The following is a 72,089-nucleotide window of genomic DNA, read 5'->3' as shown; positions in this document are numbered from 1 at the left end:
GTGACCCAACAATGTGATGATGTATTTCAGAGTCATGTAAATAATGTGGTATGTGTTATGAAAACAGCCAATTTTGAGCAGTTCAGGTCTATAAGGCGTTTGCTTGTCTGGATCAGAGGTAAGACTGTGTCTTTAGTGTGTTACTCAGTGTGTGTTTGCTGAAGAAAATAAACCATTAAAATCCTGAAACATAAGGACTTTATACAGTATCACTTTTTTATAGTCCTGTTCATACTATATACTTAATATAGCTATTATAATAACTGTTATAACTAGGTGCTACCCCTAAGCCTGATCCTAATCATTTACATTTAATCATTTAGCAGACGCTTTTATCCAAAGCGACGTACAAAAAAGGGGAGAGTAATAAAAGTAACGAGACAGACAAGGCCAACAACCTGTAAGAGCTGTAAGAAGTGTCAGTTAATTAAGCAGTACACAATTTTTTGTTTTTTTTTGTTTTGTTTTTTGACAAACAAACAAAATTTAATGGATAGTTAAGTGCTATTCTTTATTGGTCATGTGCAGTTGGAAGAGATATGACTTAAGATGTTTTTAAAAAATGGCTACAGACTCGGCAGCACAAATTGAGTTCATTCCACCAGGTGGGAACGGTCCAGGAAAAGGGAGCATGTTGACGTCCCTGGATGGAGCATGTTGTTCTAGAACTTGGATATACCTTAATTAATATAATAATAAAATATTATTTTATTAATTAGGTGAATGGCACGGTGGATTGTGATCACCAATGTTTTCTTGAAGTATTCCTGGGCCCATGTTGTGATGTCCATTACAGTAGCATTCCTGTGTGTGATGCAGAGCCGTCTAAGGGCTGAAGATCACGGGCATCAATTTGGTTTTCCAGAAATTGCTTTTTTGCAATCCGATTTGTATAACGTCCGATTTGTCCCTAGTTGGGTGTGAGCAAAAACACACAGTTTTGTGTGTCCCTTTAAATGTAAAAGAGCTGGTGCTCCCCGCCCCCTTTCCAGAAGAGGACTTTACAGCTCATGCTTCAGATACGCAGGCCAATCCCAAGCACTTGAAACCATCAGAAGTGTGTGTTTAGCCTTACATGTTCAAACCACAGTCGGACACTGATGATGGAGAGACTCAGTAAGAAGTCACAACTTAGAGAATGAAACAGGATGTTTCTAAATTGGTTAGTGGATAAATGTATGTAATTCTTGTGGAGTTAAGTTGATTTCACATTAATCAATAGCCTTTCTTCTTCAGAATAATGTGCACTGATGAGCCACTGACCGTAACAGTGAACCGCACCTTGTGTCTCGGCAGGCTTCTGACCGAGAGATCGTGTGGGTGATGAGGATCACCATCTTCGTGTTCGGAGCTCTGGCCACTGCCATGGCCCTGCTGACGGGCTCGGTGTACGGCCTGTGGTATCTGAGTTCGGACCTGGTGTACGTCATCATCTTCCCTCAGCTGATCTGCGTGCTGTTCGTTAAGGGCACCAACACCTACGGCTCGGTGGCCGGCTACGTCTTCGGCCTGCTACTACGGGTGGGTGGAGGTGAGCCGTACCTCCGCCTGCCTCCGTTCATCTACTATCCCGGCTGGCGGCCGCGGGAGAAGCAGCACCGTCTAACGCAGGAGGTGGAGCGATACGTGGAGCAGAGGTTCCCCTACAAGACCGTCTCCATGCTCGCTTCACTTCTGAGCAACGCCGCCTTCTCCTATCTGGCCAAATATCTGTTCGAAAGTGGGACTCTCTCGCCCAAGTATGACTTCCTGGACGCAGTGGTTTCCAAACACAGCAAGGAAACGATGGACAAGACGACGCTCGTCACGCATGATAACATCGTTCTGTCAGAACTGGCCGCGGTGAAGCCGAGGCACGGAAACACGGGAACGTTCATGAACACAGACGTCCTAACGGATGAGGACGCCATCAGCCCAGATGCCAACAATCAGCACCAGCTGAGAGACTGCTGAAGACCAAAACAGGACAAGTACTACATTTATCATTATGTGATGTGAGGGTATGTATGAAACAAGCTTACGTTTATTCCACTTTTCTGCTTAGTTGTATTAACTGTTATAGAGAAATACGGTTTTAAAAGCTACTGTATGTGATCTTGTCTCGAGGAAATGGTTCATGGTTACTCGCCCTCATGTCTCGTATACAGTGAAAGCAAACAGTGGCTGTCAAGCTCCAAAGATGATAGAAAAGAAGTCCTCATGACATCCTACTTTATATTAGCGGTCTTTAAATCTTCCCCCGCCAAAGGCAGAATTTTCCGTTATTTGTGGGAAAACGCTTCTAGGCCAAAAACGGAATTTTACAGGTTTCCGTGTTTTCACTGTCAGACGCTAGGGGGCGCTATTGCGCCTCTTCTGAATGAGTACTGAATCTCCTAAACAAAACACACGCGAGTAAGACGCAGTAAAACAAGCGATCGTATGTAATCATATGCATATGAAAAATAACTTGATCAACAACATTAAACATCATATAAATCAAAACTGCCAAATGTTAGAGAATGAGATGAGGAACAGGATGAGGAGCAGGACTGAAGCATTAGAGGTGTAGATGGACTCGATCTCCTCATCTGTGTCTGATCATCTCTGAATCTGATCTGGAAACAGTCTTTCACAAAAAGGCGATTTTCTCAGCTTTTTGTTCAAAGGTGCCCTAGAATGATAAACTGAATTAACCTTGCCATGGTGAAATAATAAGTGTTCAGTACATGGACATCCCATACTGTGAGTCTCAAACACCATTGCCTCTTCCTTCTTATGTAAATCTCGTAAATCAAAAACACCACAGAAAAAACAGTGCTTCTCAAGATTAACCCAACCGTGATGCAAGCGTTGGGGATCATTTATATGCACGCCCCCAACATTTGCATCTGTCCAAATATGTGCATTGTCGGCCGGAACTGACTGAGCCGAACACATGTGATGTTCAGGCTGTGCAGGAGACGTGAGGACTTTTCTACCCTTCCCACAGAGAACAATTTAACATATTGTTTCAAATATTATAGGGCACCTTTCAAAATGTTGCTTTTTAATGAAACATACCCATGCGTTACCCATTGACTTAACCATGCATGCTCAGATATTCATAAAACAAAATATTTTATGGGCTACTTCATTTTGGTGAAAATGCTCAAAAACCTTGGCGGTGGCAAGCAACTTGTTTTTTAAACGCTGGCGGGAACAGAGTTAAAGTGCACCTATCATGCTTTAATGGATATTCTCTTTCATGTAGTGTGTAATAGAGCTGTTTGGGAATACAAAAACTCAGCAAATTACAGATAAATTTAGTTTTTGTCTCCTAAAAGAAAGATGCGATTCTGAACTAAAACGAGCCGGCAGTCATTCCAGCCTTGTAACCAATTTGCATAATGCTGTGAAAATGGTCGTGATTGGCTGCTCAGCATCTCTTAGCCCCGCCCTCACACACTGTAGTCTAAGACTGGAAGAGTTTGGTTGGTGTTGTTCATGTGGAGGAGATGCTGTTTTCTGCTGAGAACCCACGCCATCATTGCTGTTTGTATCACAGTGTGTCAAGAGCTGAGATTCAGATATGATAATGAGTGCTTGATTTCTGACCAATCACAGCGGAGCAGCTCTCAGAGAGGCGGGGCTTAGAGAGACTGAGTCTTCAGTTGAAGTGTTAAAGAGTATTTGAGCTTGGATTCATGTAAATCAGTTATAGGAGACGCCTTTAAAATAGCATAATGGGGCAGTTTAACTACTATACACTTGCACAATAAAACTAAGCATTTGATCCACTGCTCTTTCTTGCACAAATGTTGTTCAGCAGAAGTCTGGTCAGGTTCACATTTGCTGCTGTTGAGTTTGGGAGAGTGAGGGTTTAACAGTGTGGTTGGTTACATGCACAGTATAATGCAAAAGCACATAATAAGTGTAATATCTATGAGTGTATAGACCCCTATGGGTTCTCTGTGTCTCACAAGACTTCACCACTACTAATCTTTTTTTGGAGCTTAACAGCGCCTGTCCTTATTCACTTTCACTGCATAAAGAGAGTTTAACTTTCTGTTTTCTGAAAGAGCTGGACTTACATGAGGGTGAGTAAATGATGACAGCATTTGTAAATATTCCTGGAGCTATGGGTATGTGTGATGAATATTGTCATTTGTTATTTTCGCTGTGGGTCATTAGATGCAGGTCATTTATTTGAACGAATCAGAAGCTGTACAGCGGCTCTATTACTTCCACAGCAGCCGCAACGGTTGAGAAATATATCATGTGCGGCTCTTAGTGATAAACCTCACAGTGGCAGTGTCTTGACAACTCTATGTATATTCATATATATTTATGTTCTGAAATCTGCCAGCACGGCACAAGCTGATAGGTTGTCTCTCTGTAATGTGTCAGCCAATGAGCTTGATTTAGTCTTGCTCCAGTGTTTGCTGAAGCTGCAGTGTGCATCAGGACTTCTCTCTGAACATTAGAGAATGATGGGTTGGTGAGCTGGGAACTACACTGACAGCTGTTTGTAACTTGGTAAACCCTGGTTAAACTGGCTCAGGCGATCCGTTTGAATAAACCTTAAGGACAAGTAACACATAGCTGGGTTATAACTATAGATATATATATTGTGGATTCAATCAGAAATCCTGTCGTATATAGATCTTTGGTAAGGACAGAAGTTTAGTGCTTTTGGTTATGATGGGTAAATGCCGAAAGACAGCACATTGGCTTACATTGGCTCAAGCACATTTATAGTAAAGTATTATTAATATATGTAAACACATATTATGTAAAAAATATGTGTGGTTTAGATGAGCAGAAGCCAAACACAAGTCTCACTGGTTGACCTGCTTTGTGTTTGTCCGTTTGTGCCGTCACAGCATAGCTGTGTGTGTGTGTGTGTGTGTGTGTGTGTATTTTAGCTATAGCAAAGATCTTTGTATTCGCTCAGCACAAGCAGATCTTGTCTACCAAGGCCAGTTCTACTGAAGCCGTATTTATCACCTATAGCTATAATGTGACTGGCCCTTCAGTATATTCCCGTCAGACATTCACATTGCTTCAGTAGGGCAGGACATGCGTCACTGTCACGCAGAGACCATCCCACAGGTCTCCTTCAGACTCACGGATAACTCTATTGCCAGATGAATAGACTAACGTTCAATTACTGAGACTCATTAGGGTTCATGTGTTCGGCTGAGAACACTGAAAGCAGTGTTTTCTGGACGGGTCCTTGAGCTCTCAGCTGTATGGAGGCTTGCGTCATTCATCATGGGAGCTCATGAACACATTTAATAACATTTACAGTCACTATATTGCCAAAGGTATTGTGACACCCCTCCAAATCACTGAATTCAGGTGTTCAATCACTTCCTTAGCCACAGGTGTAGCACAACTGTTAGGCCACGTAAAATCCCAGAGCGGGGTCAGCTCATGCTGAGGGTCACAGTGTGCAGAAGTCACCAACTTTCTGCAGAGTCAACAGCTCCAGACCTCCAGACTCCTGTGGCCTTCAGATGAGCTCAAGAACAGCGGAGAGAGCTTCATGGAATGGGTTTCCATGGCCGAGCAGCTCATCCAAGCCTTACATCACCAAGAGCAATGCAAAGCGTGGGATGCAGTGGAGTAAAGCAGCCGCCACTGGACTCTAGAGCAGTGAGACGTGTTCTCTGAGCGACCAATCACGCTTCAGTCTGACAATCCCATGGACGAGTCTGGGTTTGGCCGTTGCCAGGAGAACGGGACTCGCCTGACTGTGGGATCAGTTTGTGGACGGCCCCTTCCTGTCCCAGCATGACTGCGCTCCAGTCCACAAAGCGTCGGTCCATAAGACCATTACAAATAGAACAGCTTTGGGATGAATTAGAGCGGAGACTGAGAGCCAGGCCTTCTCGTCCAACATCAGTGCCTGACCTCACAAATGAGCTTCTAGAAGAATGGGCAAAAATCCCCATAAACACACTCCTAAACCTTGAGGAAAGCCTTCCCAGAAGAGCTGGAGCTGTTAGAGAGGGTGGGCCGACTCCAGAGTAAACCCCACGGGTTAACAATGGGAAGCTCGTGTGTGTCGAGTTATGCGTCACAAGGCTTTTGGCAATATAGTGTATATGTGTAATTTCTCACTATGTGATAACATTCACTCTGAGGAAAAGAGGTCATCTCCATTAAGAGAATATACATTCATATGTGATAACATGATATAAGTTGATAGAAACCGTGTTTTGCATTCTCTTTAGTTGAACTGCAAAAAAACAAAACAAAATGTGAAACCAATATTCTTGACTTGTAAAGGCTCTTTCTGTAATGTCTCAGCAATGTGCTCATCTGCCATAATAAAATAATATCCCTTTTACCAATATACTCGAAAGTCTTCATCTAGGGGCTTTTCTCAATGGCATATCAATATAATAAAATCAATCAATCTATTGACTACTTTAGAGAATTGAAATAGTATTTTTTCCCCATTGGATGGTGTTGTGGGATACTGTGTGTGTTAAAGTGTGTTGAAGTGGCCTTGATTTCTGTATTTGACAGCCTAACCCGATACCATGCCATGCCTCTGTATCTGTTAGACTTGAATGTGAGTGTATTTAAACTGTGTGTGATATTAATGAGCAGCTTTAGTAAATTTGAGAGAAACGGGCACTGGAAGAAGGGATGAAATTAAAATGCTGTTCATTTCTTTGGTGAATCGTGGGAGAAACTAATGTTAGTCCCAGAAATGTAATTAACTTTCTGTAACTTTTCTTCAATTAAATGTTAGATTCTCACACACATTCTGAATGAAAGACTAAGAGGATTAACAGCCCTTTTTACACAGCACTTTTTCTCGTATTTACCAAGTGTGTGTGTGTGTGTGTGTGTGTGTGTGCTTCCAGTACAGCTTCGAATGAGGGAAATCTCATTTGTGTGACCTAAAATGATGTCTTGTATTTCTGTATTGACCTATTTATCTGTCAAAAATATATTTTTGTGTGTTAGATGTATATCTGCGATATCTAGCAAAGCTGCTTCAGAAGATAGATCAAAGTTTAATTTTTAAACCAGTTCTGGAGGAAATGTTTATTTATTTAATAATGTGATGAATATGTCAGCTATAGGAATTAAATGACATTGTTTGGCATCACTGGCTGTGTGTTTTCTGATGTAATCATGTGTGTGTAACAAATATAACAATATAGCTGCTGCAGGGGAGAATAAGACTACGGTAAGTTTCCCTAAAGCATCGTTTGCAAGCGATGATCACAAGCTCCGTCGTTACCAACAAAGTTCAACCATTCGGCATTTCCCGAAATCATCGTTCCATTCAAAAACAGCATCGCAATCGTACGTGTTTGGACTAGGGGTGTAACAATTCGTTTTAACTTCGATTCGTATCACGATTTGAGGTTGTCGATACGATTTAAGGACGATATTGGTTCATTTAGAGCGATATGATCCGAAACGATTCAGTGACTTGAAATCGATTCAGTAACTTTTTAGCCAAAAATTTAAATCAGTGTGACTGTTTTATTTCAACCGAATCGAATCGTTGTTAAAACGAATCGTTACACCCCTAGTTTGGATACAGCTCTCGGGAGCACAGTGTCACATTTGTCTGAGTTTGAGTTGGTTTTCTATTGTTTCCTGTTCGGTTTCCTCAGTGTGCATTGGTTTCTGTGATTATTCGTTTGATTCATTCGCCACACCTGTTTCTTGTTTCTTTTATTGAGTAGCCTCATATAGCCCTTAGTTTGAAGTGTTCTTGGTCCAATCTCATCTCAGTTTAGAGGTTGTTTAGTTTGCTGTGGTTTTGTATTATGAAGTTCTGAGCAGTACGTTACCGAGCATAATCTACATCTGCTGTTACTCCACCTCACCAGCAGGTGGTGCAAGCGGAGAGTCATTCATTATTGGAAATGGAGCAAGCCATACGTATTTGTGTTGATTATCAGGGCCAGTGTGTGAATGTGTGTATGTATATATATATATAATGTTAATGTTTAACGTACCTTACTAATGATTTAGCAGCAGAAATGATATCTCCTATGTCCGGAGCACCGTCGGCTTTGGATAACTCAACAATGGCGAGTCCATGGCGCAGTGCCGTATTAATGACGTGGTCAATGCAGTCCAATCTCTGGTATGGCCTCAGAGCTAATTTAATGTTTGCACCCTCATCGGTCACCCATACAATTTTGCTGAGAGAGGAAGCGTCAAGGCCAAACTTTGTCACCAGTAGTTTCAGTATCTCCCGTCTGATATATCCTCCCGTCTTTGCCTCTTCCAAAGGGAACATTGTAGTTGTCAGGGTTTTATTCACCAGTTCCATATCCTCACTTATGAAATGGCGGGGAATAACAGAGTTTACGGGAACCCTCCCATACGCAACCCCGATATTGATTAGTTCTTGCATCAGCTCTTCAAACCCCTCACCATTTACGATATTAAAAGGCCTAATGTCTTTACAGCAAAAGCTGACACACTTCTCCCTCACCTTTGCAGGTATGGATTTCAATGCTCTATGAATGATGTGATTGTAGGTTGATCCTGGGCACTGGCAGGTGTTGTACAGCTTCGATCAACATGCCTTATCAGCAACGAATTCCCTGTCGTTTTGCTGTCGTACTTTAACAGAATGTCGCATCTTTTGCATTTCACATAACCCACTGGCTCATTATTCTCATTATGCACATGGTCAAACGTTTTCCACACCTCAGACTTTGCTTTCTTTGCCGGGGCTACCAAAATGTAATCGCCAGAGGCCAGCCTCCGTTTCCCCTCCTCAGCATCCATTTTCACGGTAAAAGAAAACGCATCACCTGACTGCTCATTTACCGCGCAAGCCCGAGCCCGGCCCGAGCCTGTGAAAAATGATAGAAATTAAGACCGAACCCGTCGGGGCCCGTCGGGTTCCTTCGGATTCGGGCAAAGATCTTCAGCTCTACTACTGGGATCTAGGTCTTTCCCACTTGTGAGGACAGAAGGATGAACATCTGTGATCAAACTGATGTTTTAGTAGCCTGGATGCCAGCCGAATTTAGCCCCGCCCACAACATTTGAGGTCAGGAAGTTCGGTCTTATCGGAATTATCATAAATACGAGTTCCCTAGTTAAAAATTGCACATGAACAGCCTTTGAAGTCACTCACTTCTATGCAATGAGCTCGTAATTATGACTTTGGAAGTGGAAATTACTAAATTTCCGATAGCACGTGAAAGCAGCATAAATCCGTTGTGGAGCAACAGGAGCTTTTCGGACCAATCAAATCATCAGGGCGGGCTTTATACGATAATGGACAGGTGATCAATAATAACGTCACCAAAGAGCGCTTGGGTTTAATTCGTTCTAATCTATTATTACTACTATTTTTCTCAGAAATGATGATCATGTTGGTAAGTGTCCTTAAATTCTTTTATAACACCGGCAAGGATCGTTTGCACTCATCTTCTTCTACTTCTTCTAGCGTGCGTGAAGTTGAGATCTGTTGACAGTGCGTTAGTGATGTGTCATTCATGCACGATTCGTTTTTTATGAACTAATCTTAAATATGACTCAGGAAACAACGAGTTGTCTCGGACAGTGATTCGTTCATTTTGTGTTGACCGTGCATGTGCTACTGGCCATTGGTTCTGGACAGGATCTTCTGCACTGTTAATTGATTAAATGTGAAGTGACAACAGAAAGAGCGACTGGGATTCAGAGGTGAGGGGAACTAACAGACTGCATAGCCTGAAGACCCGGCTGAACAACTAATGAATCATTTCTTATAGTTTGGCCTTGGCTGCATTAGCTTATCATGTATTTATTATTCCAAATGTGATCAATGTTTGCATAAGTACTAGATGTGTTGGGGAATTTAACATTTTAATTATATTCTGCTGAAATGAACAAAATGACTTGAAAAATGATTTGTTCATTTTGCTGAACGAGATTCAAAGATCCGAGTCAGTAAAATGATCCGAACTTCCCACTACTTTGAATCACTCAACATACGTCATTCACTCCGTTGCTCTGATTGGTTGTAGGTCTGTCCAATTGATTGCAGAGGCATTTTCTTTCCTGGTTCGGTTGAAACACACCCCATAATCACAGCCCAATTGAGCAGCATCAGACTCATATTCTGACTTCAAACCCGATTCCCAAAAAAGTTTGGACACTGTACAAATTGAGAATAAAAAGAGAATGCAATGATGTGGACGTTTCAAATTTCAAAATTTTATTCAGAATACAACATAGATGACATATCAAATGTTTAAACTGAGAAAATGTATCATTTTAAATCAAAATAAGGTGATTTTAAATTTCATGGCATCAACACATCTCAGTAAAGTTGTGCCAAGGCCATGTTTCCCCCTGTGTGGCATCCCCTCTTCTTTTTATATCAGTCTGCAAACGTCTGGGGTCTGAGGAGACGAGCTGCTCAAGTTTAGGAATAGGAATGTCGTCCCATTCTTGTCTAACACAGGCTTCTAGTTGCTCAACTGTCTCAGGTCTTCTTTATCGCATCTTCCTCTTTATGATGCGCCAAATGTTTTCTAATGGTGAAAGATCTGGACTGCAGGCTGGCCATTTCAGTGCCGGATCCTTCTTCTGCACAGCCATGATGTTGTAATTGATGCAGTGTGTGGTCTGGCATTGTCATGTTGGAGAATGCAAGGTCTTCCCTGAAAGAGACGCCGTCTGGATGGAGCAGATGTTGTTCTAGAACTGGGATAGACCTTTCAGCATTGATGGTGCCTTTCCAGATGTGTAAGCTGCCCATGCCACACACACTCATGAGATGCCATCAGAGATGGGGTGTCCTTGTCCTTTTTAGTCCGGATAATGTGGCATCCCAACTGACCTATCGGTAAGCCCCTCCCCTTGAATGCAGATGAGCCAATAGCAGTTGAGCATCAGTTACACAAGCACCGGAACTCGGACATCTTTAGGTTTCAGCGCCATAGAGAAACATTGGAAAATCTGAAGCTCTCATTGGTTTGAAGGTGTTTATGCTACAAAAATGGTAAAATGATGCTCCTGGGGTACTTTAACACTGATTCCAGGTATCCTGAGTAAAGTTTGGTCATCGTGTAGATGGGGTATGGGGTTGCGCAACATTTTTTGTCCAAAAACTTCTTGGGATGAGGTTTTCACACTGACAGCTTTCATTGTAAGACATAGCAAATCTGTTGTTTGTCCGAGTTAGCAGCAGTAACTAAGGGGGGCGGGGGTTACCGATAGGTCAATTTTCATAAAGAGCTTCAAATTTTGACCCCAGAACAGTTTTCCACTTTGCCACAGTCCATTTTAAATGAGCCTTGGCCCAGAGAAACGCCTGCGCTTCTGGATCATGTTTAGATATGGCTTCTTCTTTGACCGATAGAGTTTTAGCCGGCGACGGCGAATGGCACTGTGGATTGTGTTCACCAATGTTTTCTGGAAGTATTCCTGAGCCCATGTTGTGATGTCCATTACAGTAGAATTCCTGTGTGTGATGCAGTGCCGTCTAAGGGCTGAAGATCACGGGCATCCAGTTTGGTTTTGACCGTTGACCCTTACGCTTAGAGATTGTTCCAGATTCTCTGAATCTTTGGATGATATTATGCACTGTAGATGATGATAACTTCAAACTCTTTGCAATGTTTCTCTGAGAAACTCCTTTCTGATATTGCTCCACTATTGTCCGCCGCAGCATTGGGGGAATTGGTGATCCTCTGCCCATCTTGCCTTCTGAGAGACACTGCCACTCTGAGAGGCTCTTTTTATACCCAATCATGTTGATAATTGACCTAATAAGCTACAAATGTGTCCTCCAGCTGTTCATTATATGAACATTTAACTTTTCTGGTTGCTCCCTGTCCCAATTTTTTTGGAATGTGTAGCTCTCCTGAAATCCAAAATGAGCCGATATTTGGCATGACATTTCAAAATGTCTCGCTTTCAACATTTGATATGTTATCTATATTCTATTGTGAATAAAATATAAGTTTATGAGATTTGTAAATTATTGCATTCTTTTTTTATTCACAAATTGTACAGTGTCCCTACTTTTTTGGAACTGGGTTTGTAGAATTCAGTATGACCGCATCAGGATAATGTTTAGGTCTTTTTGAGCGAAAGAAAACAATATGTGCAAGTTTAGTTCATTTGTGTGGGAGAAACTGGGACCAGATATGAGTGTTCATTTCTCATTGTGTTTTTTTACTGATAATATCCATCAGTTCTCAAAGCGCTCGTCCTCTGTAGGGTCACTGGACTCCATATCTCTCTCTGGATGGATGAACAGTCCATCACACACACTCACACACACACACCTACGGACAGTCTCCAGTTCACCTACACGCTTTATTTCTTTGGACTGTGGGAGAAACTGGGGCTAAAAACTCTAAATGTTCCTCGAGTTAAACACTTCTGGAGAGGCGTTGATGAACGGCTTTCAAACCCTGCTGAGTACAGCAGACCAAAACAAAACTGTTCTATCGATCCAATCCCGGAGTCCTTATACTGACTGCATCCGTCCTCGTCCTGCACACACACACTGCAGACGCTGCCCGCTGTCACATGATGGATGGCTTTACCGGCGAGTGGATTAAAGATGTTGCTCTGAATGAGAGGAAATGCTTATTCTCAACTTTCAGAGTTTAGCACCACTTCTCTCAGGATATCAGTAATCATCCTGACATGCTACCGATGGCTAATTATGAGAATAGATGTGTTTAATAGAGCACTCTTAGGCTGACTTGTTTTCACCATGCTATATTGTAAGATTTGAGAACTGAGCCCTACTGAACGGTTGAATTGGTAACGCTAACGGCGGGACAGCAGCGTTTCCCCCTGAGGAAAAGACTTTAAAAGCAGAAGACTTGCATATACAGCCACTGACCCAGAAGCACCACGTCTTGTTTTAAAGCCTCACACAAAGGCGGAGGTGGACCTGAAAGGCAGATTCGGATGAGAAGTGCATTAGCTGTAATGCTTCAGATGTTTGGAGATAAAGAGCCCGGAGCGCATCAGACTAAGTGCTCGTCTGAAATACAGCAGTGTGGCTTTACTGTTGGAGAATATCTTCATCTGACCACATTTATTTGACACACATCAGCCTCCCAAATCTCCCTCGCTCTCAGTGTTTCTCCCTGTCCTGCCGGAGGTCAGCGTGGGGTCCTGCTGTGACGGATGGAGCTCGTCCCGCTCACTGCCCGTCTGTAATTAAACCGGCCGCTGTCTTTGCACATCTCAGCACTGCTCAGATTGAGCACTTCCTGATGAGGTAAAACATTATAACAGCCGTCTGAAACAGAGGCTCTCCTTCCTGCTTAAATATTTTATTCCTTAAAATAAGATAAATAATCTGCCAATGGGGTGAGAAAAATAATCTTATTTCTGATTGAAATCTTGTTTCTTGTTTCCGTCCCAATCAGAAATAAGATTATTTTTCTCACCCCATTGGCAGATCAGTTTGCCTGTTTTAATCAAAAACTCACTTCATTTTGGTATTTTTCCCCAGAAAACAAGAACAAATGTCTGATGTCGTTTTACTGATCTAGTAAATGCATCCTGATTTAAGAATGTATAGATATTTGGACTGGAAACAAGACAAGAATACTAAATAAGAAGAGCATTGTTTGCAGTGCATAACATTGAGTTATTATTTAAAGTAATTTAAAATAAGGTTAATGCTGAGGATGAGTGCTGTGCAGATGTTTTACCTCACAGCTGTGGTGATAATGGGACTCCTGTCCGTTCACATGACGTCTGCATCTGGTCTCCTTCGTTTGGCTGGCATCAGTTCCTGCTGTAAATGGACGCTGTCCGTCACAGGCTTTAACAGCATAACAGCGGCTCTGACAGGTCATTTCTGCCTAATTCAGCCACCGCTCCTAATTGATGGCTTCATTTGATTGGTTGCCTCGGTGTGGCTGCTGACTGAGGGTTTGAATATGAGTGATGTTGGCTCTCGTGATTGTCCTGCAGATGAATGACGCTCCCTGGAGGGATATTGGCCAGTTTGTCCTGATCCTGAATGACTGGGATCATGTGTTTGGACTGGGGCTGAAGCTGTCAGGCTGTGGTTATGAGTGTTGGCAGGTGATGGACAGGCCTGCAGGAGCTCGTATTGATCCTCTTTGCCTTCATATGTCCCTCAGTAATGCTGCTTGATATCGCACACCTATCATATCATATCATTTTAAAGTATTGTAATCGTAAACACATGAGGTTTCAGCGCGGATATACTGTAAAAAAAAACATTGTGTAGCATTCAGAAGATGGAAATTGCATAACTTATTTTGATGAGTTAATGTTGTTATAGCGTATTGATAATGTTATTTATTACAGTGATATTCTCAGATATTTCCCAATGAATCATAAAACTGCTTAAGGTGGATAATAAGACTAAAGTTTATAACCATAGAAGATTCTTCAGTAAACATACTCAGTGTTAGATTACATTACACACATTGATATAATATCTTCTCATTGACTTATACTGCTCATTCTGAGACTTAGGCGATATTGTGATCAAACTTTATCTCATCTAAACAATATTTGTGTCAAATGATGGAATTAAGCTCATAATCGTAGCATAATCATAGTACAATATGTGGCGAATGTCAAATTTAGTCACAATAAACAGGCATGTAGACACTTCCATCTCATCTATTCCACTCATTTAAAGCATGTGCAAATTCATAAGAACAGCGATATTACATTCTGGAGCCCCGCCCACTGATTTGCACATGACATGTAATAGATGAACATCATATCCACGGGCGGCTTTATTAACAGAGGCAGAGGTAACTCACAGGCAGAAGCGATATCACCAATCAAAAGCAGCAGAATCTCATTGAGCCCATGTTTAAATGCCCAACTTTACAGCAGAAAAACACATTTACAGCCTGGGCCAGATTGTGGTTTTGGTCTATACGGCTCATTTTGCCCTTCATGACGACTGTGAGGGGTGAATGTTTTTATAACTCATTCTGCATAATAAGGGGCGTGGTCAGTTTGGATTGCTGTTTGTCTGCTGTCTGTGAGTCGTTGTGTAAACCAAGCTCCGCCCAGATAACCTAACCTCCGCCCACATCACCTAAGCTCCGCCCACGTCCCGCCTCTTTGCCCATTTTCTGTTATCCGGGATCGACGGCCAGCTCGTCTCTGCTTTACGCTTCAGCACGCCTCTTCAGAATGTGGGTAACGTCACGGACACTATGGACATATTTTTTTTTAATTGGAAACTCTTGGGGAGGGATTCCTTTCCTACTTTCTTTACAACCTCTGAATATGACAATCCTTCCTTTATTCCTAAACGTATTTTGCACTTGTGCCACATTTTTCCACTCCTCATATCCTGCATATCCCGCACTATGATGTCCTCCACAATTACAACACTTGGGATCAACTCCTTGCCCTCCTTTGCCATAGTCGTGCTGTCCACCGCATCTCACACCGGTCTCTTTACCTCCGCATACGGCCCAAACAATCCCAAACTTTTGGCATCTGTAGCATCTTAGAGGAGGGGGTACATGAGCCCTACCTGAGGAGCTCATAAATCCTAAGAAGACTTTACTTGGCAGCTTATCCTCATCAAAACGAATCATCACGAGAGTCTATCTCCAATACCTCTGCATTTGAGTCTCTTCACATCAATTACTGCGCCTCCTGTAAGACTCCTAATCTTTCCACCGTCAGTGGAGATCCCTGTTATTACTCCTTTAACCCATTTCTTTTCTTCTTGTACTAAACAAATCACACCGACAAGGATCGATTTCATTTCTAGAGCCTGTTTCTGTTGCCTACTGTCCTTCAATATATCATCAATCTACCATCTCTCAACTTCACAACCGGACTAATGATACCGAAAGACCAATTTCATCAAACTCTTCTTTTCTTTCTCCTTGCCATGTGTAATCCATTTACACTGTCAGTTTCAGAAGCATAACTCCGACTTTTCTACCTTTTCCGATTGTCTGCTTTACTCCATTCATTATTTCCATTCCCTCCACCATCAGCGGCAAGATTTTCATCCTCCATTTCCGGATCACTTCCGGAGTCTACGCCACTTCCTACCATCCAGTCACAGATCAGATCTGCCAAAACCCTCCTCGTAATGGTGTGTGTGTGTGTGTGTGTGTGTGTGTGTGTTAAATAGTCCCAGGAATAAGGATCAGGTGAGAGGGTAATCAGTGCCAGACCATGGGGAATGAAGTACTCTTGTGAGGGAGCCCTCTGGTGGTCATTGGTGATGCCTACGTGGAGCTAACCGGATCCAGCTACCCAGCTATAAACATACCGTTGAAGATTACACCAGCAGTGCCTGGTTGTGGAAGAACACACAAACTAAGCTTTGTTCTGATTCAGTATTAGAAATGCATGGTTGAACTCTATTTTTAATGCAGATCCAGCTCACGTGGGGAAGACATTGTGTGTTTGTTCACTTCATTTGACCGTGGATTCTTCTGTAAACTGGATTTGCAGACAGGATGAGATTACAAACGATGCTGTGCCTTCTCTGTCGGATATAAAGCGACACACTTATGTGAGTAAAACATGTTTTATATGTGACAGTATTGCATTGGCACAGCTTGTTTGAGATCCACTGATTATGTGTACGTGTCCAAATGAACATTATTAACCTCAACTTCTCACGCTGTCACAGGCTGGAGAATCCTTTGTGTTTGAGGAGCTGTTGGTTCATTGTGATGTTGGTTCATTGTGACCCAGTTGCGACTGTGATGCCGAGTCCATCCCCATGCCTTACGATGCTGTGGAGCTGAGATATGGATCAGACTAGAACATGTTTGGGCCAGTCATTCTGGTTGACTTTTCTCAACATTGGACATTTTCAAACCAATTCCCCACGTGTACTGGCGGGGAGTCGAAGCTCATTATAATATGCGGACCTGTTCTCCAATCATAGCCTTTGGCGTTTAGTTCCAGGTCTTCAGTTCGACACGCCCATAAAAACTGAGCGTTTCAGGAGAGAGCCTCAAGACCACGGCAGAAAACAGCCTCTTATTTATTAGTTACGATGTTTCTGAATGTAAAAACCATAAGAATGTGATTAGTTGACCCAAGATAACTGTGTGTGTGTGTGTGTGTGTGTGTGTGTGTGTGTGTGTGTGTGTGTGTGTATTAAAAGCCAGTTCATGGCCCCTTTAAATCAGTGGCCAGACTCTATCATCGTTTGTTCTGTGCATTTACACTGCAAAAAAAATTGTAGTATTAATAGTATATTTATAAAATTAAAAGTCTTGTTTCTAGTCAAAATATTTTAAAATTCTTACATTAAGAAACATTTACTAGACAAGTACAAATTATTGTCTTGTTTTGGGGAAAATAACTCAAAATGAAGAGAGTTTTTACTTAAAATAAGATTATTTTCCTCACCCCATTGGCAGATTATTTATCTTATTTTAAGCACAAACTCTCTTCATTTTGAGTTATTTTTCCCAAAACAAGACAATTACTTTTGCTTGTCTAGTAAATACTTCTTGTTTTAAGAATGTTTAGATGTTTGGACTAGAAACAAGACAGAAATACTGAGTAAGAAGAGCATTTTTTGCGGTGTGGATATGTAAATAATGGCGGTAAAAATAACCCCAGTTCTCAGTGAATAATCAGAATAATGAAAATGTAATGTAAACGAGAGTGAGGAGGTTTGCTCCCATCATTTAAAGGTCGTATTATCAGTGCTCATGTGACGTATGAACAGACCTGTGGTTGGCTGATGAGGTTAAATAAAGCTCAACGATTGTGATGTCCTGGTGGAAAGAGAAGAGCATCTGCTCACCACCTGCAGTCACAGCATCTCCGGTCTCCAAACAGGACATCCATATCGACTTTAATCAGGTCTCTGGCCCTTTATATGTCCTGCGGTCGAGACATCAGACACACACACACACACACACACTGACAGATTATTTACAGTAGCAGAATATCTGGAGATCCACGAGTGTCTAAATAACGTGTCAAAAGAAGAACATCATTGTGGGAGTTGTTCAGAGAATGGCGGTGGTAGTACAATTCAAGATTAATTTACTAGATCAGTAAAACGACAAGATATCTGTTCTTTTTTTATTGCTAAAAATGCTCTTCTTACTCAGTATTTTTGTCTTGTTTCGAGTCCAAACATCTAAAATTCTTAAAACAAGAAGTATTTACTAGACAAGCAAAAGTAATTGTCTTGTTTTGTTGAAAATAACTCAAAATGAAGAGAGTTTTTGCTTAAAATAAGATCAATAATCTGCCAATGGGGTGAGAAAAATAATCTTAATTCTGTTTGGGACGGAAACAAGAAACAAGATTTAATTATCATCAAAACAAGGAAAAATATCTTATGCCATTTTACTGATCTAGTAAATGAATCCTGATTTAAGAATATGTAGATATTTAGAACGAGACAGAATGACTGAGTAAGAAGAGCATTTCTGCGGTGTGTGTGAACTGTTGTTCAGAGGACTGCTGTGCTAGTAAACACACAGCGAGGGGGAAGTGTGTGTTATTTATGCTGCCATTACACACGTCATACACAGGACAGCTGCCCTGTTTGTGGAGGAAATATGATGGTGAGATTGTGAAATTGGCGTTATAAAACATGTAAAACTACCAACCCAGAGCGAGTGTGCGGATGAGCTAGTGTTTCGAGCGTTTATCTGACAGGTGTTATTACCTGCAGGCCATCAGACCCGCTCACGGACTCGCTCATCTATCCTGCTAACAAACCGCTGTCAGCAGCCTCGGCCCAGGGCGGGCGGGGGGGTGATGGAGCCACGGCCAGATTTAGCGGAGCCATGTTAGCGGAGGCGGATAGATGTGCTGTCACTGACCGCTGACACTCATTTATCAGCTCCTGAATCAATCAGAGCTGCTGGAATAACACACTGGCATGTTTCCTGACGCGGCCCAAACTCCTGAAGTGTGTGTGTGTGTGTGTGTGTGTGTGTGTGTGTGTGTGTGTGTGTACATCAGCTGCGTAGCACTGGAGTCAAGCTTCATTTCTGTGGCGCTTTAGACTGTGTAGAATGATTCATGAACTGGAAAATTACAGACCAATGTTGAAAACTTGATCAAATATGACTGCAAAAAAATGCTTTGTGTCTCGTTTCCAGTCCAAATATCTAAATATTCTTAAATCAAGATGCATTTACTAGATCAGTAAAACGACAGGAGATATTTTTACTTTGTTTTCTGGGGAAAAAATCTAAATGAAGTGAGGTGTGAAAAATGAAATGAAGTGAGTTTTTGCTTAAAACAGGCCAAATGATCTGCCAATGGGGTGAGAACAATAATCTTAATTCTGTTCTGAGACAAGAAACAAGATTTCAATCAGAAATCAGATTATTCTCCTCACCCCATTGGCAGATCATTTGGCCTGTTTTAAGCAAAAACTCACTTTAGTTAGATTTTAAGAAAAAATTGCATATTATTACACTGTAAAACATTTTTTAGAAAAAAAGTTACTTGGTTGCCTTAAAATTAATACAATGAACATATTTTGAGATTCGACAACCTTTTGTCCCATGCCTGTCCTGTCTTATGTGGGTTTTGTCCCATGCCTGTCCTGTCTTATGTGGGTTTTGTCCCATGCCTGTCCTGTCCTGTGTGGGTTTTGTCCCATGCCTGTCCTGTCTTGTGTGGTTTTGTCCCATGCCTGTCCTGTCTTATGTGGGTTTTGTCCGATGCCTGTCCTGTCTTATGTGGGTTTTGTCCCATGCCTGTCCTGTCTTGTGTGGTTTTGTCCCATGCCTGTCCTGTCTTATGTGGGTTTTGTCCCATGCCTGTCCTGTCTTATGTGGGTTTTGTCCCATGCCTGTCCTGTCTTATGTGGGTTTTGTCCCATGCCTGTCCTGTCTTATGTGGGTTTTGTCCCATGCCTGTCCTGTCTTATGTGGGTTTTTTCCCATGCCTGTCCTGTCTTGTGTGGTTTTGTCCCATGCCTGTCCTGTCTTGTGTGGTTTTGTCCCATGCCTGTCCTGTCTTGTGTGGTTTTGTCCCATGCCTGTCCTGTCTTGTGTGGGTTTGTCCCATGCCTGTCCTGTCTTGTGTGGGTTTTGTCCCATGCCTGTCCTGTCTTGTGTGGTTTTGTCCCATGCCTGTCCTGTCTTATGTGGGTTTTGTCCCATGCCTGTCCTGTCTTATGTGGGTTTTGTCCCATGCCTGTCCTGTCTTATGTGGGTTTTGTCCCATGCCTGTCCTGTCTTATGTGGGTTTTGTCCCATGCCTGTCCTGTCTTGTGTGGTTTTGTCCCATGCCTGTCCTGTCTTGTGTGTGGTTTTGTCCCATGCCTGTCCTGTCTTGTGTGGTTTTGTCCCATGCCTGTCCTGTCTTGTGTGGTTTTGTCCCATGCCTGTCCTGTCTTATGTGGGTTTTGTCCCATGCCTGTCCTGTCTTATGTGGGTTTTGTCCCATGCCTGTCCTGTCTTATGTGGGTTTTGTCCCATGCCTGTCCTGTCTTGTGTGGTTTTGTCCCATGCCTGTCCTGTCTTGTGTGGTTTTGTCCCATGCCTGTCCTGTCTTGTGTGTGGTTTTGTCCCATGCCTGTCCTGTCTTGTGTGGGTTTTGTCCCATGCCTGTCCTGTCTTGTGTGGTTTTGTCCCATGCCTGTCCTGTCTTATGTGGGTTTTGTCCCATGCCTGTCCTGTCTTGTGTGGGTTTTGTCCCATGCCTGTCCTGTCTTATGTGGGTTTTTTCCCATGCCTGTCCTGTCTTATATGGGTTTTGTCCCATGCCTGTCCTGTCTTGTGTGGTTTTGTCCCATGCCTGTCCTGTCTTATGTGGGTTTTGTCCCATGCCTGTCCTGTCTTATGTGGGTTTTGTCCGATGCCTGTCCTGTCTTATGTGGGTTTTGTCCCATGCCTGTCCTGTCTTGTGTGGGTTTTGTCCCATGCCTGTCCTGTCTTGTGTGGGTTTGTCCCATGCCTGTCCTGTCTTGTGTGGGTTTTGTCCCATGCCTGTCCTGTCTTGTGTGGTTTTGTCCCATGCCTGTCCTGTCTTGTGTGGGTTTGTCCCATGCCTGTCCTGTCTTGTGTGGTTTTGTCCCATGCCTGTCCTGTCTTGTGTGGGTTTGTCCCATGCCTGTCCTGTCTTGTGTGGGTTTTGTCCCATGCCTGTCCTGTCTTGTGTGGTTTTGTCCCATGCCTGTCCTGTCTTGTGTGTGGTTTTGTCCCATGCCTGTCCTGTCTTGTGTGGTTTTGTCCCATGCCTGTCCTGTCTTGTGTGGTTTTGTCCCATGCCTGTCCTGTCTTATGTGGGTTTTGTCCCATGCCTGTCCTGTCTTATGTGGGTTTTGTCCCATGCCTGTCCTGTCTTATGTGGGTTTTGTCCCATGCCTGTCCTGTCTTATGTGGGTTTTGTCCCATGCCTGTCCTGTCTTGTGTGGTTTTGTCCCATGCCTGTCCTGTCTTGTGTGTGGTTTTGTCCCATGCCTGTCCTGTCTTGTGTGGTTTTGTCCCATGCCTGTCCTGTCTTGTGTGGTTTTGTCCCATGCCTGTCCTGTCTTATGTGGGTTTTGTCCCATGCCTGTCCTGTCTTATGTGGGTTTTGTCCCATGCCTGTCCTGTCTTATGTGGGTTTTGTCCCATGCCTGTCCTGTCTTATGTGGGTTTTGTCCCATGCCTGTCCTGTCTTGTGTGGTTTTGTCCCATGCCTGTCCTGTCTTGTGTGGTTTTGTCCCATGCCTGTCCTGTCTTGTGTGGTTTTGTCCCATGCCTGTCCTGTCTTGTGTGTGGTTTTGTCCCATGCCTGTCCTGTCTTGTGTGGGTTTTGTCCCATGCCTGTCCTGTCTTGTGTGGTTTTGTCCCATGCCTGTCCTGTCTTGTGTGGGTTTTGTCCCATGCCTGTCCTGTCTTGTGTGGGTTTTGTCCCATGCCTGTCCTGTCTTATGTGGGTTTTTTCCCATGCCTGTCCTGTCTTATATGGGTTTTGTCCCATGCCTGTCTTGTCTTGTGTGGTTTTGTCCCATGCCTGTCCTGTCTTATGTGGGTTTTGTCCCATGCCTGTCCTGTCTTATGTGGGTTTTGTCCGATGCCTGTCCTGTCTTATGTGGGTTTTGTCCCATGCCTGTCCTGTCTTGTGTGGGTTTTGTCCCATGCCTGTCCTGTCTTATGTGGGTTTTGTCCCATGCCTGTCCTGTCTTGTGTGGTTTTGTCCCATGCCTGTCCTGTCTTGTGTGGGTTTTGTCCCATGCCTGTCCTGTCTTATGTGGGTTTTGTCCCATGCCTGTCCTGTCTTGTGTGGGTTTTGTCCCATGCCTGTCCTGTCTTATGTGGGTTTTGTCCCATGCCTGTCCTGTCTTATGTGGGTTTTGTCCCATGCCTGTCCTGTCTTATGTGGGTTTTGACCCATGCCTGTCCTGTCTTGTGTGGTTTTGTCCCATGCATGTCCTGTCTTATGTGGGTTTTGTCCCATGCCTGTCCTGTCTTGTGTGGGTTTTGTCCCATGCCTGTCCTGTCTTGTGTGGGTTTTGTCCGATGCCTGTCCTGTCTTGTGTGGGTTTTGTCCCATGCCTGTCCTGTCTTGTGTGGGTTTTGTCCCATGCCTGTCCTGTCTTGTGTGGGTTTTGTCCCATGCCTGTCCTGTCTTGTGTGGGTTTTGTCCCATGCCTGTCCTGTCTTGTGTGGGTTTTGTCCCATGCCTGTCCTGTCTTGTGTGGGTTTTGTCCCATGCCTGTCCTGTCTTGTGTGGGTTTTGTCCGATGCCTGTCCTGTCTTGTGTGGGTTTTGTCCCATGCCTGTCCTGTCTTATGTGGGTTTTGTCCCATGCCTGTCCTGTCTTGTGTGGGTTTTGTCCCATGCCTGTCCTGTCTTGTGTGGTTTTGTCCCATGCCTGTCCTGTCTTATGTGGGTTTTGTCCGATGCCTGTCCTGTCTTGTGTGGGTTTTGACCCATGCCTGTCCTGTCTTGTGTGGTTTTGTCCCATGCCTGTCCTGTCTTGTGTGGGTTTTGTCCCATGCCTGTCCTGTCTTGTGTGGTTTTGTCCGATGCCTGTCCTGTCTTGTGTGGGTTTTGTCCCATGCCTGTCCTGTCTTGTGTGGGTTTTGTCCCATGCCTGTCCTGTCTTGTGTGGTTTTGTCCGATGCCTGTCCTGTCTTGTGTGGGTTTTGTCCGATGCCTGTCCTGTCTTGTGTGGGTTTTGACTCATGCCTGTCCTGTCTTGTGTGGTTTTGTCCCATGCCTGTCCTGTCTTGTGTGGGTTTTGTCCCATGCCTGTCCTGTCTTGTGTGGTTTTGTCCGATGCCTGTCCTGTCTTGTGTGGGTTTTGTCCCATGCCTGTCCTGTCTTGTGTGGGTTTTGTCCCATGCCTGTCCTGTCTTGTGTGGTTTTGTCCGATGCCTGTCCTGTCTTGTGTGGGTTTTGTCCCATGCCTGTCCTGTCTTGTGTGGGTTTTGTCCCATGCCTGTCCTGTCTTGTGTGGTTTTGTCCCATGCCTGTCCTGTCTTATGTGGGTTTTGTCCGATGCCTGTCCTGTCTTGTGTGGGTTTTGACCCATGCCTGTCCTGTCTTGTGTGGTTTTGTCCCATGCCTGTCCTGTCTTGTGTGGGTTTTGTTACATGCCTGTCCTGTCTTGTGTGGTTTTGTCCGATGCCTGTCCTGTCTTGTGTGGTTTTGTCCCATGCCTGTCCTGTCTTATGTGGGTTTTGGTCCGATGCCTGTCCTGTCTTGTGTGGGTTTTGTCCCATGCCTGTCCTGTCTTGTGTGGTTTTGTCCGATGCCTGTCCTGTCTTGTGTGGTTTTGTCCCATGCCTGTCCTGTCTTGTGTGGGTTTTGTCCCATGCCTGTCCTGTCCTGTGTGGTTTTGTCCGATGCCTGTCCTGTCTTGTGTGGTTTTGTCCCATGCCTGTCCTGTCCTGTGTGGTTTTGTCCGATGCCTGTCCTGTCTTGTGTGGGTTTGTCCCATGCCTGTCCTGTCTTGTGTGGGTTTTGTCCCATGCCTGTCCTGTCTTATGTGGGTTTTGTCCCATGCCTGTCCTGTCTTATGTGGTTTTGTCCCATGCCTGTCCTGTCTTGTGTGGTTTTGTCCCATGCCTGTCCTGTCTTGTGTGGTTTTGTCCCATGCCTGTCCTGTGTGGTTTTGTCCCATGCCTGTCCTGTCTTGTGTGGTTTTGTCCCATGCCTGTCCTGTCTTGTGTGGGTTTTGTCCCATGCCTGTCCTGTCCTGTGTGGTTTTGTCCGATGCCTGTCCTGTCTTGTGTGGTTTTGTCCCATGCCTGTCCTGTCTTGTGTGGGTTTTGTCCCATGCCTGTCCTGTCTTATGTGGGTTTTGTCCCATGCCTGTCCTGTCTTATGTGGTTTTGTCCCATGCCTGTCCTGTCTTGTGTGGTTTTGTCCCATGCCTGTCCTGTGTGGTTTTGTCCCATGCCTGTCCTGTCTTGTGTGGTTTTGTCCGATGCCTGTCCTGTCTTGTGTGGTTTTGTCCCATGCCTGTCCTGTCTTGTGTGGTTTTGTCCCATGCCTGTCCTGTCTTGTGTGGTTTTGTCCCATGCCTGTCCTGTGTGGTTTTGTCCCATGCCTGTCCTGTCTTGTGTGGTTTTGTCCCATGCCTGTCCTGTCTTATGTGGTTTTGTCCCATGCCTGTCCTGTCTTATGTGGGTTTTGTCCCATGCCTGTCCTGTCTTGTGTGGTTTTGTCCCATGCCTGTCCTGTCTTATGTGGTTTTGTCCCATGCCTGTCCTGTCTTATGTGGGTTTTGTCCCATGCCTGTCCTGTCTTGTGGGGGTTTTGTCCCATGCCTGTCCTGTCTTGTGGGGGTTTTGTCCCATGCCTGTCCTGTCTTGTGTGGTTTTGTCCCATGCCTGTCCTGTCTTGTGTGGGTTTTGTCCCATGCCTGTCCTGTCTTATGTGGGTTTTGTCCCATGCCTGTCCTGTCTTGTGTGGTTTTGTCCCATGCCTGTCCTGTCTTGTGTGGTTTTGTCCCATGCCTGTCCTGTCCTGTGTGGTTTTGTCCGATGCCTGTCCTGTCTTATGTGGGTTTTGTCCGATGCCTGTCCTGTCTTGTGTGGGTTTTGTCCCATGCCTGTCCTGTCTTGTGTGGTTTTGTCCCATGCCTGTCCTGTCTTGTGTGGGTTTTGTCCCATGCCTGTCCTGTCTTGTGTGGTTTTGTCCCATGCCTGTCCTGTCTTGTGTGGTTTTGTCCGATGCCTGTCCTGTCTTGTGTGGGTTTTGTCCCATGCCTGTCCTGTCTTGTGTGGTTTTGTCCCATGCCTGTCCTGTCTTGTGTGGTTTTGTCCCATGCCTGTCCTGTCCTGTGTGGTTTTGTCCGATGCCTGTCCTGTCTTATGTGGGTTTTGTCCGATGCCTGTCCTGTCTTGTGTGGGTTTTGTCCCATGCCTGTCCTGTCTTATGTGGGTTTTGTCCCATGCCTGTCCTGTCTTGTGTGGTTTTGTCCCATGCCTGTCCTGTCTTGTGTGGGTTTTGTCCCATGCCTGTCCTGTCTTGTGTGGGTTTTGTCCCATGCCTGTCCTGTCTTGTGTGGTTTTGTCCCATGCCTGTCCTGTCTTATGTGGGTTTTGTCCCATGCCTGTCCTGTCTTATGTGGGTTTTGTCCCATGCCTGTCCTGTCTTATGTGGGTTTTGTCCCATGCCTGTCCTGTCCTGTCTTATGTGGGTTTTGTCCCATGCCTGTCCTGTCTTGTGTGGTTTTGTCCCATGCCTGTCCTGTCTTATGTGGGTTTTGTCCCATGCCTGTCCTGTCTTGTGTGGTTTTGTCCCATGCCTGTCCTGTCTTGTGTGGGTTTGTCCTTCTGATCATGTGTTCCTGTCAGTGTCTGACCCCTCCCCCTGTTGTCTGATTAGTGTTGATTTCTCGCACCTGTTCCCTCTTGATTTCTTCCCTTCTTAAGCTCCCTCTGTTTGTCAGTCTGGGTCGGATGCTTGTGTGTCTCGTCTTCATCTTCCGGTTTCCTGTTATTTCCCAGTTTGGGTTGTTTTGAGTTGTTAATGTTTTTGATGAAGTATTTTGCCCCCTTGTGGGTAGTGATGGCCAAATGAAGCGTTTCAAAGCATTATTGCTTTCTGATACAATTGTGTCGAAAATGGTTCGTTACTCGAAGCTTCATTCAGATAGAAATCTGCAGCACCATCTCCTGGTGAAGTAAATGTAATGCAACAAAGCTGACAACCATAAAATGCAAGTAGGCTTATGTTCACGCCCCGTTTATTACGTGTTTACCGAGGCGATCGAAGCTGAAACAGTGTTAGTGCTGTGAAACGCATTTATGTAGGTACATTTTACAGATACTGAGGAATTTCATGTGTTCACCTTGATAATAAAACATTAATGATGTGTGTGTGTGTAATTATTTCTTTAGACAAGGACAGAAGTGTGTGGGACATATTCCATTAGGATGTGATGCCCCCACCAATAGAACCCAACACCTATCAGAAGAGACCCGCAGAGACCGCTATAATTCCCATTACAACCAATAACATTCCCATGAAAACCATTGAATGCAACAGAATTTCAGTAATGGTTTCTTTAGTTTTATTTATTTATTTATTTATTTATTTATTGTTTTATTTGTTTTTTCGCATGGCAGTATCATGTGTGAAAGCACATTAGAAATACAGCCGGCAGGTCTCAAACCTGTCAACACTGATTGGGCTGAAGCAGTCTGGTGGGTCACTGCAGGAGTGAAGCAGTGTGTTTGCTTCAGAAGGCATTTACACGTGACTAGTGACGTGACCGTGACGTGAAGCTCCGAAGCAGAGGTTCACTGCAAGGACCGTTCGAGTTTGAAGCAAGCCTCGGAGCATCGGTGTCAGACGTAACATCACTACTTGTGGGTTCTGTTTTCTGTTTATTTTTGTAGATAAATCTTTAATTTTCTGCACTTGAGTCCTCATACCGGTTTCCCTTGTGTGTTACGTGACACCTTTATTAAAATATTATTACAAGATGTTGTAAGCATATTGGGTAATTGTGTGTGGTTTATTTCTGATGCCGCTGTGACACATGCCAAATAGTGCTATTTCCATGATTTATCACATTTATGTGGTTCAGATACAATAATATTTTGAGTTTCTATTTATTAAAGAAATGTCCTTCATTGTATCAACTCAAATTTTCAATTTCAATAAACTCTACTTTGTACGTTAAACCAACAAAAACCAACACATTTTTTTTACCGTGTATTAATTCTTATCAGTGTCAAAGAGACTCAAACAGCTCATTATCATATAAGAGTTATACGTCATTAAAACTGATAAGTATTATTTTTATTTGTGTAAACTCCCAATACAAACAATACATTTTGTGCAAAAAATTGCTGTGCTTTCTGTAATATAAATCCCCTGTTCAGCCGCCGCTCTCTGAGTGAAGTCGATTCTGAAATATATAATTGTAGATGTTTGGACTGAAACAAGACACAGAATATTAAATAATGTTTATTGACAGCACATTTATTCACACACTGCTTCTCCAGTCCGTCAGCGGCTGCGTGTGCTGTTTTATCATCGCAGAGCGGTTATTCCACACGTGTGCATTATAAGACATCTGAAGGCCAGGAAATGACCAGTACATCTCTGTCACACACACACACACACACACACACACACACACACACACACACACACACACAGTGTGCTTAATGAAGCCTTTTCTTAGACACTTCATTGACTGAACACTACCAATGGAAAATACATTTCTGATGAAGTGTTACGTTACTCGAATCACGTACATTATAAGTATTTTTAATTCAAAATGGCGAAATTAGACAGAATTGTGTTAGTTGACAGGATATGCACTAATACGCATTAATTCATGCTGAACTAATGGATAATCATGAGTTAATGAGTGACTCATGAATAACTAACCCATTTATTGATGATTACTGCATCAGCAACAGATGAAGATTCATCATGATTAATAGAGTAAGTAATGTGTGTATTGTTATTAGTTAAATGTGCCAGAATGTATTGATTCCCTAATATCTTCGGCTCAGACTACATTACCCATAATGCTTTGCGGGGCCTGGTCATCACTCATTGTTTACACCTGTGATTGTGGATTCCTCTTCATTAAAGCTGCGTTAAATCATCTATCTGTGCCTCTCAGAGTCGTAGGGAACACACACATTATTAACTAATAATGTAAATTAATGAGTTAATTACCACACCGGGCCAAAGCCACGCATTTCAGCTTCCTGCTTTAATCAATCATTAGCTGATGATTTATAAAGGCGTCATTATGTGATGACTTTACTTGTTGAAGCACCTAATTTAGGAATATGTAAACGTGGTTATGGGTTTTGACTCATTTTGCGTTAGTTAATAGTCATGTGCCTCAACTAACCCCAACTGCTAATCATAATGTCCAGTTATGAGGGAAATATACATGTTTCAGTTACAGAACTGTGTTTATATCTCATAATAACTCACAGATGTGAGGAAAAAGTCAGAAGTGTGTAATAAAAATGACCCTTTTTATTGTTATATTTAGTGGCGTAAGCGAGTATTGATGATCTCGAGGCATTAAGCGCAGGGGTGAACACTTTTGCTCAGGATTATTGAGTTTACACATCAGTGCTAGTGCTTTTCATTTCTAAGATTGCACATTTGGCTTCAATAATGTGTGTAAAATTGATATAATATAATATAATATAATATAATATAATATAATATAATATAATATAATAATATATAATATAATATAATATAATAATATAGTTTTAACCCGTTTTAACCTGTCCAACTCTGACGGGTTAGCTTCAGGTGCGATATACAGGAGGGTTAGTGCAGTAACACACACTCACATGTGTGCATGTGTGTGTGTGTGTGTGTGTGTGTGTGTGTGTGTGTGTGTGGTGTGTGTGTGTGTAGGCAGACCGAGGTTCAGCGGGAGTGTGATTGAGCTTCAGTGCCAATCACAATCACCACAGCAGGACACACACCCCACACATCTGCTGATGATGAGTAACACACACACACACACACACACACACACACACACACACACACACACACACACACACACACACACACACACACACACACATACACACACACACACACACACACACACACACACACACACACAGAAGGAAAGGATGTTCCTCTGCTCAATCTATGCACAGTTAAACACACACACACACACACACACACACACACACACACACACACACACACACACTTCAGCTTCACAGTGAAGATAGGAAATTGATTTTGTTTTAGATGAAAAGTTAAAGATTAATTTCTGATCTAAAAACTGATTTCAAAATGTAAAAACCTATGTAAATATATACCCATATATATATATATATATATTGCACAACAAAATATTATTATTATGTGTGAATAAAAAATATTAAAAGTGCATTTAAAAATAAATAAGCATGATTTAATCTCCTAAATCTCTCAGTGTGTGTTTGGCTCATAATTTAGACATTTTTCAATCTAATTTCAGCGTTTTATCTCATAATTAGGACTTTTTATTCATATATTTTATTCAGAATTTAGATTTTTATCTCAGAATTTTTTAAGTCCTAATTTCAGCTGTTCATCTCAACGACTTAGCGTGTCATATGTTTGACTTTATCTAATAATAAGGACTTTTAAAATCATATTTTCAACATTTTCTTAATTTATCTTCTCTTAATTATGACTTAGCATGTTATATTTTTGACTTTATCTAACTATTATTACTTTTAAAATCATTAGTCTCTCTTTTAGTCTCTCTATCATGACTTAAAATCATATTTTCAACATTTTATCTCTGTACTTACTCTGACTGTATGATCATTGAAATGAGCTGATCAGTAATATAGTTGCATATTTAGGTCAAATAAATGTACAGAAGTTAATGAATAATAATGAATCCATCATTAAAGGTTGGGATTCACTGATGCTATAATAACCCCATTGTGCCCCATAAGGATCCACTCAGAGAAGAGTTGTTGATATTTTGTGTGTGTGAAGAAGAGGCCGTGCTGTGTTAAACCCTTTCCTTCTTCAGTCTCTGAGGGAAGCTGCCTGTGCTGCTGAACGCCTCAGTGATTGGGAAACACAGCTGCTCATCCTGCCTCAGTAGGCTGATGCTCCTCCTGCACGTCTGATGCCGGTGTCACGACAGATCCTGTCCGCCTGTGCTGCTGAACGCCTCAGTGATTGGGAAACACAGCAGCTCATCCTGCCTCAGTAGGCTGATGCTCCTCCTGCACGTCTGATGCCGGTGTCACGACAGATCCTGTCCGCCTGTGCTGCTGAACGCCTCAGTGATTGGGAAACACAGCAGCTCATCCTGCCTCAGTAGGCTGATGCTCCTCCTGCACGTCTGATGCCGGTGTCACGACAGATCCTGTCCGCCTGTGAACTCCTGTCTGCTGGTGGCGCTGTTAATGCCTGATCAAGAGCTGACCGTGTCCTGCTGCGCCGGCTCGAAGCTCATCATGGTCACCTCCTCCTCCAGGAGCTCCAGGCCTTCACCAGATGATGTTGGTGGTGTTCTGGTCATGTTAGTCCTGTTTTGTGTGTGTGAATCAGCTAACTCTGAGCCCTGAAACATGTTCAGATTTACCTCTGCCGGAACCGCCATTCCCGCTCATTAGCCGGATAATTACATTACGACGGCGGGAAGAAATCAGTCAGCGGATCCATTAAGATTATTCTCTTACCCCATTGGCAGATCATTTCCCGGGTTCTAAGCCAAAACTCACTGAATTCTTCTGATTTTTAAATATCTTCTTCCATTTTACGCATCTTTATGTAAGACTGGACACGAGACAGAAACACTAAGCCTGTTTTGCAGTGTATGTGCTGGTCTCTTCTGTTCTTTTGGGATGTTTTCCTCTGAATAAAGATATTCTTTACCGAACCGTAGCGTTCTCAATCTCGTTACATATCACTATGATCTTGTGTTTTAATAAATAAACCATATGGCTCACATTAGGAGGAATGATCTGTTTATACCTCACACTTTTTATCGTGTGCTTTTTTTTTTAAACAACAAAGACAGAAATGATATGGATATGATAATCTTTATTAGTATTATTATTATCATTGTTCTTATTATTATTTGCTTCAGTGAATATGAATTTATCGTTCCTGTAACTTGTTTTGTTCGACGACAAACAAGAAGTGGGGCCAAGATGGCGGCGTGTTAAGACAACTTTTAGTAGCTCTGCTGACAAGAATATATTATATAAGTATATATATAATATATATAATATATAAGTCACATAAACTGTCTACTCTCAACTGGTCACATCGTATCTCTTATGTGCTTTTGTTAAGGATACAATTGTGGCTCAAACATGCCAAAAAGCGCTGAAAAACGTAAAGATCAGGCAAAATATCTGATGGATGTGTCTGCAAATATGCACGATTGCGCACTTTCTGCCGTGACTGATCCCAGTCCTGAAATACTGATCTTTGTTCAACTCATCTTCCCGATACTCCAATTAAAGCGGCCTCTAAGAAAGGGAAAATGGAAACTCTGGAAGATGTGGTTGCGATGTTGTCATCAATGTCGTCACTGATCAACGTTGAAAAAGACAGTGGATTTTGTCTTTGTTAAGGATATGAAGGTGAAGGGTGATCATCTAGCTTCTCGGTTACAACGCGGAGAGCAACGAATCGAAACATGTGAACTCGTCTAGCTGACCTGGAGAGAGACTCGAGGCGATGGACCCTTCGGCTGCGACGGGTTCCAGAGAAAGAGAAGGAGAACATCAGGGACGAAGTCATTCGAATTTATGAGCAGACATATCCTGAAGGGAAGGGCAAATTCCCCCTTGCCATAGATTCATGAGATTTTCTGTACGAACGAAATTCCTCTTTTCGGGCCCTTTATGTTATCATAGATGAACGTTTCAGACTATACGCATTTATTTTTGATTTCATATCTACAGATAATGCCTCATGTGTCTGTTAAGACCTACTGACAACCAGTTGTCATGTTTTGACGGTATTCTTTTTCTTTCAGTATGTCAAGCTGAGCTGCAATAGTCAAGCTTATCCTCACTACTTTTTGTGCTCTTTTTGCACTTACTATAACATTTTTGTTAATTTACTTGTTCAATATTTCTATCTCTACAGTCCCTGACAAAAGTCTTGTCGCTTATCTATTTTCTAGAAATACCTGATATTAACCTGACTTTTAATTAATCAATTGGTGTTAGAAATAGCTCATATGAAAAGCTAAAACCCTCCCAAATGATGTTTAATGCACTGAAATAAATAATGTTCACAGAAAAAATATTTATCATTTAATCAAGACAGAAAGGTCAAATTTTGGCAAGACAAAAGTTTTGTCGCCTATACAGAAATTGAACAAATTTACTGCAAATACAAAAATATGTCAGCAAATTAAGTTGTGGTGCTGTGAGATCCAAATGTAATATCTTGTATGACTTCCATGAGCTTGAAGGACTGCATCCATGCGGTTTGGCAAGGATTCATACAATTTATTGATGAAGTCATCAGGAATAGCTAAGAAAGCAGTCTTGCATGCCTCCCAGAGTTCATCAATATTCTTTGGTTTCGTCTTCCATGCGTCCTCTTTCATCCTACCCCACATATGCTCAATGATGTTCATGTCTGGTGACTGGGCTGGCCAATCCTGGAGCATCTTGATCTTCTTCGCCTTGAGGAACTTTGATGTGGAGATGGAAGTATGCGATGGAGCACCGTCCTGCTGCAGAATTTGGCCTCTTTTATGGTTGGGAATATAAGAGGTAGCTAAGATTTCTTGGTATTTTAGACTATTGATGTTGCCTTCCACCCTGCAGATCTCTCGCACACCCCCATACTGGATGTAACCCCAGACCATGATTTTTCCGCCACCAAACTTCACTGTTTTCCGGGTGAATCTCGGATCCATTCTGGCTCCAGTAGGTCTCCTGCAATATTTGCGGCGACTGTGGTGTAATTCAACAGAAGATTCATCTGAAAATCCACCTTCTGCCACTTTTCCTGCGTCCATCCTTTTAGCAGGCTGTGGGCCTTGGCAAATGCCACACAAATTGTCTTTTGTTTAGTGCTGTCTTCTGGGCACTGATTCGACCATGGAGGCCATTTCGAGACAGAATCCAACAAACTGTTCTGGTTGACACAGGGACTTCAGGTGAGCAGGTCTCATGGAGCTCTGCTGCAGTGGATAATGGGCTGGCCTTGGATTTTCGAGCCAACAAACGGTCCTCTCGAGCAGTTGTCTTGTGGGGTCTGCCTGACCTGGGCTTGTCAAAAACGTCTCCAGTCTCTTCAAATCTTTTTTTATCCTCTGTACTTGACGCTGAGACACATTGAAGGTGTCTGCCACATCAGCAGTGGATCTGGTCTTCAGCCTCTTGATAATCAAAACTTTAGTCTCAGGGTGAATCTTAGGCATGTTTGCAGAGGTCTAGTTGCAGTTGATGTGAAGGTCTAGCGTACTGGGGTTCTTTTTATACACACTTGAGACCTAATTGATCCAATATTAGTCACAGGTGAAGCTCATATGACAAGGTGACAACACTTATGTCTTTGCAAAAATTGACTCAATGGGCTTTACCAAGCTGTGAATATTAGAATACTTTTTGAAAGTTTAGTTTTTCACTGAAACATTATCACAAAAGCTGGTGGGATTAAAATGAACCATTTCTTGTAAAAATATCTTGATTAGAAATATATTTCAGCTGCACTTTAGGTCAATTTGTACACAAGTGACAAGACTTTTGTCAGGGACTGTATTATCTCTCTAAATGCCAGGGGTCTGAGAGATTCTGTGAAGCGTAAAGCTCTTTTTCTTTTTGAGAAAAAATACACTACAGATTTTAGTTTCTTTCAAGAGTCTCACTCAACTTCAGATGATTGTAATTCCTGGAGATCACAGTGGGGAGGTGATGTATGGTTTCCGCATGGCTCTGAGCTATCGGCAGGGGTTTTTAACACTAAAGAATACACTTTCTGCTGATGTTCTACATTACTACTGTGACCCTTGCGGGCACTTCATCATTTTGGTTCTCTGTATTAATAATATTTTCATTATTTTGGGTAATATTTATGGCTACAATTCTTTAAATGAAAACAAGGCTTTGTTTGAAATACTTGAAAATAAATTAATATTTTGGCTAAACAAATATCCATCAAGCGTACTTTGTATGGGAGGAGATTGTAACATTGCCCCTGATAACATGTTAGATCGTATTCCACCTAAAAATGCCCCATGTAACTTGCTATTAAAAACATTTATGGAGAAATATGACTTAATAGATATCTGGAGGCAAAATAATCCAGATAAAAATATATATACTTGGTGTAATGCAATTTTTTCCAGACAATCAAGAATAGATTTCTGGCTTATATCTAGAAATGTTGATTTACACAATATTTCTGCTGACATACACCTGACTACACCTCTTACTGACCACAAAGCAATTCATCTCAAAATGCAGATATCGACTCATGACTGTCCAGCAAAATCATCTTATTGGAAATTAAATCATTCTTTATTGAAAATGGAATCAGTAAGAATAGAGATTACTCGCCTCATCAAACATTATTTCCAAAAGGCTAATATAGCAAAAATATACTGCATTAATTGGGCACTTTTTAAATTTGAGGCTTTTAATACTTGAGGCTTGTTGGTAGTCACCTTTCTAAAATTAATAAAGAACAGGAAGATAAAATTATAACTGAAGTTATCTCACTTTTAAACAAAGGATCTAATAATTTTTCAGATATAGACAAAATAAATATGGCAGATTTACAAAACAAGTTGGACAATGTATATAGAAAAAGGGCTGAAGGAGCCTTTATAAGGTCTAGGAAAAGAGGAAGGCGAACAGAATACCTCCTACTTCTTTAGGCTAGAAAAAAATCAGGCGACATTAAATACCATTCATCAATTAAAAATGAATAATAAAATGTCAAAGGACCCTAAAGAGATATCAGAGTACTGCTCGAGTTTCTACCGTAATCTATATTCATCACAATCTGATGCTAAAGCCTCTAGGGATTTTCTAAATTCAGTAGGAGAGATTAAAAAGATCAATCATTTAGATAGGGATATATGTGACCAACCTATTAGTTTAGAAGAAATAATTCATAAATTCATAAATTAAAAAATAATAAATCTCCGGGACCTGATGGTCTTACCTTTATCCCTAAGCCTAAAAAAGATTGGACACTTATTGATAACTGGCGGCCAATTAGTCTTTTAAATAATGATTATAAATTATTTGCCTCTATATTTGCAAAAAAGATAAAAAATGTTCTATCAATCAATCAATCAATCAACTTTATTTATATAGCGCTTTTACAATCACGATTGTGTCAAAGCAGCTTCACAGTGTCAAACAGGATAATTAGATTTGGCTGTACAGTCGTTCTGGAGTAAACAGTGATGTTATCAGCTTATTTTAATTTATCATATAGCGACAATGTTGGCAGATCAGTATTATAGTTTATAGAATTAAATAAGACCTAATTCATACATTTTATTTGTATAATAAGTTGAATAACTTTAATCATATTTTTAGTGTCCCCAACTGAGCAAGCCAAGCCAAAGGCGACAGACTCCTAGACTCCATTATAGACGAAACCCAATCCGGCTTTATGAAAAATAGACATATTTCAAATAATATAAGTATTAGATATATTAGATTATTCATATTTGGTTAATGAAAATAGTTTTATTTTTTTCTTAGATTTTCGTAAAGCGTTCGATACTGTTGAACATCATTTTTATTTTCTTCCTTAAAGGCTTTTGGATTTGGTCATTTCTTTAGTGCAGCAGTTGAAACCCCATATAATAATGCAAATGGCTCAATTAAACTGAAACATGGAACTACGTCTAGATTTGAACTAAAAGAGGTATTAGACAGGGTTGTCCCATATCTCCTGATCTTTTCCTGCTTGTAACCCAGTTATTATCTGTGCATGTTAAAGTCTTCTTAAAGGTATCCCGATTGCAGACAGAGGAATGATTATAAGTCAGTTAGCTGATGATATACAACCCTTTCTCTGAAAAACAGTGACCAAATTACAATCGCAGTCAATGTTGTTAATAGTTTTTCTAGTGCTTCAGGCCTCTATCTTAATATTGATAAATGTGAACTAATGGCTGTTAAAGACTGTGATTTAACAAATATTTGTAACATTCCTATAAAAAATAAAGTAACATACTTAGGAATTGTTATAGTTAAAGACCAGTTAGAAAGATGCTCTCTGAATTTTAAACCCATAATTGATAAAACAAAAAGGAAACTCAACTCCTGGTTTCAGAGGTCTCTTCCTAAAGGCGAGTTCTCCTCACAAAGGCTGAAGGTGTAGCCAGACTGACATAAGTAAGGGATAATGTCCACCCAGCCGGTTGTTATCTCAGAATAAACCCCTCCAGAGTGATCAGGACCCCGAGGCGAAGCGGAGCGTCTCTCTGAAGGGGTTTATTCTGAGATAACAACCGGCTGGGTGGACATTATCCCGCTTATTACACGCCTACTAGTCTCAAATAAATTAGACACTAAATATTGTCTTGAGATTAAATATTTTATTAGCTCTTACGCAAAGCTTCCGCGAAGAAAAACAGCTCCAACCTGCTTTAAGCCTTTATCTATCGCTGCTAAATGTTGAGGATGATGCTGAAAGGGTTAGTTCAGCCAAAGATGAACCCAAGCCTCTGATTTACTCACCCTCAGGTCATTATAGGTGTTTATGACATTCTTCTGTCAGACAAATACAATCAGAGTTATATTTAAAAAGTCCAGGCTAACGTTAATCCCAGCAGTAGTTGGAGCTGTTTCTGAAGTCCATTAAATGCAGCTGTCCGTCAAATAACGTGCTCCACACGACTCCGATGGGTTAATAGAGCCTTCTGATTCCAATCGATGCGTTTGTGTCAGAAAAATATCCATATTAAAAACTTTACAAAGGAAACCCGCCTTGAAGTCTTCCAGTGTAACCCACGGCTGTTTAAGCCACAAGATGGCGCCAGCGTTAAGCACAGAAGTAGAACCGGTCGAGATAACTCGCAGTACCCGGATGAGCGGTGTGTGTTATCTGGGAATAACACACCGCTGGAATGAGCGATTGACCAATCAGAATCAAGTATTTCACAGAGCCGTGTAATAAGACGGATTAACATTATATCTTGATAAAAAGACCAGTGAGAATATAGATAACATCCTTTATGATTTTCTCTGGAAAAATCAAACACACTATATTAAAAAACTGTCATTATGAATACATATGAGCATGGTGGCCTTATTTTTTTTAGATTTCACCACTATGGATCAAACTTTCAGGATTAATTGGATTAAGCATCACCTAAACGATCCCTCTTCTATCGGGAACTTTATTCCTCATTATGTCTTTTCCAGTGTTGGCGGTCTCAATTTTGTTTTGTTATGTGATTATAATATAGATAAAATCCCAGCAAAGCTATCTGCCTTTCACAAACAAACGCTCCTGTCATGGCCATTGATATATAAACATCATTTCTCCCCTCATCATTATTTTATTTGGAATAATAGAAATATTCAATACAAACACAAATCTCTCTTTTTTAAGAACTGGTTTGACAATAATATTACATTGGTTAGGCAGTTATATAACAAAGAAGCAATGTTTTTGTTTTAATCAATAATACTCTTTTCCAGAGAGATTACGGTACATTATGTTTTGTCTCATTGGATCTCTTTACTAAATGGAAAATTGATTTGCTGGAAGAAAGTATGGTTATTACCGCAGAAATATCATCTAAGAAATACGATTAAAGAAGTTTTTATGAGCCTATTCACAGATTTTATCCAGCAAGTCATTATTTACAAACATTTAAAAAAGAGATAAATGTGGATTGTATTTTTTGTGACCAATATGAGGAAGCCGCCGTGCTCTTATTTTGGCACTGTACATGATCTGTCACATTATGGTGTCAAACAATTATCAGCGGAAATATTCCGTGTCCAGACCTCTGGCACTCTTATGGGAATGTACTCTTTGGTTTTACTGACTATTCTGAACAAGAAGAACAATACTTTTACTTAATTAATTCAATTGTATTATTAACCAAATGTTACATCCATAAGTGTAAATTCACCAGAAAGAAACCAAATTTCTCAGTTTGACTGAAATGTGTATGTAAATTGACAGTATCAGAGACTCTCTGAATAAGAAAGCTTTAAGAACTTTGAAAGTTTGTGAATTTTATAATGCATTTATTTGATGTTTATATGGATGTATTTTCTGTTTTTGCTCTGAAATTATTTCCCCTGGCAACTGTTTTTGTTTATTGTAAATTGTAATTTTTTTCTTTCTTTCCCTTTCTTTTTCCTTTATATTGTTTCTTGGTAGATTATGTTATTGCTCTTTGCATTAATAATAAAAAAAATAATAATAAAAAAAAGACAAACAATAAGTCCCGCCTCCTCTTACTAACCAATCCGGACAACGCAAGCGCCGAGAGAGTAGCCTGTGATTGGACAGTCGAGACGTCACTCACACAGCCGTAGCAACCAAAGCAAACAGTGACGTGGCGGTGATCCGGTTTGATGGAGGAACGCGATTGGCTGCTTCCGCGGAAGTCCCGAATGCGGAAGTCATAGTACAGATACGCTTGATATGTTTACACGCAGGTGATTTGGGAATAAGTGATCTTTTCTCAGCCATTCCGGCTTCTTCAAGGTTTAGGAGGCTGACTTTCGGGATCCCACACAATAATGGAGGTCAGTCGCTGGAGTTTAAACACTTATAGTGGATAAAGCTGCTGTAGAAGCGGTGTATAACACGAGCAGTTATCATTAAAGCATGCAAATGAGGCTTATTGGTGATCGGGCAGAACATAAAGAAGCTAAACTGTTAGTAATGAAGACTGAGGGCTGTTACAGGGAATGAATGACATTATTACTGCATAAATACCATGGTATTCACACGGTTCACCACAGTATGATAACTCTACATCAGAAAGCACTGTGTAAATTGACGGATTAGGGCTGAGATCATGTTTAGAACAAAACTACAATCATTATTAACACATTTATACTGTGAGATTGTGTTATAAACCCTCACATCTGCAGCAGGACGCGGGCACCGAGTCCGTGACGTCACCGCGTGACGCGGGCGCCGAGTCCGTGACGTCACCCCATGACGCAAGCGCGGAGTCCGTGACGTCACCGGCAGGACAGACAGGCAAATCCAAGGTGAGCTCCTTCATTGAGAGACTCTTCCTCTATTCAGTGTGTTTGAGTGACAGCGGACAGTTAAAGGTGCAGTGTGTAGTATTTATGACGGAAATGCATTATAATATAATAACTCTCACTCTCTGTCTCCGTACAGCTGGACACACTGTCCAAAGAAGACCTGATCAAGTTTGCAAAGAAACAGATGGTGACCATGCAGAGAATGAAGTCAAAATGCGCAGGCAAGATTATAATAGCTGCTGCTTAATTGCAGAACCATATCAGGCTGTATGAGTAACATCTGAATATTGTAATACCTGTTATTATAACCCAGATCTGGAGAAGGAGGTGGAGGTGTTGAAACGTCCTGCGGCCAGCACAGACTCCTCCGTTATCCAGGTAAGTGGTCCTCTGGGAGAAATATACATCTCTGTGTGTGTGTGTGTGTGTGTGTGTGTGTGTGTGTGTGTGTGTGTGTGTGTGTGTGTGTGTGTGTGTGTGTGTGTGTGTGTGTGTGTGTGTGTGTGTGTGTGTGTGGAGAAGGACTGTGTTGATAGATTAAACATGTTAATCACACACTCATCAGGAAATATCTTGTGTGTTTATTTAGTCATCGTGTTATATATCCAGCAAAGTACACCATCAGATTAAACTCTGTTTTCAAGTTAAATTTAGATTTCTTTCCAAAACATGACACTTGGAGACTCCAAAAGGACACCAATAACCATATTAATCAATAAATGTATGCACACAAAAGCACACATGAAAACCACCCACATTACAGAACAACACTTTCCAGAATTCAGAGAAGCGTGTGTGAAGCGTGTGTGTTTATGGCAAGCCAAAGTATTTATATAACACGCTTGGCTTGGCTGGGCACCTGATTTGGCGTCTGAAAAGCGTGTGATTCGACAGCAAAATGTGCATTTTCGGTACGTGATTTACCATTAAAACATGCGTTAACATGTGCTCTGTTTCCGACACATTTTCATGACCCCAGAGCACACGTTCAGAACACTCGTTTTTATGGTAGAGCACGTGCCGAAAATGCGCGCTTTGAGTCGGACAAAACACGCGTTATTAAGATGTAAACCAAACAGGCAGTGCAAACTTGTGTTTGAAATAGCCAAACAGGCCTAAAGATTGCACTCTCTCCTTGGGCTTCTCTAAATTGCATGCTCACTTTCTAGGGCACACCTCTTATAAAGAAAATTTACATGTTTGTTGACCACCTTTTTAAGTAATTACATGGTATGGCTGTTATAAGAAATTAATTAAATCAGCAACAAAATTCATCTTAGCATTAACCAGAATCCACTTACATTGAAATTACAATTGCCTAATTAATGTAATGAGATTTTTAGGTTTATGTTCTAAATGTAACATTTTAAATATAGGAATGTTAAAGGTCCCATTCTTTGCGATTCCATCTTTCAAACTTTAGTTAGTGTGTAATGTTGCTGTTAGAGCATAAATAATACCTGTAAAATTGTAAAGCTCAAAGTTCAATGCCAAGCGAGATATTTTATTAAACAGAAGTTCCCTTTCAGCGCCTACAGCGAGCGGCCGGTTTGGACTACAGCGCTGCACTTCCTGCTGTGATGACGGCACTAGAACCGTCTGTTGACGAACCCTCCGCCCACAAGAACACGCAGAATTTTATTATTTAAGTCAGTCCGTTTAACAGTTTATGTAACTCATGACACAAAGTGCAACGCTGTTTTACGCGAGGAATGGGACCTTTAAATGTTGAGGAAATTGTAATTATTCCAGGCCTATATGAGAGGATAAAACTGCCAGTATTTGGTGGCATGTCGTAAACATTTAACTAATTCGTTCAAACTGACGGGGAATTATTCGACAATGAAACATTGCTGAGAGATGCAACTTTTCAACTTTGTTTGAATCGATTTTTGGAGCGTGTGCATGGAGTATGTGCGAAACGCAGGGTTGCCAGGTTTTCACAACAAAACCCGTCCAACCGCAACGCAAAACTATCCCAAAACAAGCCCAATCACGTTTTTAGGGGTTCCCTGGTTAAAAAAAAATTAAATATGTTTTTTGGCAGGGTTTCCTGCTAAATCGAGCATTTCCGGCTCTAAATATTACATAATTGGTGTCACTTCAACCCGTGGACATGAAAAACACCCTGCGGCAACAGTGTTAAAGTAGCTCAATTCCGCCGGGAAAACCGCGGACTTGGCAACACTGGCAAAACGTGTAAGTGTGGAGCGTGTCGGTGGAGTGTGTGTGTGGGGAGCCCTGCTAGGAACAGTTATGTTTGAAGACTCTGCCAAGAAGTGATATGTTTGCACATCAGAATGATCTATAATGAGGATGTGCTTCAGTGTTTGCTTTCATCATTTCAACAGGAGCTGAGCGAGCGAATGAATGCTGTGCTGCTGGAGAAGGCCGAGAGTCAACAGAGCCTCGCGCTGCTGCGCAAAGAACATGAGGAGTTCAAGAAACAAGCACAGGTAACTTCTTCACAGTAACAGTGCATTTAATACAGCATGAAATTCACTGTAAAGTAGTAACTGACTTTACTGTATTTACAGGAAACGGAGGGAAGATTAGCCGCTCTCCAGGAGGAACTGGACTTAAAGAATAGAGAGTACACAGAGATGCAGAAAAGCACAGCTGAGCTCACTGCAAGCTTCAAGGCAGTCTGCGCTGAATACGAGTCTAAGATAGCCCATACTCAAGAAGAGCTGCAGGAAGCCAAGCACCAGTGGATGGCTGCGACCGAAGCGCTCAAAGAGTCCCATCAGATGAGCCTCACCGAATCCCAGCAGGAGACGGAGAATCTGCAGCGCGAGATCGAGAGGCTAAACAAGCAGTATGAAGACGACCTGCGGTACCTGGAGGAGCAGATGGAGCTGAACTCCGCAGACTTTGAGAGGGAGCGCGAGCGGCTGCTCCTGCTTCAGGACGAGCTCTCGGAGCAGCTGGCACTAAAGGAGGGCTTCCTGCAGGACGTCCAGGAGGAAGAGGAGGATAGAGCTCCTAAACAACACTCGGCAGACTTCCCAGCCTCGGACGACTCGAGCGACGAGAGCGGCGTGCTGAAACTAGTCCTGGAGGATTTGCAATCTCAAAACATGATGCTTCAAGAAGAGCTAATGTTTCTTAGGAATGTAAAAGTGGAGCTGGAGTCGGAGCTGAAGCAGGTCCGAGAGGAGTTCACTGTGGAGAAGGAAGAACTGGAGTTCAGAATCAATGAGCTTCAAATGAACAGAGACCTTGGCGATGCATCTGTGGACAAATGTAGGATCTCTGAAGAAGCCCAAACCTCACAAGAGTCCCAAAGCAGAGATTCGAAAGAGCTGGAAGTTGACTTTAGCTCCAGTGCTGAAAGACAGCAGACAGAAGAAATGTGGCATGTTGTCGAGAAGCTTCCTGAAGACTTAAGCATGATCACACATAATTCATTCCATCTCCCAGACCAAACAGAGGGCTTTATAAAGCAATACAAAGACATGACTGAGCGAATGGCGTCCTCGGTTCAGGATCTGCAGGAGAAACTTGAACGCGTCTTCCAAGAGAGGGATGGATTGTTAGAGCACATTAGAAACGCTGAGGACATGTCGGGCCGAGCTGTATCAGTATCTCTTGAGGACCTAAGGACCAAAACTGAAGACATCCTAGGGTATGTACAATGCAAGGAGACTTTTGTGTTAGAGTTCAAGGAGATGCTGAAGTTCTTGGCATCCGAATCAGAAGAACATGAACACAAGGTACAGCTCCTGCAGGTATGTAATTTGGAGAATCAGCTGCTGTCGATGAAAGTGGAAAAAGACGACCGAATAAAGACCCTCGAGGAGGAGACCGTTGGAAAGGAAGAGCGTATAAAGACCCTCGAGGAGGAGACCGTTGGAAAGGATGAGCATATAAAGACCCTCGAGGAGGAGACCGTTGGAAAGGATGAGCGTATAAAGACCCTCGAGGAGGAGACCATTGGAAAGGATGAGCGTATAAAGACCCTCGAGGAGGAGACTGTTGGAAAGGATGAGCGTATAAAGACCCTCGAGGAGGAGACTGTTGGAAAGGATGAGCGTATAAAGACCCTCGAGGAGGAGACCATTGGAAAGGACGAGCGAATAAAGACCCTCGAGGAGGAGACCGTTGGAAAGGATGAGCGTATAAAGACCCTCGAGGAGGAGACCATTGGAAAGGATGAGCGTATAAAGACCCTCGAGGAGGAGACTGTTGGAAAGGATGAGCGTATAAAGACCCTCGAGGAGGAGACCGTTGGAAAGGAAGAGCGTATAAAGACCCTCGAGGAGGAGACCATTGGAAAGGATGAGCGTATAAAGACCCTCGAGGAGGAGACCATTGGAAAGGATGAGCGTATAAAGACCCTCGAGAAGGAGACCATTGGAAAGGACGAGCGAATAAAGACCCTCGAGGAGGAGACCGTTGGAAAGGATGAGCGTATAAAGACCCTCGAGGAGGAGACCGTTGGAAAGGATGAGCGTATAAAGACCCTTGAGAAGGAGAATGTTGGAAAGGATGAGCGTATAAAGACCCTTGAGGAGGAGACCATTGAAAAGGACGAGCGAATAAAGACCCCCGAGGAGACCATTGGAAAGGACAAGCGAATAAAGACTCTTGAAGAGGAGACCATTGGAAAGGACGAGCGTATAAAGAACCTTGAAGAGGAGACCGTTGGAAAGGACGAGCGAATAAAGACCCTTGAGAAGGAGACCATTGGAAAGGACGTGCGAATAAAGACCCTCCAGGAGGAGACCGTTGGAAAGGATGAGCGAATAAAGACCCTCGAGGAGGAGACCGTTGGAAAGGATGAGCGTATAAAGACCCTCGAGGAGGAGACCGTTGGAAAGGATGAGCGAATAAAGACCCTCGAGGAGGAGACCATTGGAAAGGACGAACGAATAAAGACCCTCGAGGTGGAGACCATTGGAAAGGATGAACGAATAAAGACCCTCGAGGAGGAGACCGTTGGAAAGGACGAACGAATAAAGACCCTCGAGGAGGAGACCGTTGGAAAGGACGAGCGAATAAAGACCCTCGAGGAGGAGACCATTGGAAAGGACGAACGAATAAAGACCCTCGAGGAGGAGACCATTGGAAAGGACGAACGAATAAAGACCCTCGAGGAGGAGACCATTGGAAAGGACGAACGAATAAAGACCCTCGAGGAGGAGACCATTGGAAAGGACGAACGAATAAAGACCCTCGAGGAGGAGACCATTGGAAAGGACGAACGAATAAAGACCCTCGAGGAGGAGACCATTGGAAAGGACGAACGAATAAAGACCCTCGAGAAGGAGACCGTTGGAAAGGACGAGCGAATAAAGACCCTCGAGGAGGAGACCGTCGGAAAAGACGAGCGAATAAAGACCCTCGAGGAGGAGACCGTTGGAAAGGACGAACGAATAAAGACCCTCGAGGAGGAGACCATTGGAAAGGATGAACGAATAAAGACCCTCGAGGAGGAGACCGTTGGAAAAGACGAGCGAATAAAGACCCTCAAGGAGGAGACCGTTGGAAAGGATGAACGAATGAAGACCCTCGAGAAGGAGACCATGGGAAAGGATGAACGAATAAAGACCCCCGAGGAAGATCTTTCTGTTCTTCAAGCTGGACAAGAAGAGTGTCAAGTCCCCATCAGCCTTTCCCAGGCTCAGATTGTGTGCTCTTCGGAAGAGAAAAACGTTCTTCGGCGAGACATGGACGGTAGTCAGGAGCATCTTTCTGAAGTTCAGAGCCACATTGCTGAAATTCTCAAGCAAAATTTCCCTGAGACAGAGCTTGATGGCACTTCTGACGTCTCCACCCTTATAAATCATCTCTTGTCTAGATCTCAGGAGGAGAAGACACTCTTGATCCAGCAGTGTGATGAAAGTGTGGAGCGGTTGACGGCTGAGCTGGAGAGCGCGAGGCAGTCTGCAGAGGAGATGCAGGAGCGCATCCAAGAGCTCCTCCGAGAGAAGCACCTGCTGAAGGCCAGTCTGGAGGATGTGCTGTTGGATACAGAGGGATTGCAGAAGGACCTCAGTGAAATGCAAGCCATGAATGAAAAGCTGAGGGCAGAAAACCACAGCCTGCTTTCTCAAGTGTCTGACGTGAGCCGGAGTTTGGATGACAAAGAGCCGGCGGATGAAACGGATGCACAAGTTCACGAGGCCAAAAAGCTTCAACAGGTTCTTGCTGACAAAGATGCTCTAATATCTCAGCTCAAAGAAGAAGTTGGTCACCTGCAGGTATTGTGTGTTTTCACTGCAGGCTAAAATGTTTTCTTGTTTCCAAACAAGACCTTATCTCGAAGCAGATCATATGTGTCTAGGTTTGGTGGAATGTGGAAGTAAAGTGTAGCAGAGTAGAAGTACAGGAGAGACCAGACTGAATGTAATTTTTGTGTTCCCCTTTACTCCTCATTTCTATGGCTTAAAATAACATACAGAGAAGGATAATGGCAGTCAGAAGAGATGCATTAAAAACCGGTAACATTCATTCAGAAGAGGGACCTGAGCCCTATCTAAAGACCAGAGTAGAGGAGCCTGGATAGAGGACCGGCCTTAAAACCACTTGAGAATTGTGGGAAATAAAGTCAGATTTTTGTGTAAAAGTCAAAATTGTTCGTTATGATCTCTGAATTGTGAGAAATAAAGTCGGAACTATAAGAAATAAAGTCGGAATTACAAACCTGATTCCAAAAAAGTTGGGACACTGAACAAATTGTGAATAAAAACAGAGTGCAATGATGTGGACGTTTCAATTTTCAATATATTATTCATAATACAACATAGATGACATATCAAATGTTTAAACTTAGAAAATGTATCATCAATAAGGTGATTTTAAATTTCATGGCATCAACACATCTCAAAAAAGTTGGGCCAAGGCCATGTTTCCCCCTGTGTGGCATCCCCTCTTCTTTTTATATCAGTCTGCAATGGTCTGGGGACTGAGGAGACGAGCTGCTCAAGTTTAGGAATAGCAATCTTGTTATATTCTCGTCTAACACAGGCTTCTAGTTGCTCAACTGTCTTAAGTCTTCTTTATCGCATCTTCCTCTTTATGATGCGGCAAATGTTTTCTACTGGTGAAAGATCTGGACTGCAGGCTGGCCAGTTCAGTGCCGGATCCTTCTACACAGCCATGATGTTGTAATTGATGCAGTGTGTGGTCTGGCATTGTCATGTTGGAAAATGCAAGGTCTTCCCTGAAAGAGACGACGTCTGGATGGAGCATATGTTGCTCTAGAACTTGGATAGACCTTTCAGCATTGATGGCCTTTCCAGATGTGTAAGCTGCCCATGCCACACACACTCATGAACCCCAGACCATCAGAGATCAGCTTCTGAACTGAGCGCTGAGAACAGCTTGGGTTGTCCTTGTCCTCTTTAGTCTGGATGACATGACATCCGAGTTTTCCACTTTGCCACAGTCCATTTTAAATGAGCCTTGGCCCAGAGGAAACGCCTGCGCTTCTGGATCATGTTTAGATATGGCTTCTTTTTTGACCTATAGAGTTTTAGCCGGCGACGGCGAATGGCGCGGTGGATTGTGTTCACCAATGTTTTCTGGAAGTATTCCTGAGCCCATGTTGTGATGTCCATTACAGTAGCATTCCTGTATGTGATGCAGTGCTGTCTAAGGGCTGAAGATCACTGGCATCCAGTTTGGTTTTGACCGTTGACCCTTACGCACAGGGATTGTTCCAGATTCTCTGAATCTTTGGATGATATTATGCACTGCAGATGATGATAACTTCAAACTCTTTGCAATGTTTCTCTGAGAAACTCCTTTCTGATATTTCTCCACTATTGTCCGCCGCAGCATTGGGGGAATTGGTGATCCTCTGCCCATCTTGCCTTCTGAGAGACACTGCCACTCTGAGAGGCTCTTTTTATACCCAGTCATGTTGATAATTGACCTAATAAGTTGCAAATTGGTCCTCCAGCTGTTCCTTATATGTACATTTAACTTTTCCGTCTTCTTATTGCTACCTGTCCCAATTTTTTTGGAACGTGTAGCTCTCATGAAATCCAAACAGAGCCAATATTTGGCATGACATTTCAAAATGTCTCACTTTCAACATTCGATATGTTATCTATATTCTATTGTGAATAAAATATACATTTATAAGATTTGTAAATTATTGCATTCCTTAATTTATTCGCAATTTGTGAAAATAAAGTCTCCCAACTTTTTTGGAATCAGGTTTGTACAAAAAATAAAGTCGATTATTACAAAAAATAAAGTCGATGATTACTAGAAATAAAGTCAAAATTGAAAGAAATACAATTTTTAATACAAGAAATAAATTGAATAAAATAAAATTGTGAATTATAAAGTCGGAATTACAAGAAATAAAGTCGAAATTACAAGTAATAGTCGAAATTGTGATTTTTCAAGTCGGAATTGTAAGTTATAAAGTCTTTCTTTTTTTCTTCATTGGCCGAAACAAGGTTCCATAAAACAAAAAATGAATGACTACCTGTTTTTGAATGACTCTAGAATTAGTAACAGTGAAGTCTTGTGTTTCTGTCCTGGTCCATCTTAGACGGTGAAAGAGTCTGCGGTGTCTGGTGAAGATGTGAAGCTGGAAGCGTTATCTCAGGAGATGGGTATGTTGCTTCCTGTTAGACTCTTTAATCATGAGCCTTTTCCTGTGCACTCCTGATGACTCTTCTGCTGTGTAGAACTGCTGAAGAAAGCCAGCAAAGATAAGGATGAGCGCATGAACAAGATCAAAGCCGTGGCTGTGAAGGCTAAGAAGGAGCTGGACCACAGCAAGAAAGAGGTGTGTGATAATTCTCACCTAATCTCCGTGTAAGATTACTCTCTGAGTCTGCGTTAGGGCTGTTATTCAGGCTGTGTTATGGTCACATTAGGCTGCTGCTCTGCGAGAGGAAGTGGAGCTGCTGAAGGCTGAGCGAGACCAGCTGTCCAGGTCCATGAAGGACATCATCCACGGAGCCGAGGACTATAAGGTAGAGGTCGTTCCTCCAGCCATAGCTCAGAGGAGACGGACTGCTGTGCTCATAAACTCCTGTATGAACCATATGTGTGCAGAATCTGATGGTCGATTATGACAAGCAGACTGAGCTGCTGGATCAGGAGCGAGAGAAGCTGGAGCAGGCCAATAAACACAACGAGGACTTAACCAAACGCCTCCAGAATGCAGCTCAGCAGGTGCTTCAGCCACTCCCATACACCCGTCATGGGAACGCCAGTTTTTTGTTTTGTTGAAAATAAAATCTAAATGAAGAGAGTTTTTGCTTAAAACAGGCAAAATGATCTGCCAATGGGGTGAGAAAAATAATCTTATTTCTGTTTGGGACGGAAACAAATCAGAAACGAGATTATTTTTCTCACCCCATTGGCAGATCATTTTGCCTGTTTTAAGCAAAAACTCACTTCATTTAGATATTTTTCCCCAGAAAACAAGCAAAAATATCTAATGTCGTTTAACTTATCTAGTAAATGCATCTTGATTTAAGAATATTTAGATATTTAGACTGGAAACGAGACAAAAATACTAAATAAGAAGAGCATTTTTTGCAGTGTAGTGATTGTGTTGTGCTGAGCTGTGTGTGTGTGTGTGTGTGTGTGTGTAGTTATTGTATTTGTTTTCTCTCAGCACAAGCTGTGTTGTGTTCTCTCTCAGCACGAGCTGCTGTCCTCAGAGCGAGAGCATCTGATGGCCCAAGTGGAGACTCTGCAGACTAACCTCTCAGCTGTGTTGTGTTGTGTAGTAATTGTGCTGTGTTGTGTGTGTGTTGTGTTGTTTTGTGTTCTCTCTCAGCACGAGCTGCTGTCCTCAGAGCGAGAGCATCTGATGGCCCGAGTGGAGACTCTGCAGACTAACCTCTCAGCTGTGTTGTGTTGTGTAGTAATTGTGCTGTGTTGTGTTTATGTGTTGTGTTGTGTTCTCTCTCAGCACGAGCTGCTGTCCTCAGAGCGAGAGCATCTGATGGCCCGAGTGGAGACTCTGCAGACTAACCTCACTCAGCTGGAGGCTCAGGTCCTGGAGCTGCAGAAGCTGAAGAATGGGCTGGAGAGAGACCTGGAGGCGGAGCGGCTCGTCAGAGAGCAGAAGATGAAGGTACTCACCGCTGAACTCACCAGATCTCTCTATACACACACACCTGCTGGATCTCAACACGACAGGGGTCTGTGTGTGTGTGTGTGTGTGTGTGTGTGTGTGTGTGTGTGTGTGTGTGTGTGTGTGTGTGTGTGTGTGTGTGTGTGTGTGTGTGTGTGTGTGTGTGTGTCTCCAGGACCATCAGTCGGCCCTGAAGGAGGTGGAGGAGCTCCAGGCTCAGCTCAGCAGACTGAAGCATCAGCTCCAGCAGACGGATCAGGAGCTGGAGCAGCTGAGAAAGGCACGCTCACACACACCTTACATCTCACAATACTGGGCCAACACACACCTCACATCTCACCATAGTGCTCACACACACCTCACATCTCACCATAGTGCGCTCACACACCTCACATCTCACCATAGTGCGCTCACACACCTCACATCTCACCATAGTGCGCTCACACACACCTCACATCTAACCATAGTGCGCTCACACACACCTCACATCTCACCATAGTGCGCTCACACACCTCACATCTCACCATAGTGCACTCACACACACCTCACATCTCACCATAGTGGGCCAACACACCTCACATCTCACCATAGTGCTCACACACACCTCACATCTCACCATAGTGCGCTCACACACCTCACATCTCACCATAGTGCTCACACACACCTCACATCTCACCATAGTGCTCACACACACCTCACATCTCACAATACTGGGCCAACACACACCTCACATCTCACCATAGTGCTCACACACACCTCACATCTCACCATAGTGCGCTCACACACCTCACATCTCACCATAGTGCTCACACACACCTCACATCTCACTATAGTGCGCTCACACACACCTCACATCTCACCATAGTGCTCACACACACCTCACATCTCACCATAGTGCTCACACACACCTCACATCTCACCATAGTGCTCACACACACCTCACATCTCACCATAGTGCGCTCACACACCTCACATCTCACCATAGTGCTCACACACACCTCACATCTCACCATAGTGCTCACACACACCTCACATCTCACCATAGTGCGCTCACACACCTCACATCTCACCCTCTCACTTTCTCTCATATCTACTTCATTATAGAGTTCCATGGATGGATGGATGTCTAGTTCCATCAGGGCTCCAGACTGCCACCGTTTTGCTATCCAAATCTGAGTGTGCAGCTGAAGTTTACATCCAGTTGCACGTGTGACCTGTAAATGTGGCCGTTTCTTCAATAGATCACTCCGAGTACATGCTCTCTAGAATGCTATATTTGCTGACGTGACATGCATGAGATCTGTTTAACCAATACTGTCACATGTTAAAGTACATGACTCAAACGAACTGAAGTCATTTTATTTAAAAGAATAAACCTGTTCAAGCATACATAATACAAACACAAAACCCGAGCTTATACTCTACAGTAATCATTAACCATCACCTGCGTTATTACACCGCTTTTATTACAGCGGTCAAGGCCACATTTCTGTGTCTGCTGCAAATATGCCAAGCGTTCGCTATCGGTATCGTTCATCATGCTCACTTCACGAACGACATTCAGTTCCTTCATCAACTAGATCTCTCGGTCAGTAAAGGGCTTATTCGAATTCAACCAATCACATGCTCCGCCACATCTCGTACTAGAAACGCTATTGGCTCGAGATTGTCATTCTTTGAGTATTTATTAGTGAACAGTGGATATTAGCATGTTGATTTACAGTGTGCGCCCCTAAATGATCTGGTTGTGGCCCTAAAGTGATCAGTCGGGGGCCGCTGCGCTCCTAGTGAGAAACGTTAGTCTGGAGCCCTGGCTGAACTAACGTAACCTGACCGTGATCACATCCTCTGTTGCATTATTTTGCTGTGATATAACTGAGGTGTCTTGTCTTCTTCTCTTGTGTAGGGCGCTCAGCAGAGCACTCTGATGGACATGGAGATGGCGGACTATGAGAAACTGGTGAAGGAGCTCAATCTGAAGCTCTCTGAGAGAGACGGGCAGATGGAGGAGCAGCAGCTGCTCATACAGACGCAGAAGGAGCGGGAGCAGCGTCTGCAGCAGGACATGGGTACGCCTCAGAGCTCTCTGCTGTAATCCTGCTGAAATGGCCACGGGCTGGACAGATCAAACGCTGATGGAGCTCATTATGTGTGCTTCTCTCAGAGTCTCTGAAGTCGCTGCTGGATCAGACGGAGGAGAAAGCCTCCAGGATGAAACAACTGCTGGTCAAAACTAAAAAAGATCTGGGAGACGCAAAACAAAAAGTGAGTCATGAATTCAGTCCCTGCGGGCGTGCTCTGAATATAGCCCATAATTAGACATTAATATCACGTCAACGTTCATAATTACATACGGAGTCCCTGAGCTGAGAATGAGACGCCAGAGTGTGTGAAGCGGAAGGAAAAACGCTGTTTTCATGCATGTGTCTTTAAATGCAAATGAGCGGTTGCTCCGCCCCCTATCCAGAAGAGGGCGGAGCTTGTACAGCTACTCTGGCAGAAACGAAAGCATCTGATTAGTTTTAATGATCATCTCTATCGCGCTCACGTGACACTGCAGTTTTTCATCATCATGAGAGTTTATTATCTACATGTGTTTTAAAGCCATATCACTAAACTTCTGAGATATTGTTTTCTGAGCGCGCACACACACACACACCCAAAGCACGCACACAGAAAGCTGTGTGTCAGACAGAGCGTACTGTAAATATCAAACTAAGATATCTTTCACGTCTTATTGAGCTTAAACTGTCAAACACACACAGGACTGTGTCAAAACACACACAGTTCACATAAACGCCGTCGGTTATGTGTGTGAACGTACAGAAATCGCGTGTGTGTATTAGATCTGTGTGTTAAAGTGACAGTAGTGTAATATACAGTACCTACTGCTGTATCTGCTGTTAATATCAGTCAATCAACAGGAAATCACTGCTCGACTGAATGACTTTAAGAGCTTTAATAGGAACACATTTCTGCCTTGAATGCTCTGGAGAGGCGGACTTTGTACAGCTCACTGAGGGCGGAGCTATGCGAATAGGGCGGAGTCCGTCAGCAGTCGTGGGCGGGGCCTGTTCCAATGTGGCGTCACATTAGAGTACATTCCTGAATAGACGTGATGGAGTATAATGTGTTAAGAGCTCGCTTAAGTACTGGGGAGCTAAACCATTCAGTGCTTTGTAAGTAATAAGCAAGATTTTAAAATGTATGCGATGTTTAATAGTAGGGATGGGCATTTTTGTCAATTTTTCATTTCGATCATCAAAAAATGTATGCTGACAAAAACATGAGATGTCTATGCTAATATGAACATATGACTATAAAAAAATAACTGCTAGATTATGATGCACAAATGTCTTTGGAAAAGAAACTAAATAACCGTCTCAAATAACCCAGTCAATGATATCGGGCATTGTGTTTGAGCTGAAACTGTGAATACACCACTCCGCAGAACTTTGCTAGAGAATTAATAACCTCAGTCAAACGCATCCTATATGAAAATAATCAGATATATGCCTATCAGAATTTACATTAAAAGGACGCAAATGTGCTTGTGAACTTGGCCGTGCTACGGTTTAACAGGCTAGTTGGATGGATGGTTAATTGGTTGGTTGGATATATGGTTAATGTGTTGGTTGGATGGTTAATTGGATGTATGGATGGTGGAATGGTTGATTGGTTGGTTGGATGGATGGATGGGTGGATGGATAGTAAGTTGGATGGATGGGTGGATGGATAGTTGGTTGTTTGGTTGGATGGATGGATGATGGGATGGTTGGATGGATGGATGGATGGATGGATGGTGGGATGGTTGATTGGTCGGTTGTATGGATGGTTAATGGATAGTTGGATGGATGGATGGATGGGTGGATGGATAGTTGGATGGATGGATGGATGGTGGGATGGTTGATTGGTTGGTTGGATGGATAGTTGGTTGGATGGATGGATGGATGGATGGGTGGATGGATGGATAGTTAGTTGGGTGGATGGATGGGTGGATGAATAGTTGGTTGGATGGATGGATGGATGGATGGTGGGATGGTTGATTGGTTGGTTGGATGGACTGATGGTTGGATGGACTGATGGTTGGATGGATGGATGGATGGGTGGATGAATAGTTGGTTGTATGGATGGATGGATGGATGGTGGGATAGTTGATTGGTTGGTTGGATGGACTGATGGTTGGATGGACTGATGGATGGATGGACTGATGGATGGATGGACTGATGGATGGATGGACTGATGGATGGACTGATGGATGGATGAACTGATGGTTGGATGGATGGATGGATGGCTGGATGGATGGATGGATGGATGGATGGACTGATGGATAGATGCACAGACGGACAGATAGAGGAGTTGATGTGGTGGTGTTGTTGATGGCCCGTCTGATGTGCTGTGACTCTCCACAGGAAGCGGCGCAGATGCTCAGCCAGGCGTCTCTGAGAGCAGATCTGGAGACCCATCAGCAGCAGCTGGAGGAGTGTAAGGTAGGACACACACACACACACACACACACACCAGCTCACTAAATCAACCCCTCAGCCCGCTGGACACGCAAACCAATAACACACAGTGTTTACTGGACTTTATTAATAAATCAGGTTATTCCCCGGCAGTGACGTCAGCCTAATCACTGCTGCATCTGACTCCATTGTTTTGTGTGTGTGTGTGTGTGTGTGTGTGTGTGTGTGTGTGTCAGATCCAGGTCAGTGGTCTGACAGCGGAGCGGCACCGTCTGCAGGAGCAGCTGAGGCAGATGAGTGAGCAGCTCCAGCGGGCGTCCAGCTCACACACACTCCGGCTGAAGGCGCTGCAGGACGAGAGCGCCGCCGCAAAGGTGCTCCGCATTCTCTCGTTCGGCCTCTGTGGCTCATGTCCTGTAGTGTTCTCACACACACACACACTCTGTGGTTGCAGGCTGATCTGGCGGCGACGGTGTGTGAGTTTGAGAGTTATAAGGTGCGTGTGCACAATGTGCTGAAGCAGCAGAAGCACAAGAGCTCCGGCCAGAGCGAGAGCGACGCCTTCAGACAGGAGAGGTGAGCTCACACACACACACACACACACACACACACACACACACACACACACACACACACACACACACACACACACACACTAATCTCATCTCACTTGAGCGTTCATTCTCACGGGCTCAGAGTCGGCTTTAGTGTGACCTGTGCAGAGCTTTTTCAACATCACACACTTATATATTATATACAGTCTTGTTCAAAATAATAGCAGTACAATGTGACTAACCAGAATAATCAAGGTTTTTCGTATATTTTTTTATTGCTACGTGGCAAACAAGTTACCAGTAGGTTCAGTAGATTGTCAGAAAACAAATGAGACCCAGCATTCATGATATGCACGCTCTTAAGGCTGTGCAATTGGGCAATTAGTTGAATTAGTTGAAAGGGGTGTGTTCAAAAAAATAGCAGTGTGGCATTCAATCACTGAGGTCATCAGTTTTGTGAAGAAACAGGTGTGAATCAGGTGGCCCCTATTTAAGGATGAAGCCAACACTTGTTGAACATGCATTTGAAAGCTGAGGAAAATGGGTCGTTCAAGACATTGTTCAGAAGAACAGCGTACTTTGATTAAAAAGTTGATTAGAGAGGGGAAAACCTATAAAGAGGTGCAAAAAATGATAGGCTGTTCAGCTAAAATGATCTCCAATGCCTTAAAATGGAGAGCAAAACCAGAGAGACGTGGAAGAAAACGGAAGACAACCATCAAAATGGATAGAAGAATAACCAGAATGGCAAAGGCTCAGCCAGTGATCACCTCCAGGATGATCAAAGACAGTCTGGAGTTACCTGTAAGTACTGTGACAGTTAGAAGACGTCTGTGTGAAGCTAATCTATTTTCAAGAATCCCCCGCAAAGTCCCTCTGTTAAAAAAAAGGCATGTGCAGAAGAGGTTACAATTTGCCAAAGAACACATCAACTGGCCTAAAGAGAAATGGAGGAACATTTTGTGGACAGATGAGAGTAAAATTGTTCTTTTTGGGTCCAAGGGCCACAGGCAGTTTGTGAGACGACCCCCAAACTCTGAATTCAAGCCACAGTACACAGTGAAGACAGTGAAGCATGGAGGTGCAAGCATCATGATATGGGCATGTTTCTCCTACTATGGTGTTGGGCCTATTTATCGCATACCAGGGATCATGGATCAGTTTGCATATGTTAAAATACTTGAAGAGGTCATGTTGCCCTATGCTGAAGAGGACATGCCCTTGAAACGGTTGTTTCAACAAGACAATGACCCAAAACACACTAGTAAACGGGCAAAGTGTTGGTTCCAAACCAACAAAATTAATGTTATGGAGTGGCCAGCCCAATCTCCAGACCTTAATCCAATTGAGAACTTGTGGGGTGATATCAAAAATGCTGTTCCTGAAGCAAAACCAAGAAATGTGAATGAATTGTGGAATGTTGTTAAAGAATCATGGAGTGGAATAACAGCTGAGAGGTGCCACAAGTTGGTTGACTCCATGCCACACAGATGTCAAGCAGTTTTAAAAAACTGTGGTCATACAACTAAATATTAGTTTAGTGATTCACAGGATTGCTAAATCCCAGAAAAAAAAATGTTTGTACAAAATAGTTTTGAGTTTGTACAGTCAAAGGTAGACACTGCTATTTTTTTGAACACACCCCTTTCAACTAATTGCCCAATTGCACAGCCTTAAGAGCGTGCATATCAGGAATGCTGGGTCTCATTTGTTTTCTGACAATCTACTGAACCTACTGGTAACTTGTTTGCCACGTAGCAATAAAAAATATACTAAAAACCTTGATTATTCTGGTTAGTCACATTGTACTGCTATTATTTTGAACAAGACTGTATATAATATTAAATGACCGGTTATTGCATTTGGCCCCATTAATGTTTCCCTGTGGATGTTTGATGTTGTAAGTAGGTTAAAGGTGCCCGAGAATGATTTGAAACATGTTCAATTGTTCTCTGGTATCTACATAGGGGGTATGTGGCTGATTTAAGGAGTTCTTCAGCGCTGGGAAGATGAATCTGTATTTAAACTGGGTCATCAATGCAGTAGAAATGTGAAATTATTTTTGAATTTGGTGCCTTCTAGACTGAGAAAAGACAGAAAATGTATTTTTGTCTCATGGGGATGAAAGACTACAATTCCCAGAATGCTTCACTGCCCTGTGAGGCCACTCCCAAAGCCACCGCTACTGGATTACTGTGACTGAGTTGGAGAAGACACTACAATTAAAAACTGAACGTGTGTGTTCAATATAACACTGGAGTCGCCGAGCGAGTCTCACAGCACTGAGCACTAACTGCAGGAGTGAGATAAATGAGCTGATGAGCTCTCGTGATGAGAGCTGAGGTAATCGCGACTACACTCGCGGCATACATTCACAACGCCAGTTCAGTCTGGAGCGCTTCAGTTCATGCCTTTGGAAGCTTAACTTTCATAGAAATTAATTTTAGAAGTTAAAAGACTTGCATTGCTCACCATATATCCGTTTAAATGAGTGCCTGAGCTGAGCTGAGCTGTGAGTGTGATCTCCATCCCTCATGTGTGTGAGTGTTAAACATGAGGAAACGGCTCCCTCTGCTGGCTGGAGTCTTTAGCCTTTGGCCAAACATTTCTCCGATGATGCAAATATTGCCAATTTAGGAGGAATTCTTCCAGAAATAAAATGCATAAATCTCTTGTCTCAGGGGGATATGAGGGGGGAAAGCACAATAATTTGAATATTCTCCAGGGTTTCTACTGATACAAAGCCATATGCTAATCGCTGAAGTAACCCTTTAAGGGCAAATATTGTCCAGATGCAGTTTTACAGGTCCATTTACAACACTATAAATTATCCCTAGGATGTAATGCTCTGTTTTTGCAAATTCTTATTTGGAAGGGTCATGAATATTAATGTTGAGCTCTGCTCTGATTGGCTTATTTCAGCGGCTCGTGAGTCCTGACAGAACACAGACCGACTGAACGACACTTTAAGCAGAACATCTCAAATGGAGATTGATCAAATGCAGACTACTTGTTTATTGGCGCGCGCGCGCGAGAGAGAGCGAGCGTGCGTGCGTGCATACGGTTGCCAGATTGGACATGTTTATGTAAAACACCGGATAGTATACGGGTTATTTTCACAGAAAAGCTCTGATTGGGGGATTTCAATTACTGAAATCTGGCAACCGCATGCACAATCTTCTTTCCCAAACCAGACACGTCTTTTTTCGTCAGCGATATTGCATGTTTATATAACGTTAGTCACAATGTAGGCCAACGTTACGCAGTGACTGTGATGTACTCTGAAATACAACCATGCAAAAACATCATACTTCAGTTCTCAAAAATATAAATATATATTTTTCCTAAATGAATAGACTTGTCAAATGACTGTCGTTTTAACTTATATGGTGGAAAAGGTGACGTTTGCTAGAAGGATCGAGTGAACGATCTGTAAGCGAAGTATCTACGGTTGTATTTTGTAATAATATTCCCCTTTGTCATCAGACAGACTCTTTAGTTTGGTGTGGTCCTTGGTGTTTCCTATTGTTACTGTAAGCATCTCGCGTTATCTAGACAATGCTGTCTCTTTAAGAAAATTTCAGTTTAATCAGAAATTGTTTAATCAGTCAATAAGTGGATAAACCGCTGCTCACTGCTGCAGGAATACAGTCGCCCCTTTCTTCAGTTTAAGACGCTGAGCGAAGCTTGCCTGAAATGGGCCGAACAAACGAACGATCTTGAATTAAATTGCTGTGGTATCGGATTATAAACATCGACCATGACTGTTGACATGTTTTATCTGTGGGAAGAGGAGAAAAGTCCTCCCGTCCCCTGCACAGCCTGAACATGAAGTGTGTCCATGTGAGCAGCTTGTTTTGATGATTCGCTCCGTTTCCGCCTGACAATGCGTCACGGTTGGGTTTATGTTGAGGAGCACTGTTTTTTCCGTGGTGTTTTTGATTCACGAGATTTACATCAGAAGGAGGAGGCAATGGTGTTTGAGACTCACAGGATGTGATGTCCATGAACTGAACTCTTATTATTTCACTATGGCAAGGTTAATTCATTTTTTCTTTCTAGGGCACCTTTAACTTCTACTGATATGTGTGCGGTCCCTCAGTGTGTGTCTCCTCTGACTGTGTGTGTGTGTGTGTGTTAGAGAGCAGGCGGAGGCGGTGCTGGAGCAGATGCGCAGACGCCTGCAGGAGACGCAGCAGAGCCTTCAGTCCAGCACAGCAGAACTACAGCAGCTGCAGACGGAGCACGACACACTGCTGGAGCGACACAACAAGATCCTGCAGGAGAGCGTCAGCAAAGAGGCGGAGCTCCGAGAGAGGTGTGTGTGTGTGTGTGTGTGTGTGTGTGTGTGTGTGTGTGTGTGTGTGTGTGTGTGTGTGTGTGTGTGTGTGTGTGTGTGTGTGTGTGTGTGTGTGTGTGTGAGAGTGAGAGTGAGAGTGAGAGTGAGAGAGAGAAAGAGAGAGAGAAAGAGAGAGCACAACACTATGCCCAATTTGGTTGAGATCTGGGGACTGTGGCGGCCATTTTAGTTCAGTCAACTCATTGTCATGTTCAGGAAACCAATGTGAAATGATTGGAGCTTTGTGACATGGTGCATTATCCTGCTGGAAGTAGCCATCAGAGGATGGGCACATGGTGGTCATAAAGGGATGGACATGGTCAGAAACAATGCTCAGGTAGGCCGTGGCATTTAAACGATGCCCAATTGGCACTAAGGGGCCTAAAGTGTGCCAAGAAAACATCCCCCACACCATTACACCACCACCACCAGCCTGCACAGTGGGAACAAGGCATGATGGATCCATGTTCTCATTCTGTTTACGCCAAATTCTGACTCTACCATCTGAATGTCTCAGCAGAAATCGAGACTCAAGTCTTTAACTGTCCAATTTTGGTGAGCTCGTGTAAATTGTAGCGTTTGAAATTTGCTGTTTTCCTCAGTGCATAACGTACATTTCACAGGTATATTCTCCATCTGAAAACATAAGAAAGTCCAGCAAATATGGCCATTTTGCTGTCTGGAGAGGACGAGCCTTCTAAAAGTAAATATCCGCTAAACTCTAGGCTAATGTGAATGAGCGACAAACAGATGGAGCGCAGCAGAACAGCAACAATCCTTCTGACTGTAATATACATATTTCTGCAATAAATGTGCAATATGTGGAATTTAAGACCTACAAGTAAGTATATTTTTATAAAAGTGACCATTATAATGGGGTATAAATATAGGCTATGCTTTTGTTTTTATTTTCATTTTTAGCTTAGTGAGTTTTGCATAGCCTACATTACATTAACAACATTTGTTTATAGTCTTCAATATCAACATTGTTTTTAGGAAATTATTGGGCAGGATGTGAAATAAAATTATTATTTAAAAAAAAAAAAAAAAATTATACAGATTTTTTTTCATCCAAGTAGAAAAACGTAAAATCTACTATAGAAAATCCCGGGATATATAACGCGCATTGCCATTCAACCCAAAAAACCGAGATAGGATATCGCCCAGCCCTTCCTCTTTCAGCAACCTGAGCAGCTGCGGGTGTGTGAGAAATCATCAGTGAAAACGAGACTGTTCTTTGAGGTGTGTGTGTGTGTGCGCGCGCGTGCGCACGTGTGTACGTGTGTGTGTGTCAGGCTGCTGGCGCTGCAAGCTGACATGTTGAACTAAGAAAATTAACATCTACACCCGTCGTAGCTGCCGGCGAGAACGCAGAAAGAGCTAGAACATGTTAATATCAGGACTACTCACAATGTGCCTGCTTGGCCTCAACCCTGAGGTTCGCAACCAAAGCTGCTTTAAGAAGCGGTAAGATCCGTAACATCGGATGGCGAATCCATGATCCGACAAATGTTTGTCCTGAAAGTAACCATCTGCACGCCACTTGGGCGAACTTTGAACAGTACAATCGCCCACTTTCTGATCAAGAATGGATGCACTTTCAGGCAAAGGACAGAGAGTTCAGGAAAATCCTGGATGCTAAACTAATTAATAACAGACAAACAGTATAATTCACCGGAAGCAACCGCGTCACTGGACTAAACTTATGACCATCTTATGTGGCGTATACTAAAGGAATAGATCCTACACAGCAACTCACAAAGATGGGAGACCACTAGGAGTACCTGTGCTAAAGTACACCGTAAGAATCCTTCTGAAGTTCCCCCCTGTAGAGCGCTCCCACCGAGGCCCGATCCAGAGACGCTCACTGAATGGATAAATCAGCAGTTCCGCTTCGTAAGGGAAACCATTCAGCCGGCTCTCAATAAAGCGACATTCCAGCAGTACGAGAGCAACCAGAGCGGTAGGCGGAAATGAACTCGCCTATCTTTGGGAACACTGTAGGAGTAAGGCAATAGATATTATTCTAAATAACAGCACTTACCTAGATCCTCCACCTATGATAAACGACGTCAGTAAAGAGTATTATGCTGCGAAATGCCACCCAGCACAGATAGACCAGCAGATCAGCATTCCTCCGTGGGGCGGCGCTCTTGACCTGGAAGACCCGAGGTGTTATCCCATAACCGCGGACTTCACCGCCGAGGAGATTTCAGCTGTGCTCTGCAGCCTCCCGAACAATAAAGCATGTGGTGCAGACGGTGTGACCTATGAAGTACTCAAGGCAACAAAACAAATAGTGCCACTCACTCAGATTTTTAATGTCTGTTTAAACAACCGGAAAGTTCCCGACTCCTGGAAGGGGGCTATTATATAATAGCCCCCTTCCAGGAGTCGGGATCTTTTCGGTAGGGAAAAGTTAGGATCCCCAAGAAAAACAACATTCCAGAAGATCCGTCCACCTGGAGGGATATATCGCTGCTTCCCACCATATACAAGGTATGTATGAAGTGCATTTTATGCAGGATTTTACCTTGGCTAGTGGAATCAGGAACATTGTCAACAAAACAAAAAGCATACATAGAGAGGCAGGGAATGAATGAGCACGTGTTCTGTTTGAAATCTGCCATCGATGACTTTAAACATGAATCCTCCCGCTTCTATGCGGTATTCCTCGATTTTCGCGACGCCTCTGGTTCTTTACCACACAGCGTAATGCTTCACTCCCTCGAAGAAATAAAACTGCCGGAGCAGTATATACATATAATCAAGAATGTGTACGATAACTCATTTTTACAAGTGATTTGCGGACATCAACTAACGAAACCGGTTAAACTTGGAGTTGGGATTAAGACGGGGTGTCCGAGGAGTGCTGTGAATTTCGTACTGGCCTTAAACCAGTGGCTGAAGTGGCTATGTTCCCTTGCCCCGCCTGACACTACATCTCCAAACCCAGTTCAGGTTTTTGCTGATGAATAGTATCAAGAGAAGAGAGTGTGAGTACCAGCATGCTTTCATACACCGATCGCTTCCTGCGATGGTCTGGACTGGGAGTTAAGAGCAACAAGTGTGCGGTGTTCTACGAACGACGCAGCGGTGGCAATAGATGGTATTAGGGCCAAGTATGATCAACCTCCATCATTTACAATCGCCGAAAGCACAATTAGAGTTTATTCAAGACACGAATCATACAGTTATTTAGGACATATGTTTAATGTTGCAGGAGAATGGCAAGAGCAAGAGCGATATCTGTAAAGAGTACTCCCGCAGATTAGACCTGATAGACCAGTGTCCTCTACCGATCTGCATGAAGCTCCAGGCCATTCGAGACATCGCACTATCCAAGATCCAACATCTGCTTGCCAATGTCCACATCGCTAAAAAACATCTGACAGAGCTGAATAATAACTGCAACTGGTAAGAAAAAGGGGGATTGGGGATTCCCAACATTGAATGGATCTATACATATATATACACGAGCAAACGTAAGGTCCCCTTCGCTGCAGTCGGAGAATCGGGTTTCCTCGGCTTCCGAAAGAATCCGAGCGGAAAGCTGGACACCAGGGCTACAAGATATGGGGTACATTCGGACTGGCCCGATCTGAACGACTTGTGCAGCAACAATAATATGCAGCTGAACTGGGCATATAATGGTGGGAAGCAGGTGAATATTATGGGGCAGATTATGGATCTAAACGTGCATGCTGAGGCGACTATTCATCACGGTAAGAAGCTGAACATCCGGACGTGCAGGTATGAGATCCTTCAGTACTTTCAGGCACAACAGCTCGATTACTGGCTTAACCTGCGCCTTCAAGGAAAGCTCGCCTGCTTGCAGAGCGCGGACCATTCAGTCTCTCACTCTGCGGTACAAAACTCAACCGCAAACGACGGTATCCTAAAGACGGTATCCTAAAGACGGTATCCTAAAGACGGTATCCTAAAGACGGTATCCTAAAGACGGTATCCTAAAGACGGTATCCTAAAGTTTGTATTCAAAGCTAGGCTACAAACTCTCCCGACCAAATACAATCTGCCCCTCTGGTTTCCAGAACATCACAAACCATTCTGCTTACTACACTGCGATAAGATAATGGACTCTACAGCGCGCATAATGAACGGATGCCCAGCGTTCAGAGGACTTTACATCGCACGCCTAGCCTAGAAATCTAGACGCATGCTAGCGGCAGCTAATCTAATCTGCTGTGAGTGTCGTTTAGCAACTCTCAATACACGTCTGAGCTGTAAACACCAAACTCTGGTCAGGCCAATCACATCGTCTATAGAGTCGGTGGGCGGGGATTAACATAATGACGGCCGAGTTGCGCTTGCGTGCTTCTAGTAAACACAGAAACTGGCGAACGCCGGTCTGTCGAATCAGCTTTGACTGCGACTCTGGAAGACTTGGAGTTAAGCTTTTCTCTGAGAAAAGAACAAAGAGCGGCACTGAAGTCATTCTGAAGAAGGGAAGATGTGTTCGGAGTTTAGCCGACCGGATACGGCGAATGTTTAATCTGTCAGCGAGCTCTGCTTCACCTTCGTTGCTCTGGTTGGTGTAGCGCTATCCTATCACGTGCAGAGGGAGTTTGACAGACAGCCGTTTATCCGCTCCTCGGACTGAGCCGTCAGTGGGGAGTTTCCAGACCAAACATCTTGATGTGGGTCCGGCTTGTCAGGCTATCGCGCGCCACAATCGCATCGTAAACACAATGGCTCAAGAACTGCGCAAAGTCTCTGGACAAAGTGCAATACATACAAATAAGACTGTTCAAACCAGCTGGTTCTCAAATCTGAATGATAATAATATAAACTGTCTTAGAAGAGTTCTTAGGGAACACCCAAATACTCCAGACATTGTAGTCGTTAATGAACTTTATAAAAACATTCTGATTCTAGAAGTGGGCTGTTGTTTTGATGCTTTCATGGACTTGTGTTTTTCTGGGGAAAAAGTACCATAGCGTTAACAAACGCTATGGCAGTGTGTGGCTAAAGGACCAAACTAATCGTCCTTATTTTGGGTATCTTAGGACGTGTGCACAGATTATGTGTCCGAGGCTTGCAGATTGCTGGACTGAGTAAGAAGAGCTCTAAGCAAATAGCCAGATGTTGTTCTGTGTCGGCGATCATCGGCAGTCTGCATGTTTGGGGAAGACGATCGCCTTTATCCATAACCTGTTGATTTATGTGGTCGTGATTTGGATGCTTTCTTGTTTTGATCAGTATTTGTCATTCCAAATAAAATATGGATATGTGTGTGTCAGGCTGCTGGCTCTGCAGTCGGAGATGGCGTCTCTGCGGTCTGAGCACGGCCAGTGTGCGGCTCACCTTCGGGCTCAGACTGAGGCTCTGCGCGGAGGCTTCCGGGACCAGCTGCGGCACCAGCAGGACGAGCACTGCAGGACACTGGAGACACTACAGCAGCAGATCAGCAGACTGGAGACACAACTGCAGAGAGAGCCCGGTGAGACACACACACACACACACACACACACACACACACACACACACACACACACACACTACAGCAGCAGATCAGCAGACTGGAGACACAACTGCAGAGAGAGCCTGGCGAGACACACACACACACACACACACACACACACTACAGCAGCAGATCAGCAGACTGGAGACACAACTGCAGAGAGAGCCCTGTGAGAGACACACACACACACACACACACACACACACACTACAGCAGCAGATCAGCAGACTGGAGACACAACTGCAGAGAGAGCCCGGTGAGACACACACACACACACACACACACTACAGCAGCAGATCAGCAGACTGGAGACACAACTGCAGAGAGAGCCCGGTGACACACACACACACACACACACACACACACACACACACACACACACACACACACACACACACACACACAGCAGTTCTTCACTCTCTCTCTCTCTCTCTCTCTCTCTCAGTGCTGCAGCAGGGCAGGAAGGGGCAGATGGACAGGAAGTCAGCAGATGTTCCTCCGCTGGACCTGCAGGGGGCGAGAGAGGAGGGTGAGGGCATGGAGACCACAGAGGCGGAATCACTGTCAGCCCCTGCGACCCCTCTGACCTCTCTGGAGCAGCTGCTGACCTCTGACCTCAAACACGGTACTCACCCTGACACACACAGCCACAAGCAGAAGAGACTAGTGACCCTTAGCCAAAGCATCAGCAGCATCTGAGTTTGAGCTTCATGTCTGACACTTCAGTGGGTACGGAAGTATTCAGACCCCCTTACATTTTTCACTCTGTTATATTGCGGCCATTTGCTCAAAGTAAGTTTATTTTTTCTCATTAATGTACACACAGCACCCCATATTGACAGAAAAACACAGAATTGTTGACATTTTTGCATTTTATTTAGAAGAAAGCCCCTTTTGATCTGTTACAGCCGTGAGTCTTTTTGGGAAAGATGGAAGTTTTCCACCGCTGGATTTGGGGATCGTCTGCCATTGCTCCTGCAGATCCTCTCCAGTTCTGTCAGGTCGGATGGTAAATGTTGGTGGACAGCCATTATCAGCTCTCTCCAGAGATGCTCATTTGGGTTTAAGTCAGGGCTCTGGCTGGGCCTTTCCAGAACACTCACGGAGTTGTTGTAAAGCCGCTCCTCTGTTATTTTAGCTGTGCTTTGGGTCATTGTCTTGAGGGAAGGTGAACCTTCGGCCCAGTCTGAGGTCTTGAGCGCTCTGGAGAAGGCTTTCATCCAGGATATCCCTGTTCTTGGCCACATTCATCTTTCCCTCGATTGCAACCCGTCGTCCTGTCCCTGCAGCTGAAAAACACCCCACAGCATTATGCTGCCGCCACCACCATGCTTCACTGTTGGGACTATATTGGACAGGTGATATTTTTCTCCACATATCGCTTTGTATTAAGGCTAAATAGGTCTATATTGGTCTCATCAGACAGAGAATCTTATTTCTCACCATCTTGGAGTCCTTCAGGTGTTTTTTTAGCAAACGTTCATGTGTGTTGCTCTGAGGAGAGGTTTCGTCGGCCACTCTGCCATAAAGCCACGACTGGTGGAGGACTGCACTGATGGTTGACTTTCTCCATCTCTGCATCTCTGCATCTCTGGAGCTCAGCCTCAGTGATCTTTGGGTTCTTCTTTACCTCTCTCACCGAGGCTCTTCTCCACCGATAGCTCAGTTTGGCCAGACGGCCAGCTCTAGGAAGGGTTTTGGTCGTCCCAAGCGTCTTCCATTTTAGGATTATGGAGGCCACAGTGCTCTTAGGAACCTTAAGTGCAGCAGAAATGTTTCTGTAACCGTGGCCAGTTCTGTGCCTTACCACAGTTCTGTCTCTGAGCTCCTCAGGCAGTTCCTTTGACCTCATGATTCTCATTTGCTCTGACCTGCACTGTGAGCTGTAAGGTCTTATATAGACAGGTGTGTGGCTTTCCTAATCAAGTCCAATCAGTATAATCAAACACAGCTGGACTCAGATGAAGGTGTAGAACCATCTCAAGCATAAGCAGAAGAAATGGACAGCACCTGAGTTAAATATATGAGTGTCACAGCAAAGGGTCTGAAGACTGAGGATTGAGATATTTCAGTGTTTCTTTTGTAATAAATCTGCAAAAATGTCAACAATTCTGTGTTTTTTAGTCAATATGAGGTGCTGTGTGCACATTAATGAGAAAAAAAAAATAACTTCAATGATTTTAGCAAATGGCTGCAATATAACAGAGAGTGAAAAATTGAACGCCCAGTTGAATATAGATACCCACTGTATAGTCTGAGAATATGGAGGAAAAACAGCTCCAGACCATCAGTCAGACACAAGGACTGCAGGAGATCGTGTGGTCAGGTTTATCAGGTCATGTTGAGCATTAAAGATTCACATTTCAAAAATGATTCTCTGAATGGTCTGATCCAGTCTAAGACAGCACCTGATAGACCAAATGAAGTCGCTGGAGTTGAATCTCATGATCAACGGTGTCAAAAGCAGCACTCGGATCTGAAAGAAGATCGTTAAGGCGGTTAAGTAACGATTAAGATCATTATTGAGCTGTAAGGATACTATTTTTCCAATGATTTAACCATGAAATGGTAGATTAGAGATGGTGTGTAGTTACTGAAGACACAGAAGAGTCAGGATGACTTTTCTTCAGCCGGGGCCTAACAAGTGCAGTTTAAAAATGTGTGGAGAACTCCTCGCTGTAGGGACTGATTAATGAGATTGAGGATGTGGGGTATTGATCAGTACATAACTGTGCGTGTGCGTGTGCGTGTGCGTGTGCGTGTGCGTGTGCGTGTGCGTGTGCGTGTGCGTGTGTGTGTATGTGTGTAGAGCCTGTTGACTGGCAGATGGAGCCCAGTAAAGAGGAGCTGGCAGTGAAGTTGAGCAGCGCCGCCCGCAGTGTGGAGCACCTGAGCGGCCTTCTGCACGAGACTGAGGCCACCAACGCCGTCCTGACCGAGCAGATCACTGTGAGACACACACACACACACACACACACACTCACTCACTAACACGCGCACACACACACACACACACACACATACACACTCACTAACACACGCGCACACAAACACACTCACTGGCACACATGCTCGCGCACACACACACACTCGCGTGCACACACATACACTCACACAAAAAGTCCTGAATTTAGCTGATGCTTGGTCCACTGGTTCGTCCAATCACAGCCTCACCTGAGGTTTGAGGGATTGTTCAGTAAATGTGTCTCCATCGTAGCTTATGCATGTCTTCTTGGGAGATAATAAGGCAGCAATATCAGCCAAAATTGAGCGCATACATTTTTTATGCAGCTGTGTAGATTTGGTGTGTATCATTTCCATTATGTAGGGTTGGGTGCTGAAAGCCGGTGCCCTGTGCCTAAATAACCGGACCCAATCAGAGCGCAGATTTCGGTTCCTCATTTCAGTGCCACTTAAGTTCAAACAGGCTTCCGCCTTCACACACACACTCAGCGCTCATCACATATCACAACTCAACCACACATTTAGGTTAACAATCCTTTCACACAGTTATCATTTGACTGCGTGTGTTATTCATATCTGACACACATTTTATAAGCTACTTAACTCTTACCGAGGAGGAATTTACGTGATAAATCAGATCTGATTCTCTGAGGCGCACACTAACACCACGCTTTATAGATCAGCTGACACCATCATGACAACACACATTCACTTACACACGCTTGACTATCAGAATACCAGATAGTTCATGATTTAGTTCACATGCTATATTTGAATTAGAAAAAATATGAGATCTGTGATACAGCGCTGTTGCGGCGGCTGTGTGTCATGTGAGAAGCACAACACGTATGGTGTGGGTTAGGTGTGTACGCTGGTGTGTGTGCAGCTGCAGTATGTAAAGAGTTGTGTGTAAAGTGTGTGTGAACTGAGCTGTGTGTGTGTGTGTGTGTGCAGCTGCTGAAGAGCGAGGTGCGGCGGCTGGAGCGTAACCACGAGCGGGAGAAGTCCGTGGCGAATCTGGAGTACCTGAAGAACGTGCTCCTGCAGTTCATCTTCCTGCGCTCCGGCAGCGAGAGGAGAGCCCTGCTGCCCGTCATACACACCATGCTGCAGCTCAGCCCCGAGGAGAAGAGCCGGCTCGCTGCCATCGCTCACGGTGGGTGTGTGTGTGTGTGTGTGTGTGTGTGTGTGTGTGTGTGTGCTGCAGCTCAGCCCCGAGGAGAAGAGCCGGCTCGCTGCCATCGCTCACGGTGTGTGTGTGTGTGTGTGTGTGTGTGTGTGCTGCAGCTCAGCCCCGAGGAGAAGAGCCGGCTCGCTGCCATCGCTCACGGTGGGTGTGTGTGTGTGTGTGTGTGCTGCAGCTCAGCCCCGAGGAGAAGAGCCGGCTCGCTGCCATCGCTCACGGTGGGTGTGTGTGTGTGTGTGTGTGTGTGCGTGCTGCAGCTCAGCCCCGAGGAGAAGAGCCGGCTCGCTGCCATCGCTCACGGTGTGTGTGTGTGTGTGTGTGTGTGTGTGCTGCAGCTCAGCCCCGAGGAGAAGAGCCGGCTCGCTGCCATCGCTCACGGTGGGTGTGTGTGTGTGTGTGTGTGTGTGTGCGTGCTGCAGCTCAGCCCCGAGGAGAAGAGCCGGCTCGCTGCCATCGCTCACGGTGTGTGTGTGTGTGTGTGTGTGTGTGTGTGTGTGTGTGCGTGCTGCAGCTCAGCCCCGAGGAGAAGAGCCGGCTCGCTGCCATCGCTCACGGTGGGTGTGTGTGTGTGTGCTGCAGCTCAGCCCTGAGGAGAAGAGCCGGCTCGCTGCCATCGCTCACGGTGGGTGTGTGTGTGTGTGTGTGTGTGTGCGTGCTGCAGCTCAGCCCCGAGGAGAAGAGCCGGCTCGCTGCCATCGCTCACGGTGTGTGTGTGTGTGTGTGTGTGTGTGTGCTGCAGCTCAGCCCCGAGGAGAAGAGCCGGCTCGCTGCCATCGCTCACGGTGGGTGTGTGTGTGTGTGTGTGTGTGTGTGTGTGTGTGTGTGTGTGCGCTGCAGCTCAGCCCCGAGGAGAAGAGCCGGCTCGCTGCCATCGCTCACGGTGGGTGTGTGTGTGTGTGTGTGTGTGTGTGTGTGTGTGTGTGTGTGCTGCAGCTCAGCCCCGAGGAGAAGAGCCGGCTCGCTGCCATCGCTCACGGTGGGTGTGTGTGTGTGTGTGTGTGTGCTGCAGCTCAGCCCCGAGGAGAAGAGCCGGCTCGCTGCCATCGCTCACGGTGTGTGTGTGTGTGTGTGTGTGTGTGTGTGTGTGTGTGTGCTGCAGCTCAGCCCCGAGGAGAAGAGCCGGCTCGCTGCCATCGCTCACGGTGGGTGTGTGTGTGTGTGTGTGTGTGTGTGTGTGTGTGTGTGTGTGTGTGTGTGTGTGCGCTGCAGCTCAGCCCCGAGGAGAAGAGCCGGCTCGCTGCCATCGCCCACGGTGTGTGTTAGAATCAGTCTAATCGTGTGTGTGTGTGTGTGTGTGTGTGCGCAGGTGAGGAGCAGTCGGCTGTCTCGCGTGGCTCGGGCTGGTCGTCGTATCTGCACAGCTGGTCTGGGATCAGATGAAGGACATCCGGATGAAGAACCATCGCTATATTATATTATACACACTGCACTAATGCTCTTCTTACTTATTTTTTTCTCGTTTCCAGTCTAAATATCTAACAGTTCTTAAATCAAGATGCATTTACTAGATCAGTAAAACAACAGAAGATATCTTTGCTTGTTTTCTGGGGGAAAATATCTAAATGAAGAGAGTTTTTGCTTAAAACAGGCAAAATGATCTGCCAATGGGGTGAGAAAAATAATCTGATTTCTGATTGGGACGGACACAAGATACAAGATTTCAGTCAGAAATAAGATTATTTCTCTCACCCCATTGGCAGATCATTTTGATTTAAGAATTGTTAGATATTTAGACTGGAAACGAGACAGAATGGCTGAGTAAGAAGAGCATTAGTGCAGTGTAAGCGCCTTATTTTTCTATTGCACTGGACGACTGTCAGTCTCATGGGATTGATGATTCGGGATTCTTGGTTGAAGATTATTGTTTGGAAACTGTTGGTCATATTTATCATATTTTAACACAAATGATACATTATCATTTTTTCCACTCATTGTAAATCTGGTGTCCATAAGAGATTCTGCAGTGCCGTGAGGCCGAATGAAGCTGTGTAAATCTATCAGAATTAAACTACTTTCAGAGCTTATTCTGGGCATTCTTCAGCATTTCTTGGAGATGAAGTTGATCAGTTTGTTCCTAGTTTATACATCTCATAAGACACAACACACAATCTACACTCAAAGAAGTCAAAGTGATAATGTGGATCTGTTCCGATGACGAGGGATGGCCTGGAGCTCATTCAGGCTTTAATCTACAGCTTATAATAATAATAATCATGAATCTCTGGGTCAGGTTGGTCTCCATCCGCAGCAGGTGTTTAACATGAGCTTCTCTCACACTGAACTCTGGACATGACTGTCAAAATAACCCATAGCTGTGCCTAAAATCCCTTGATCTCTGAATATGTCTACATTTGATAGCACTTTATCCACTGGATAAGACAGCAGGATCTCTCAGTTCCAGAAAGCAAGCTTATCTTGCCGTCTCATATAGCCTGATGTCCCGGTTGATTAACCCAAACCTTACTCGAGGTATGCTGGTTCCACAAACACGTCCAGAATCATAAAACGCAGGACGTGATGTTTAACTGTCCATTCTGCCAATGGATAGTATGCACATTTTTTCACAGGTTTGCCTCGATGTTGTGATGTGAGAGTTGTATCTCAAAAGTGGGAAAACATTTTTTTTTTTAAATTGGGCGTGGTCATCATCAGTAGTCATCATCAGTAGTGTACCTTTTGAATCAGGGTTTTTTTTTTCACCATTCAACACTATACACCCTCCTCAAAGGTGGCCAGCTACAGGGTGATCAAACCTGAGCTTGTGTCACTTGCCCAAAAATTAATAAAAAGTTTGGCACAGCCCATGGGACGTCCTCTTCCCTCACTCAAGCCTAGAGCTGGTCATGTTGTTGCTCTTTGAGCCCAGCAAGGGTCCTTCCGCTTAATCCATATCCACTGTCTGCTTCTTTTTGCCCTAAGGGTGGTGACTGCTATCTCAGGAGGGAAAATTAGTTGCTGGCCAATATCAACGAGCATCTACCAGTCCCGGGCCATGGCTAGCTCTCCAGCTTCTGGTTTGGTAGGGGGGTGGTTGGGCTTTTCTGTCCCTCTCGGATGAAGGTTAGGGCCGTGATGGAATTGGCTGCTCTCAGAGGCAAGGAGTTGGTGGTATTTCTCTTGCTCTCAAGAGCTGCTGCCAGACTTTTCAGGACCTGGTTGTGTCTCCAGGTGTAACGACCTTGTGTGAGGCTGGTCTTACAACCACTCAGGATGTGTTTGAGAGTCGCTGGAGTTGAGCAACGGGAACAGGTTGGGTCCTCGCCATACCATTGGCAGAGGTTTTGTGGTGATGGGAGCACATCATAGGTGGCTCTGATGATGAAGCTGATGTCCTCCATCTCCCAGAGCTCCCTCCAGCTGAGCTTTCTCCTCTCCAGGCCTACCCACCTTATATATTGTCCCTGCTTAGCAAGAGAGATGACCTTTGCGCTTCTTTGCACTTCCTCTTAACGGCGCACCTCCTCGACCACAATTTTCCTTCTCTCTGATGTTGAGGCCTTATGCCAAGTTGGCTTACTTGGTGTAAGGCCAAAGCCTCCTCTTGACGGCGCTCCTCCTCGACCACCATTTTCTTCCTCTTTGATGTTGAGGCCTTACTTGCTCAAGTCCCAACTTGACGTGCCCTACACTGTCACTGTGCCTCAGGGCTGACGTAGTTTACTGCACTGCGTTGGATGGTGTCCATTTCCATCCAGTTAACAGCGATGGAACGGCATCCCTGATGGTCTGGTCTTTGGAGTCCTTCAAAGTCATCTGAAGTCTTACTTTAGCGCACTTGTACTCTTTGGGATTCAAGGACCCCTCTGCCGTACAGTTAGTTAGACAGCTGATCCATTTCTTTACGTATGAAGTCATTGTTCGCTCCATCTTCTCCACAGTTGTTGGTCAGTAAAACGACCAACAATTTGTTATTAGGAGCTTGTAAATAGTGAGTGGCCACATTGCCCGAGGGAGAAGTCCAAATTGCAGGCACCAGAGCTCAAGCTTCCCTGGCAGTAAAGTGCTGTTGA

General features: G+C 43.8%; 2 protein-coding genes across 3 annotated transcripts in view; both read left to right on the top strand.

Moving 5' to 3' along the window:
* The window catches only part of LOC137075895 (high affinity choline transporter 1), a 21,750-nt gene extending 17,012 nt beyond the window's left edge, over positions 1–4,738 (top strand). Inside the window, exon 9 of the mRNA XM_067444846.1 lies at positions 1,297–4,738. Coding sequence (XP_067300947.1) covers positions 1,297–1,953 — 657 coding nt within the window. The 3' untranslated portion in view covers positions 1,954–4,738. The remainder of the gene's footprint in view (positions 1–1,296) is intronic.
* Positions 4,739–38,233: 33,495 nt separating this feature from the next.
* Positions 38,234–69,731, top strand: LOC137074907 (GRIP and coiled-coil domain-containing protein 2). Of its 2 annotated transcripts, none has more exons than XM_067442981.1 (23): positions 38,234–38,557; positions 38,912–39,031; positions 39,168–39,252; positions 39,345–39,409; positions 41,383–41,487; positions 41,569–45,237; positions 47,544–47,607; positions 47,683–47,783; positions 47,875–47,973; positions 48,056–48,175; positions 48,924–49,088; positions 49,264–49,368; positions 50,995–51,157; positions 51,253–51,353; positions 53,501–53,578; positions 53,791–53,928; positions 54,009–54,130; positions 58,250–58,426; positions 63,709–63,908; positions 64,375–64,554; positions 66,739–66,878; positions 67,848–68,049; positions 69,386–69,731. In XM_067442981.1, the coding sequence occupies exons 1-23, from the start codon at positions 38,552–38,554 to the stop codon at positions 69,457–69,459; spliced, it is 6,279 nt and encodes a 2,092-aa protein (XP_067299082.1). In that variant the 5' UTR covers positions 38,234–38,551; the 3' UTR covers positions 69,460–69,731. The 2 variants fall into 2 exon arrangements, with proteins under 2 accessions (XP_067299082.1, XP_067299081.1); XM_067442980.1 differs by having other exon boundaries at positions 38,909–39,031.
* Positions 69,732–72,089: the final 2,358 nt, after the last annotated feature.

The sequence above is a fragment of the Pseudorasbora parva genome, chromosome 5, assembly GCF_024679245.1.
Source record: "Pseudorasbora parva isolate DD20220531a chromosome 5, ASM2467924v1, whole genome shotgun sequence".
Taxonomy (NCBI): domain Eukaryota; kingdom Metazoa; phylum Chordata; class Actinopteri; order Cypriniformes; family Gobionidae; genus Pseudorasbora; species Pseudorasbora parva.
Note: the sequence above shows the minus strand (reverse complement) of the source record. Positions and strands in the feature narration are given on the sequence as shown.

Bases quoted from the DNA above. Each gene is read 5' to 3' on its own strand.
- LOC137074907 (XM_067442980.1), top strand. The intron at 51,354-53,500 runs GTGAGTCATGAA...GACTCTCCACAG, and splicing joins TGGGAGACGCAAAACAAAAA to GAAGCGGCGCAGATGCTCAG. The intron at 53,929-54,008 runs GTGCTCCGCATT...CTGTGGTTGCAG, and splicing joins ACGAGAGCGCCGCCGCAAAG to GCTGATCTGGCGGCGACGGT.